This window comes from Ixodes scapularis, unplaced genomic scaffold (assembly GCF_016920785.2).
Source record: "Ixodes scapularis isolate PalLabHiFi unplaced genomic scaffold, ASM1692078v2 PGA_scaffold6__148_contigs__length_123643588, whole genome shotgun sequence".
NCBI lineage: Eukaryota > Metazoa > Arthropoda > Arachnida > Ixodida > Ixodidae > Ixodes > Ixodes scapularis.
The window spans coordinates 61,720,445-61,792,533 of NW_024609881.1; the positions used below are offsets into that span (position 1 = coordinate 61,720,445).

General features: G+C 46.3%; 1 protein-coding gene across 1 annotated transcript; it reads right to left on the reverse strand.

Moving 5' to 3' along the window:
- Window positions 1–17,571: 17,571 nt before the first annotated feature.
- Window positions 17,572–41,256, reverse strand: LOC115309464. The gene is made up of 3 exons (XM_040212260.3): window positions 41,011–41,256; window positions 19,947–20,505; window positions 17,572–17,818 (listed from the first exon to the last, which is right to left on the reverse strand). The coding sequence occupies exons 1-3, from the start codon at window positions 41,204–41,206 to the stop codon at window positions 17,572–17,574; spliced, it is 1,002 nt and encodes a 333-aa protein (XP_040068194.3). The 5' UTR covers window positions 41,207–41,256.
- Between the last annotated feature and the right edge of the window lie 30,833 nt (window positions 41,257–72,089).

Consider the following 72,089-nt stretch of genomic DNA (forward strand, 5'->3'; position numbering starts at 1 on the left):
ATGATCTCAAATCAAAACACTTTCAAGAAGCTTATTCCACTCACACGTGGTTCTAGGAAAAAAGGATGCTTTGAACAAAGTGGTTCCACACAATGGTTCGACAAGTGTTAATTGGTGTTTGCCTCTCATGGGCCTTGTTTCGTTAAATGAAGTGTAATCACAGAGACGCAGTCGCAAATTACCCTGTATCATATTATAAAGAAACTTCAGCCGTCCTGTTTTTCTTTGGGTTGCCAAATCACTCAATCCCGATCTTGGGTACAAATCTGAAACTGATGACATAAAACTATAATGGTTGTACACAAACTGCAATTTTTTTTTGCACAGTCTGTAACATATCGATTGACGGCTTTGTATGAGGGTCCCATACAATACATGCATATTCTAGCATTGGTCTTATGATGGTTTTATAAGCAGTCAGTTTAGTTTCAGGTGAACACAGGTTAATATTTCGTCTTCAAAACCAGAGCTTCCGCATTGCTTTACGAGCTATAAACTCAATATGTGCACTCCATGACAAATCAGAGGTAATTAAAGCTCCGAGGTATTGATATTGCTTAGCAGTATCGAGTTGTACTCATTTGATAGAATATGTAAAAAAACAAAGGGTTGTTCTTCCGCGTCAAGGCCATTTGAACGCACTTTTTACAGTTTAGAACCATATTCCATTTTATGCACAATGCATGAACCAAAGATAGACATTAATTTAATTCTTCTTGATCAGACGGGTTGTTTACCTTAGCAAATAAAACACAATCGTCAGCAAAAAATCGGCTTTGTACATTGGGGTGGTGTATCTTTGAATCGTTAATAAAAATCAAAAACAAAAGTGGCCCAAGGACCGAGCCCGAGTCACCCGAGAAAACGGGTGACTCGGGGGGGAAAAAACAGTCAACACTAACACACTGCGTTTAGTGTTTCATTCCCCTTGGATGCCATTTCCTATGTGTAGTGGTCTTGCATTAGTATTTTTTGTCTCCCTTCTGCAAAAACACCCAAGTGTAATTAAGACCGTGTTCTTTCTTATACATGCAGGTCTTAGTGGCAAGCACCAGCCAATCAAGGCCAGAAGTTTGCTCTTTGCCGCTCATCGCAAGTGTTTTCAAGGTGAGTGATTGATGCCTATCTGAGTTGTGTGTTTTATTCCTCACAGACACTCTATTTCCGGTCTTTATAGTGGTCTTGTGTCAGGCTTTTGTGTCTCTGTCTGGCCAAAGCATCTGTATTAGACTAAGACTGGGTTCTTTAGGATATGTGCAGGTATCCTTCGCAGCAAATGGCTGCCAATCAGAAACACGAGTTTGTTCTCGGCCAGCAAGAGCAAGTATTTTCAAGGCGAGCTATTGCCTGCCTATATCAGTGATGTGATGGCTGCGCCAATTGCGCCAAACTGCACCAAGGGGCTAACCCTGCTACATTTCGTCAAAATATGGGTAATCTGCGCCGAGCCTGCGCCAAAGGGCCAATTTTGGTCGCCTTTCAAAACCGAAACTAAACTAAGTACTGTAACTGAGCATGCATGAGCTAGGCGGCACAAACGGCCGCCCGACACAAAATATCCTGCATCAATCGTCCATGGTTTTTTTTTAATGGTATTTTCCCGCCATGCCGTCTCTTCTTTCATGCTCTCGTCGTCTCGTAAGCAATAATCTCGCCTCGCGATTTTTTTTTTAACGATAGATGTTGGCGTGTGTGTGTGCTGCAACGCTAGCGTGCTGGGTACCAGCCATGACGTGGCGCTGTGAAACGAAACTACGTTTTGGCGCGGCGGGAGTTGCTTTTTGAGCTGAAGCTCTCGCTCCTGAAATCAACGGCCACACGACATTGCAGATATGGAGCTTCCTAAACTGAAACATAAGGACCGCCGCATGTTCATCAACATTCATGTTCTTGTTTAAAACATACGCTGCTACAAAAATCCCTCTCTGACTCAAAGACTGCTGTGTCGAAGTATTGATTACCTAGGTTTCTCTTGGTGGGCTTTCTTTCGATAGGGACCCCGGTACGTGCAAAATGTGTTCTGAAGAAAAGTTGAAGTGAGCTAAATCAAAGAAGGGAATGTCCGCACGCTGAACCCGCAGAGAACGCTTGTTTGTCTCGAGTTCAGTCGTTGCACAAAGCGACCCTTGCTCGCGATGTCTTGCATCAATGCGCTCAGGTTCTTTTTTTCTGTGTTTAGCTCGTACCTCGCCTGCCGGCCTTGCAAGCACGCGGCGTTGGACTCTTTTTTGTCGCATGCTGGGCAGTTACATTTTGCATAGATTTTTGGCAACCAGTTGGGACGGAGCGGAGAGGCATGCTTTCGGTTTCGATTAAACAGCCGTTTCGCTCGCGCGACAAAGCACATGCACCTGCAAGCCTGCCGGAGTTGCCCTCACGTGCATGCGAACCAACGATGCGAACATAATTGCACGACAGAGGCACCAGCCGGGACGCTTGCAATTTAGTGTTTTACATTTAATTACTTTTGACGAAAATCTGGCACGTCGGCAATCAGTAAAACGGTGGCAAGCGGTTTTTCGGAATTGCTTGGCAATGCCTACAGCACTGTACACTTGTGGGATGTCGCAATGTCTCTTTGGAGACATTAAAATTGGACATTCAATACTACCCTAAGCTAAAGCAAAGCTTGCTCCAGCTTTGCAGAATGTTTCAAAAACAAAAAAGAAATGTGTCATGTCATTGGCATTTCAGTTACATCTTGAAAGACTCCCAAGTGGCTGAACTTGACCATAATTGGTTTATTTCGGCGAGCAAGATTCCCTTCGCGTGTCCAGCATTTAAAACAAATATTTTTATTTTTATTAGAATATCTGCTTTAAAAGCTACTTTTGCTGCTCCAAAACACTGTTTTGGCTGCTCCGAAAGGTGCTCCAAAACGGCTTAGGCCAATCACATCACTGCTATATGAGTTTCAGCATTTGTCAAGGAGCGCAAAAATCAAAGCCCGGGGGTTGGCCATTGCAAAAATGTTGACTCGGAAGCGCATAGGGAGGAAGCTTTACAAAAGTATCCACCTGCCTCTACAAGTGAAACCGAAACTAAGAATGTGGTTTCCATTTGAAAAAAAAATTGTCAGCCCGAATTAACTCAAGGCGGCACGGAGCAAACAAGCCACGGTACGAGTAGGCTTGGTTCAGGCTTTTGTAGGGGTGGTCGATGACTCGGTGTTTTCTAAAAAGTTATATTTTTCTAAAAGTGTGGTGGTCAAATATTCGGGGATGGGCATTGAGTCAGGATCTTAAGGTAAAAATTTCATCCACATGCCGGGATTCATGTGCCTTGTCCCCCTAGCGAGGGGGACAAGGCCTTCAAAATTTTAGGTTCGCAAAATTGGTGCGTCAGTATTGACGTCTCATTTTACATCAGGCCTCTCATTTTAAAACTCACTATAAATGACATGTCTAAAATTCGTTTGGGTGTACTTCCTTCCAGCAAGTATATGGTTCTGTCTCAAAAGGTCTAATCTGATGTTGACTGCACCTCAGGTCTCCACCGACAATTCATCAGGACGAGACCCAACCGGGACATTAGGGATGAGTGGCTTAAGCAAGGAAGGCTACATATACGACAGCTTCTTGCGGACAAGAACCGAAAATAGATAGACGGTGGATGTTTCATTTGCTATGCCTTTTGGTATGCACATTCTGTTTGTTATGATTGAAAATTCCTGCAGAGTTCAATTTCAACTATTGCAAAAAACCGAGCATGCGCTCAGATCGCAGAAGCGCCTACCCTCTGATTCGAAACGATCCGCAAATAAGCAAAGGGCATACCAGACACCCATACACCTGTTTTGAGCCATGCTAAAAATATTAAAAGAGCACATAAGCGCCAGGTGCTTTGGCGTCTTTGCCACAATGGCGCCGGTTGCAGAGCTGACAGACCTGTGACTGGCACAAGCCATGGCATGGCCTTTGGGAACCAGGGAATCGAGATTTAAAAAGTAGCACAGAAATCGGAGGCGGGTGGTGAAGGTGGGCAGAGTTAACAGAAAACAAGGATGAAGGAAGTTCGTCGCAGGAGGCATCTATCTCCCGTGCATATAATTTTGAGTGTACTGTAGCTGGCTACTCAAAAAAATTGTTACTTAAACGTAACTAATCGCAAATCTCTTGCAGTTTCCATGGCCCACAAGCCAGCCGGCGCCAGTTCGTTCTCGTTCAAAGGTGAGGATTCTAGATTTTCTAGATTGCTCTGAAGCAGCAATACTGAAGCCAGACAAGCGGTACGGCATATTTAATTGACGGAGCCCAGAACGACTGGGGACGCTTTCACTGAAGCTTGTTTTGCTGCAATACACGCTTCTATTGCAGCAAAACAAGCTTCAGTGAAAGCGTCCCCAGTCGTTCTGAGCTCCGTCAATTAAATATGCCGTATCGCTTGTCTGTCTGGCTTCAGTGTTGCTGTAGGCGACAAAACATGTGCCAAGTTTTGTCACAAGAGGCATATTATGTCACGCACATGTAATTTTGATTTTATCCGGCTTAGTGTGCTGTAGGTGGCTGGTCAAAGAAATTGGTACTTGGACGCAACTAATCGCAAATCTTTCTGGCAGTTTTCAGGGCCTAAGAGCCAGCAGGTCCCAGTTTGCTTTTCCTCAGAGGTGAGAATCCCAGATTCCCGAAGCAGGAATACTGAAGCCAGACGACCGGTACAGCAATTTTAATTGACGAAGCTCAGAACGACTGGGGGCTCCTTCATTGAAGCTTATTTTTCTGTAATACACGCGAGCGCAATTGACATATGCCTAGTTACGTCGCAAGAGGTTATCTATGTCCCGCGCATGTAATTTTTTTAATCTTTCCGATTTGGTGTACTTGAACGTGACAGCGCAGGAAAAATCGAACTCGCACCAGACACTCAGGAAGACAAGCACACGCGCTGAACTTACAACTCTTGTGTATTCGACTGCTTCATTTTTCTCTTCAGCGTCTGGGTTGACTTTTCAGAACGTGATAAGTAGAAGAAGTAGCACGAAATACAAAGTAAAATTCTAAAGAGAAGGCAAAAGAACAGTAAAAGAGAAGACAAATAAAGAAACGGAAAAAATATCTATACGAAACACATTTACAAATCGTCCCTCTCCCTCATCGCTATCATGTAGATAGAAATTGCAGCTCTTTGGTCGACAGCGCTATAGAAGGACTACTTACACACTTGTCCTTCAGCTGTGCTATCCTTTCCGCTTCCATTATTTCTCTAGTCAATGCGTCTCTACTCCTACCTATTACAGAACAATTTTCAAAATGTGCTATACAGCCACAATCGCGACAATGGATTCCCAAGTGTCCAGCTACGACTCGGTGGGTGTTATAAAAATGCTCTCTTAAACGATCATTCAGACACGTTCCAGTCTGGCCTACATACTCTCTAACACATGAGAGTGGGACAAAATATACAACTCTTCAGTACAATTTACAAAGCTCTTTTGGTGCTTTTTCGAACTACCAACTTCCCGGTGTGCCGATTCGTTTACCTTCGGCACAGGCTTAGAAGCTTATTTGGTGCTGAAAAAGCAACATTAATGTTAATGGAGTTACCTATCTTTTTTAGACCGTGCGAAACTTTATGTATATATGGAACAACGGCCGTCCTTTTCTTTTCTGTATTGCGTTTAGGTCGTTCACCCCATCTTATTCTCTTTAATAAATCCTCTGCACGGCTGTAAGTAATGCACTAGGATATCCTGTTGACTTTAACCTGGCGTTTTGAGCATCAAAGCTAACCTTAATTGAATGAATACATGACTTATTGCTTTTCAGACCGCGTCAGGATTTTTGCAAGGTGGTTTCCTTGAACTGCTCACCGTATATTTTAAATCTATGTTTGTATGTTGGGAGGGTAACACCTTTCTCCAAAAAGCAGGGGTATGCATTGGTTCATGCATAGTACCAGTTTTGAGTAACCTTTACCTCGCGCATCGGGGCCGGATCCTTTCACGTAGCTTAGATGCTTCTTCTGTTGTGAAGGTGTTTCGCTTTGTAGATGATTTTTTGATTGTGCTAGATTGTGCAGCTAAGGACTTTCAAATATTAGTCTCTAATGTTCTTTCCTGTTGTAAATCCAGTATAGATCCACCAGAAATCACTCATGAGCTCTCCACAGAAGGTTCCTTACGGTTCTTGGACCTTAGATTAATTTTTTCAGAGCATCATGTATGTTGGTCATACAAACCGAGAGGGAAGAAACCTCTTAATTTTCAGTCAGCACACTCCAAGCTTGTTAAGCGAGGCATTGTTAAATTATGTCTCACCAGTGTGCTTAATGAGTCTTGTATTCATTCACTTAAGGTTAGCTTTGATGCTCAAATCGCCAGGTTAAAGTCAACAGGATATCCTAGTGCATTACTTACAGCCGTTGCAGAGGATTTATTAAAGAAAACAAGATGGGGTGAACGACCTAAACGCAATACAGAAAAGAAAAGGATGGCCATTGTTTCATATTTACATAAAGTTTAGCACGGTCTAAAAAAGATAGGTAACTGCATTAACATTAATGTTGCTTTTTCAGCACCAAGTAAGCTTCTAAGCCTGTGCAGGAAGGTAAATGACGGCACACCCGGAAGCTGGTTGTTTGAAAAAGCACCAAAAGAGCTTTGTAAATTGTACTGAAGGAGTCGTATATTCTGTCCCACTCTCATGTGGCAGAGAGTATGTACTCTAGACTGGAAGGTGTTTGAATGATCGTTTAAGAGAGCATTTTTATAACACCCACCGAGTCGTAGCTGGAGACTTGGGAATCCATTGTCGCGATTGTGGCTGTATAGCACATTTTGAAAATTGTTCTGTAATAGGTAGGAGCAGAGACGCATTGACTAGAGAAATAATGGAAGCAGAAAGGATAGCACAGCTGAAGGACAAGTCTGTAAGTAGTCCTTCTATAGCGCTGTCGACCAAAGAGCTCCAATTTCTATCTAAATGATAGCGATGAGGGAGAGGGACAATTTGGAAAAGTGTTTCGTTTAGATATTTTTTCCGTTTCTTCATTTGTCTTCTCTTTTACTGTTCTTTTGTCTTCTCTTTAGAATTTTCCTTTGTATTTCGTGCTACTTCTTCTACTTATCACGTTCTGAAAAGTCAACCCAGACGTTGAAGAGACAAATGAAGCAGTCGAATACACAAGAGTTGTAAGTTCAGCGCGTGTGCTTGCCTTCCTGAGTGTCTGGTGTGAGATTAATTTTGCTGCGCTGTCACCGCCAAGTATGGTTCACCAACTCGCCCAAGCTTCCATCCTATCGACTTAGTGTACTTTACGGGGCTACTCAATGTAATTGCTACTTGAACGCAACTAATTGCAAATCTCTCTCCCAGTTTGTCCCAGTTTCCACGGCCTACAAGCAAGCAAGCACCAGTTCGTTTTTCCTCAAAGGTGAGCATTCCAGATACTTTAATTAGGTGCACGGTGTAAGATAATACTCTTCAGGTGAGGACAGCGCGCTCTTGGCCACGGCCCGATGAAGTTCGCCCTTCACACTCTCTCACTTTGGTTTCAAGCAACGCCAGCAGGTGACTCGTCGACCCGTGGGCACGTTCAAGACGGCTCGTGCCACCTTATGTACCACACGCGCAGAACTCCAGCGAGGTTGTCACACGTGCAGAAAGACCATGGTGTACCGTGGTGTCATGACAACGAGATAATGATTTTTTGCTGTCACACAGTTCCGCCGTTTGGCCGCCGGTGACACTGTCAGTTGCGGGCACGGTGGCAGCCGAATGATGCAGTCTTTCGGATGCCCGTCGAACGAACACTATTTAATTCCTCGCGCCGCGCGTTCAGCCCCGGCGTGTCCTCACCTAAAGAGTGTATCTTTCACCGTGGTTAGGTGCAAAGCAGGAACTGTAAAGCCAGACGAGCCGATAGGTTTATTTAATTGACGGAGCCCAGAATGATCCGTGGCAGTGGAATGGAAGCTTATTTTTCCACAATCAAACGCAGACATAATTTTGAATCTATCCGGCTTAGTGAAGGATTGCTACTTGTTGCGAACTAATCACAAATTTTTATTTTGCAGTTTCTATATGGCTACAGCTAGCAGGTGCTGCTTTCATTAAAAGGTGAGGATTTCACATTCTGTTTTCAAACAGCAAGTTTTTGAATCAGGGTCCTAAACAATTAACTTTCTTTTGCAGTAAATGCCAGATCCTCCAGTTCACGAATATGTTAAGTATATTTGGTATGGATAAGCCCAGTGTTTTGCTTCTTTATTCCTAATTTGACAACAACGACACTTTTTTTTTATCACTCAGAAATACACACAAGAAGAGACTGCGTTGCAAAGAAATGTCGTGCTGAACGTGATATTCCAACTCGCATGTAGTTTTATTGGTAGCCGATATAATATATTGGATTCCAATATCCATAATACGCTGAGTATATTGGAATCGTAAACCCTTTGTTGAAAATAGATCAAACTGGTCGAGTACCAGCGAAGCAGTGTTGAGCAGCACAATGGCAAGCTTGCACACGAGATCGGGGCCTGCGCTCGTGGACGGCGAGCGTGGAGCTCGTTCACTTTTTTTTATTACCATTTCTTTTTTCGCATCGAACGCACGTCGGAATTAAAGCTCTTCAGTTTTGTGAAGCTGCCGCTGTTCCTGGGTCTTCATATCAACAATTTGGTGCCGAAACCCGGGAGTCAAGGTCCGGGACATCACACGAGAAGACTCAGCAGCGCAGTGGATCCCCATGGAAAGGCTGAAGACTAAAAGAACGACCCGACGCGCGCAAAACACAAGACTCATCAACGAGGCAAGTGCTCTCTTACAAAATCAAGATTCAACGATTAGCTAGATTACCACCGTGGCCGAAAGATTGCGCGCCAAGAACGATGAGCTCAGGAGGTTGAACGAAGAGTTTGAGGGACACATACCAGATGGTTCGTTCGAAACCGAATTTCAGGCAGTCGTCCAATACGAAGATGAAGCGACTGCCACCATCAGTGCCCTCCAATGCAGAAAAGATCTCCTAGATCAGATATCGTCTCGAGGGGCCCCTAGGGAACCTAGTCGTCACCCAAACGACACCAAGGCAGCAGACAAGCTGGAACTAGGTTACCGAAGCTCACCATTACGCCATTCAAGGGTGAAATATCAAAGTGGTCAGCGTTCTGGGAACAGTTCGATGAAACAATTCACAAGAACGCCAGTCTGTCCACCAGCGAAAAGTTCGGCTACCTTCGAATGTATTTGGGCGGAGAAGCGGAAGCAGCTGTGGCTGGATTACCAAGGACAGAGACTTGCTACGCGGATGCAATTGAGATCCTCAATCGCCGTTTTGGAGATAAGAAACGATTGGAGCAGGAATATTTCTCTAGTCTGAGGCTGATTTCACCTGTCAAGTCAGCCAACGATACCTCAGGTCTACGAACGATGTTCGACCAGGTGCAAATCAATATACGAGGCCTCCAGACATTGGGTGTGAATAAGTCAAGTTTTTCATCGATGCTCTGCGATATTTTGATGCGAGCTCTTCCACGTGACATCGTCGTGAACTACCACAGAACCGCTCATTTGGCTGCGGCAACTGCCATGCCTGGCCCAAGCAGCCAGCCTGACCGCTCAGAACTGGATCGACTACTCGATTTTCTAGCTATCGAAGTCGAAAGTCGGGAGAAAAGCGAGTTTAAGATCACAGAAACGAAGAACACAAAGACCACAAGATATGAGTACAACATAGCTCGACGTGAATCGTCTAGACCGACCTCATCGGTGCTCTACAACAGACCCTCACCACATAAAACGAGATGCTGTTTCTGCAACGGAACAAGCCACAGTTCTGCAGACTGTTCTTCCTCTCTTCCCCTGGACCAGAAGAAACAGCGTTTGACAAAAGAGATGAGATGCTTCAGATGCACTCTCAGTGGCCATCGAGCAAGAGACTGCAGACGAAAGATCAGCTGTGCCACATGCGGTGGAAGACACGCTAAGTCCATGTGTGACCCGACGCGGATCAAAGCTAAAGAAGGTAAATCGGACACACAAAACAGCATGACGGTTTGTACTACATCAATTCACCGAGAATTCCGAGAGTCCGGAGCGGTACTTCTACAAACCTTCCGGGCATGGGCTGTCAGCGGTACCTCATGTAGGTATGTTAGAGGTGTTATCCACGAAGGCAGCCAACAGACGTTTGTCACCGAGGATCTGTCAAGACACCTTCAGCTTAAGTGCGTTGGCTACACCAAGATGGCGCTCAACACATTTGCTTGTGCTTCAACTCAACAGTGCAAGAAGCGTCGTGTAGTGGAGCTTGAACTTAGAAGCCGATTCAACATGGACGGATGCAAGATCGAAGCGATCGAAATTCCAGTGATATGTCAAGACTTAGCTACCTTAACGACAGATTCAGTCTTCGTAGCTGACATGGAGAAAAATGGAAAGTTTATTGCCGATCGCCTCATGTTTCCAGCGGTTGTCGCACAACCAGGCATCAGTATTTTGATTGGCTCTGACCAAATGTGGGGCTTTATGACTGGTGAAGTCACTCGGAGTAAGACCTGCAGCACCCTTGTTGCATTAAACACCAAGCTTGGTTGGAGCTTCCAAGGACGGACATCCATCCTGAAGTCGCAAAAAACCCACTCAAACTTGGTCGTCTGTGTCCTGCAGATCACCGGTGCAGAACAGGTTGAAGGGTTCTCCGATCATTCTGGGAGTTAGAAAGCCTGGGAATCACAGATTCAGAAGACCAGACGTCCGAAACAAGCCAAGTGATGCGCCATTTCGAGCAGAACATTCGCCGGTCTGGCACACAGTACGAAGTGGCACTACCGTGGAAGGACAATATAGGTGTCCTTAAGGACAACAAGCAAGTAGCGATGACGAGACTGAGGAAACTAGTAGGTCGACTCTACAGAACTGACTCTCTAGTACTTCATTACGACGAAGCAATCAGAGAGTATCTGATAGCGGGTCACGCTGAAGTGGTACTGAACGAGGCAACTGGTGAAGAAAGCAGACTATTTTACATGCCACATCGCGAAGTCATCAGAGAAAATGCGCTGACGACACGACTTCGAGTTGTTTTCGATGCATCCTCGCACGCAGCTGGGTGCAAGTCTCTAAACGAATTTTTAGAGAAAGGAGACAACCTGTATCAAGACCTTCTTGGAATATTGCTGCGATTTCGGGTGAGCCGCTTCGCCATAACCTCCGACATCCAGAAGGCATTTCTGCAAATATCTGTAGCAGAAAAGGACAGAGATGCATTCCGTTTTCTCTGGTTTCAAGATCTACCATCTTCGACCTTTAAAGATGAAGAGGTACAGACATGGAGGATGAAGAGGGTTCCTTTTGGTGCAACCTGTAGTCCATTTCTTCTGACGGCTACGATCCTCCAACACCTGAAAAATCTGCCGACTGAAAAGGAGGAAGTGGCTGACGTACTTCGTAACTCCTTCTACGTGGACGACTTGGTTACTGGCACAGCTACCGAGGAGGAAGCCATCAAGTTGTACCATAATGCCAAATCTATTATGCAGAACGCAGGAATGACTCTCCGAAAGTGGACGACGAATTCACAAGCGCTGAGAGATGTGCTACTTCAAGAGGCAAATCCAGAAAGCACTACGCCTATCCTTAAACAAAGCACAATGAAGGTTCTGGGAATTGTCTGGGATCCAGAGAAGGATGTCTTGAAGTTTGCGTTGCCAATTTTACAAAAATTCCTAGAGCTGCATGATGGCACTAAGCGATTTGTTCTACAAGCAGCGTCTAGGATTTTCGATCCCCTGGGAGTCTTGTCGCCCTTCACAATCCGTGTGAAGACACTGTTTCAGAAACTATGGGCGAGAGGAATCACTTGGGACAGTGCTCTACCCGAGGATCTGAACAACGAATGGCACGAATGGTGTGGTGACCTGCCAAAGATGGATGCACTCGTCATCCCCAGATTCGTATTCCAAGCAGGACAGGGCAAGGAAACCCAGATTCACATTTTCTGCGACGCAAGCCCAACTGCCTATGGAGCTACAGTGTACGTAACAACGAAGTCCTCGCCACCTGAACAACCTACACTTTTATTGGCAAAAGCACGGGTTGCTCCAATCAAGAAACAAACTCTTCCTCGCCTGGAACTTATGGGAGCCGTCATCGCATCGAGACTTCACAAATATCTTGAGAAGACCATCCCATGCATTCCGTATGACTATACGTTGTGGACGGATTCTCGCATCACACTTGCATGGATCAAGAGCGACCCCAGCAAGTGGAAGACTTTCGTGTCCAACCGAGTTGCAGAAATACAAAGGGACACCGATCCTTCTTATTGGAGGTACTGTCCGGGAAGTGACAATCCAGCGGATTTGCTTACCCGTGGCATCACAGGTTCTCGACTGGTGTCGAGTGATTTATGGTGGTCAGGACCAAAATGGTTGACTGAAAACGAAAATGAATGGCCTGATTTGAGGTCGAGTAACGAAGCAGAGACTGACTTGTTGAAAGAAGAGAGAAAAGCAGTTCATGTGATATTGCAAACAACACCACCTGAACCGCTGTTGGATTTGACAAAGTACAGCGAACTCCATCGGGCTTTAAGAGTGACGGCGTGGTGCCTTCGATTTCTGAGGAACTGCCGAAATGGCAAACCGTCAAATGGACCACTGAGTGCCGAGGAAACCACTGCGGCCGAACTATACTGGATCAACAACGTTCAGAACAGTACTTACTCAGACGAGATAAAATGTCTCTCGAAGAAAGAAAATGTTCACAAACAATCGTCTCTAGCAGAGATGAGTCCATTTTTGGATAAAGACAATATCATCCGGGTTGGAGGCCGGCTTCAGATGCTGCCAGCATCGGACAATGTGAAACACCCAATCATATTGCCGAGTGAGCACTACTTCACAACCCTGGTCGTACAGAACGCCCACTCCAAGGTACTTCACGGAGGAGCACGAGACACGTTGGCGCAACTCCGAGAACGATTTTGGATTATAGGAGGGAGAAGATTGGTGAAGAAAGTGATCTTTAGCTGCTGTTTATGCAAGAGGTTCCGCCTCACGGCTGACACTGCCCCAACGGCTCCACTTCCCCTTGACCGACTGAAGCAAGGCGCGCCCTTTGATGTTGTAGGCGTAGATTTTGCAGGTCCTTTGTATGTCAAGACAGCAAGCGGCAGTGTGAAGTCCTACGTTGCACTTTTCACTTGTGCAGTGTCTCGCGCCGTTCATCTCGAACTTGTTTCTGCAATGTCTACAGAAGCGTTTCTAATGGCCTTTCGACGTTTCACGGCACGGAGAGGGTTGCCAACAACGATCTATTCTGACAACGCACCAACATTCAAGAAGGCATCAAAGGACCTATATGCGTTGTTTAGAGCGATGCAAGAAGAAGATTTTACGTCTCATCTTGCCAAGAACCGAGTAACATGGAAGTTCATTGTTCCCAGTGCCCCATGGTGGGGAGGCTGGTGGGAGAGGCTCGTGCGAACGGTAAAGACCACCCTACGGAAAGTGCTAGGGAGGGCATGCCTAACCTCTGAAGAATTATCCACTGTTTTGACCGAGGTTGAACGAATAGTCAACTCCCGACCTCTAACAATGGACAGCACAGACGCCACGGAGCCCAGGCCGATAACCCCAGGAGATATATTGCTTGGGAAAAGATTGGCGTGCTTGCCCGACCCAACAACGGAGACGGAGCACCAATCCAAAAGAACAGACCTACTCAAGAGGATCAAGTACCGACGGTGCTGAACGGACAACTTTTGGAAACGCTGGCAGCACGAATACTTGTTGCAGCTTCGATCAGCGCACCATATGCAACCAGCTTCTGTGTCAACCCTAAGTGTAGACGACGTTGTTCTTGTGCACGATAGTAATGCACCGAGACAATTGTGGCAAATGGGAAGAGTGCTGAAGACCCACAGAGGAAGAGACGGTAACATACGGTCCTGTCAGGTAAAACTGCAAAATGGATCGATTACCGACCGACCACTTCAACGCCTTCATCCCCTGGAGGTCAGCGCGTGACTCATTTCGCGGTCGGGATTGTGTTGAAAATAGATCAAACTGGTCGAGTACCAGCGAAGCAGTGTTGAGCAGCACAATGGCAAGCTTGCACACGAGATCGGGGCCTGCGCTCGTGGACGGCGAGCGTGGAGCTCGTTCACTTTTTTTTATTACCATTTCTTTTTTCGCATCGAACGCACGTCGGAATTAAAGCTCTTCAATTTTGTGAAGCTGCCGCTGTTCCTGGGTCTTCATATCAACACCTTATTGGATCCCCATACGACACATGGGGATCCAATAAGGGTTTATACGGTATTGGATTCCAATATTTTCAGCGTATTATGGATATTGGAATCTCATAACAAATCCTTATTTTAATACAATACAATAAATGTAATGTTTTCCAATACGCTGTCTATATTGTATTGCAATACAATAAAAAGATTGTTTACCAATATCCATAATACGCTGTTTATATTGGGGTTTTCCAATAGGGTTACGCCTCTTGCAATGCCAATCCCTCGTCCAACGAGAAGTTGGACGCTTGCTTGCAGCAGTGCTACACCGCAGGTGGCTTTTTCGGTCAAGAGAGGCAGAAAGACACGCGACAGCGGCGGCAGGTTTACGTGGCTGGCAAGGACTGGCACTGCAGCTAACGTCGCTTTGGGATTTTCCGCCGATGGGACAGGCTTCTGAAGCGTCAGCTCGTTCTCCACAAGGTCGATGATGGCGCCGTATTCACAAAAGAAGTTCATTTCGAGATTGACGTCCCTCGAACAGTCTTGCAGAACGACGAACTTCACAGGGCATGTTTCACCGTGAATTTCGACGCGAGCGGTGCCCCTCCCGACTGGCGTGATGAGGTGCCAACCCGCAGTTCGTATCTGTGAACCATCCCATGGCGTCGTCACTTTCCAAAGACGTTGGGAGAGCCTCGCACTCAGGACGGAGTAGTCTGCTCCGGTGTCGACGAGTGCCGATGAGTCGAGGCCGTCGATAACGACGTTTAGGTTGTTGGACACTGATGCATTAGCGTCGTTGTTAGCCGATTCACACGACGGACCGAATCGCAATTTTCGTCCATGGACCGTGTACCACGTGACCGGCACGTCACCGATTCCTGCGATCCGCGCCTCCTCCGCGGAGGCGCGGAGTGATAAAGTCAAGCGCCTTTTTCACTCGCGGACTTTTGACGGAGGATCTCGAATGCTTTGGCGTGAAAAACGCAGTTAGTTTGGCAACAGTGAAACTTTCCTGGTTTGCGCGGGAAAGATGGCTGGCGAACCGTGCTCCGATTTTGCTGTCCCTGGCCCTTCGTACGGCTCAAAATTAAGCGATGAAGCAAGCATGTTTTTCATTTCGCTTGTGGAGCATTTCCCAGCGCTTTGGGACATGACGATGAGCGAGTACGCCAACAACGCTTTGAAAGGCGCGTTGTGGCGACAAATCGCCGACGAGATGGAGGACCGCTACCCTGAATGCGGCCCGTACGTCCCCGGTACGTATTATGACTATAATGTACTCCATTTCTATTCCGTCCGAGCATGCAGAAAACGTTTGGGCAGCACTCACGCCACCCAGTACACCTATTTCTTTAAACTGTATGCCGCGTTTCCCATTACTGTGCCTGCAGTGTGGCGGGTCGCCCGTAGGGAGACTCGATCTCTTGCTTCGAGATGGCTCGGTTGCTTAAAATGGGGGCTCCCCAGAGAAATTCTGGACGGAAGCACACCTTTCATTGTTCTCTCTGCTAGACTGCGAACAGAAAGCTATTCTTACCAAGCCGACCGATGAAAACTTATTGCGGAGATCGCGCAGTGTGACGCGTTTGTTGTATCCAGATTTGAAGCTTTTTTTTTTTTCTCTCTTTTTTTTTGCGGTGGGGGATCGATATTGCTGCATACATTGGTGTTCAATGGTATTGAACCCTGCAAAGCTTGTTTACCTGAAAGTGCAGGAAAAAAATTGCTTACACAGTGATTGTGCCCTGCATTACCTGCAGCCTTTGAAGAGTAAAATATGTTTTGTGTTGCAGATACGCTGAAGACATTCTTCAATAACAAGAGGAGGACCTACCGTGCAGAGAAAAAAAAACTGGAGTCATCGAAAAGCGGCCAAGCTTCCAGCGATTCATACAAGGGCAAATGGAAGTTCTTCCATTGTCTGAACTTCCTAGATGCTGCCAAGCCGAAAGGGACAAGGACCTTCAGCGAGGCTTTTGAGGTGGCAGAGCCAGAGGCGGTAAATTTTGTAGCTGCCTTATATATGCCATTCCAGAAGTCATTGCGATACACTGCTATCTGTTGTGTAGATTCTTGTTTTGAGCGACTATTCCCTTTTGCAGGTTAAGAAAAGCTGAACAAGCTCCTCCCACTCTTTTCACTTTAGCAAGAGAAAGCTGGAGAGGAGGCAAGGAGCGACCCACCTTCTGTCCCGTGTTCACTCGCTGAAGTGGAAAGAGGAGCACGATCTCTTCCTGCTTTTCTTAATTTCCACAATAGACTTGTTACGGTTACGTCACCACAGTGACAACTGAAACATTAACTCAAGACGTGCAGTATCAATCTGAGTAATTTTTTTGCGTGCAAGTTTTGACAGCGGGAAGTTGGACTGCGCCAAGCGCTGTCCTTTATCTCCACTGTAAATGAGAAATTCAGCCATTGCAGTACAAATGCCAGCTTTATATCATTTTTTCTAAATTTAGAAGCGTTTATGAATTTTTTAGCCATTCTGTGCACAGACTCTGTGCACACATAAGCGCTTTACATACTGTCAGTGTGAATTACAGTGGCACATGTTTATTCATGAGACGAGTACATAAAGCGAGGGATGCAAGCAGGAACACCGAATACTTTGCTCAAGTATATTGGGCACATGGAGTGCATTTCAACTGTCATGAGGTACCGTACCCTCATATGAAGACAATATAAAACACCTGCTCTAACATAAAAATACAGTCAGTTCTTGAACATCTTGCAAATTAAATGATTTTGATATTACTGGAGTTTGTTTCCTTCTTTGCAGGACAGGGCAGGTCAACCTTCTTGAAGCCCACGAAGGCTGGCATGACTCGCTCTGTGCATAGATAAAATTAATTTGCATGCAACTTTTAATTACAGCAAAACGCTGAGCAAAGTGCGGACCAGGATGCCGACCCGGACGCCAACATCGAGTATGCGCCACAGCCGTCCCCTGCCTCTGTGAGTACGGCCAGCAGTAGTAGCGTGTCAAGGAAAGCTCGAAGCTCGCAGCCCTCAGCTAACGATTGGGCTGCGAGAACAGCTGCCCTTGAAAAAATAGCAGTTGCTGTTCAACAGCCTTCCGACGCAGATGACGCCTCTGCACATTTTGCGAAGGCTGCTGCAGCACTCATGCGACCAATGAACCCATTAAAGTTGGTTCGCGGCCAGGCTGAAATACTCAGTGTCATAGAAAAACGTCTGACCGAATAAAAGTTGAAGTTAACTGTTTACTTGCTTCTTTTTGTCTGCACTCCTTTCTTCGGTCTGCGTGTGCAGTGTTTGTCTAACTCAACGTAGGCGGCCTCTCGCTGCCATGACACAGCACCCCTGCCATTGAAAAAACTACACATGTCCTCTCTGACTGCAGCGCCAAATGTGCTAGCACGTCCACGCGATGCTGGGAAGATGAAAAAACGTTGGGCGACCTCGGCGTTCCTTCTCTGTATCTGCCCTTGATGCTTGTTGGGGCAGCACGTTGTTGCTGAGAAAGTTGTGCAGGACACATGCAGCATTGACGATGGCAGTGGCCCTTTCGGGAATTGCATTTATCACTGTCAGCAAACACCTGAAACGGTTGGCCAGGATTCCGAATGTGTTTTCTACAACACGTCTAGCTCTGGACAACCTGGAAAGGAACAGGCAAGTATCGAGCGAGTCATCAAGACTAAGAAGCAGATCAGTAGGCAGCAGACTTTTCTATTCTAGCTGAAACCAAGAGACTACCAGCGACGGAAATGTAAAATTATGACTTAAGAACGCCACTTTTCGGACATTGCCGGCACGTAGCAACAACTATTTTGTCGAAACCTCTCCTCCCTATAATCCAGGGTGTCGAACCGGAACCGAACCGAACCGAAAACCGGAACCGAACCGGTATTTTTTCCGGAACTGAACCCGAACCCGAACCGTTATATTGTTATCGCGATGAACCCGAACCGGAACTGAACCGGAAAAAAAATAACGGTTACCGGCTCATGTCAAAACGGTTCGCCACGGGCTGTTGACAATGAATGTGCTGTCAATGCCATTTGTTGTTTAAGTGCCGTCAACTGACACACACCTCGCTTACATATTTTTCTTCTCCACTCAGTCTTAGGAATATAAACGCTGCATCCATGAATCTTGACAAACGCTGCATCCATGAATCTTGACATAGGAACCAGTATTGCGCTGGTCGCGGCTTGCACGAAAGAAGAAGAATTGAAAGGCTGTGCAAAAAAAAAAAAAAAATCGCGTCACGGGATTTTATTTTTCTACAATCTCGTAAATCCTAAATGCTGCTGTGTGCTCATTTCATAACACGTTTCTAGAACGCGCGAGTTCTTGAAGCTTGCTTCCATCGGAATGAGAAAAGAAAAGGCTGTGGAGTTTGATAATAATTCATGCGGTTTCGTATAGGCACTTAGAAGCTAACATATTTGTGAGACAGCGAACTCTTCTATTTTAATATTTATCCTATTACGTCCTTCTGGCGTTGCGTTCGGTGAAGTGCTTTTCATATTCCGTATCTTGTTTAATGAAAACTTCTTTAACGGTCTAATTTGAGTTACCGAAGGCTAGTTCAAATAAAGAAAGCTGTATTTTCTCCCCACTGTTCCTTCAATTGCTTACACGCCGAGGTGGCGGGATAGTTAGCGAGTTCTACTTGTACGTGGGTTTGTAAGGAGGTCGCGGATTTTGCAGCTACTGCGTCGGACACAATTAGATGAAGTCCGAATGCGTAAACGTCGGTGAGGTAACCTTTGAGTGCACATAAAGAAGCCATTCCTGGTAGAAATCCCTGAGCCTTACACTACGATGTATCCCGTTTCGTATGTGCTGATTTCAGATGTTTTATTTGTAATTTATTTTGATGTTGCAATTTGTCATTTATAATTTCCGATCCGGTTCGCGAACCGGTTCAGCGTCCCGAACCGGTTCGCGGATCGAAATAATTGAACCGGAACTGAACCGGAACAAAATAAATTTACCTGAACCTGAACCGTAACCGAACCCGTATTTTTTTTGGTTCGACACACTGCTATAATCAATAACAGGGTAAAAACCCACAAGATGTTCTGTCTCCAGCTTGCACTCGTTGCCTTCCCCCAGGTTTGGGCTGTGTGCGATGAAGTATACTATCAAAGGCACACAGCTCGTGCTCGAGGCACAGCATCTACCGAGTTTTTAGCCTGTCACAGGCTATGGACATTCATGGGAAGTGCCATTTTGGCTAGAATAAAGCATCCTGCCAGTCCGCAATCAGTCGAGTCGTTTGATTTGGAGGACGGTGGCTTGAGAGGTAAGTCGGTACAGATAGATGATCGTAATATATTGTCCCAATATCTTCCAGCTCGGCTTACTATAGAAAAATCAGGCAAGTGATGACAAGCAGTTCACAGACGAGTTGTTCTTGTTCTGTAAAACCTGCAGGTTTCTTGAAGTTGAATGCAAGCCAAAAAATCTTGATTTCCAGTCCTTATAATGCTGCCAGTGCTCTTTTTTTGGAAGCTGTTTGCAACAGACTAGCCAGTACTGTTGCAAACATCTCTTGAGATTCCTGATTTGTAGCAGAAATACTGCAAAGCCATTCTCAAAATTGTGCACCGTATCCAGGAAGAGATGGGTAGACTGGCCGGTTAGAATCTTTCATGTATAAAAACACATGAAGTGTTCTTATGCGCAAAGTGTCTGTGAAACAGCTTTGATTGGGTAAATAACTTTTAACTTGGATTCGTATATTCACCTCTATCTGACATACCCCAAAAACTTACCTGTAATTAAATATCCGCTGTTCTTCCGTGAGGTTTGTGCCACCAAACGGCTTCATGAGATTTTTTCCAACAGGAAATGCATCATCGCCCACAAAAACGGGGGGCAGAAACTTGTCTGGTGAGCTTGCTACCTTCACCAGCTCTGGCAGATGGATCCTCTTGCTTGCCAGAGCTCGTTGTAACGGTGTAGTCTGCGAGATGCCGGCGTCTCCTTGTGATCCCGGGGCACCGACGTCGGTGTAGATGAATTTGCAGTTTGCATATACCACAGCGAAGAGTACGATACTGTGGGTTTTCTTATAATTAAGGTAGACAGATCCAGAGTTTGGTGGCTTCCAGATGCAGACGTGCTTGCCGTCGAGTGCACCGGCACAGTTTGGAAATTGCCATTTCTGGGCGAAACCACTGATCACATCCAGCCACTCCTCTTTGGTCTTTGGAGTTCTTATGAAGTCCTCCTTCAGCTCTTCGTAGAGTGCTGTGCACGTTTCATGGATGAGGTCATTGACACTTGAGTGTCCGAGCCTGAATTGACGGCTTAATGAATGATGACTCTCTCCTGTCAAATGCACGAAGAAAAATCAAGTTGCAATTATTCGGCTTATCTCAAAATGGCATGATCTAGAAAGTTCTCCAGATGCATCAGGCAGAGCCGAGGAAGGGCAGTACATTAGGGCACCATGACAGAACAGCACACGACATAACAGCACGCGACAAAACAGCACGGTCAAAACAGCACGCGTCAAAACAGCACAGCGTCAAAACAGCACGGCGACAAAACAGCACGCGTCAAAATAGCACGCGACAAAACAGCAGAGCGTCAAAACGGCACAGCGACAGAAGAGCACGGGCCAAAACAGCACGACGTCAAAACAGCACAGCGACAAAATAGCACAGCGTCAAAACATGACATTGACAATATAGCTAGAGTTCGACGTTTTCGGTCTGTATTATTTCAAATTCCGCGCAGATTTTTTAAAGTTTTTATTCAAAATTTTTCGGTTTATTGCGGTGAATATTTGTAGACTCATACACTTCTCAGTTATATTAGGTTTATTGACGAAAACCAGTATACTAACGAAAATCCAATAATAAAAGCGTTTGTGTAAAATGTATATTGAGTACCATGTACCGGTCCTTCTTATTTGTTTCCGTCTTTGGCAGCCGATGCGATCTGTTCTGTAAGACGCACTGGGGCCTTATCGTGATCTGACATTGTCGTCGTGTGCTCGTATTTGTAGACAGGACGAGCATGAGCTTCAGTACCACTTCGTTCGGAGAGGCAAATATCAAAATGGAGAAATTAGCAAGCGTTGTACTCGGTGCGCTTTCCCCCATTATCACGACTGCGACAGGTGATAAATTCGCGCCGACTGCAGTAATGAATATGAAACACTCATAAAACACGCCCTCCTCTAGTAGATGGAAGCTAGGGGTGTTAAAAAATGCGCGCCATTTACGGACGCTCTTGATTTCTGTTGTTTGATTTCACGATTAAACTCTCTTCTTTTAACAAAAAATTCGGTACAAATCCCTATCAGGTGAAAAACCCAGATTTCGTACTGAAGACCCCTCCGCCACCGGAGCTTTTCTTCAAAGTTGAACCGATCTCGCAGACAAGCTGAAAACTTCGAAAGGAATTGGTCATAAGGTCAGTAATGAGTAGGGTTCCGTGTTTTCGGAGTTTAGTTTTCGTCAAATTCGGAGGGTATTTTTCTGAGTTTATTCTTTGCCAAAAATTCTGAGTTTATCGGTGTTTATTTTTGTTTGATTACGAATTCTCCGAAATTCGGAGCTCAATTTCGCAGTGTTTCTTATTAAAAATAAACAAATAATATCCAAATGTGAACGTATGCTGGACAAAAAAGAAAAACAAAACGCGATTGTATCAATTAATATTTTCTTCAGTTGGATTTGGCGTTGGTGCCATTACTACTGGCAATACTAATTTGTCCTAATATAAAAGTGGCACAGAAGTGTTATTTCAATAAATGTCTATACCCTGTTGGAAAATTTCGATGATGGAAAGATGACGGAAAAGGCTCATACAAACGTAACCGTAATATGGGACATCCTATACAAGCGAATCGGCGGATCCAGTATAGTGGATTACAGCGGATCGATACAGGTAGGCGGAACCATACAAGCGTGTCGTATTATGGGACATCCTATACCAGCGTAGTGGAATATGGCGGAAACATGTGGAACCATACATGCATAACGTAATATGGGACAACCTATACCAGCCAAAAGGCGATACCAGCACGGTGGAGCCATATGGCTCCAACATGCTGGTATCACCTTTTCACTGTTGTACACCCTGTTGGAAAATATCGATGATGGAAAGATGATGGAAAAGGCTCATACAAGCGTAACCGTAATATGGGACATCCTATACAAGCGAAAAGGCAGCTCCAGTATAGTGGATTATGGCGGAACGATACAGGTAGGCGGAACCATACAGGCGTGTCGTATTATGGGACATCCTATACCGGCGTAGTGGATTATGGCGGAACCATGTAGGCGGACGGAACCATACATGGATAACGTAATATGGGACATCCTATACCAGCGAAAAGGCGATACCGGCATGTTGGAGCCATATGGCTCCAACATGGTGGTTTCGCCTTTTCACTGTTGTACACGGCAATTTAGTTTTAAGCTTTACATATATGTTTAGAAAGGTCGTGAAAGCTAAATTAATGCGATTTGTGCAGGCGAGTTGTATGGCCAGGCGTACGTAGTATAGGGACCTAGTCGTAACGATCAGTCAGATAATTAAATACAATTTGTTAATTAACTTTTTAATTAGTGAAAATTAAACTATGGTTTCTATTGGAAACTTGCTGAGTCACTGAAAACCACAAAATCAACTCTTTTTAGAAGGATATAATGCAGGGGTAGCATTTTACGCGTTCTGTAAAAATGCTTTATTTGGACGAGTTTCTAGGTTTCAGTTTCTTATCAGAGCTCATCTTTGCGCCCACAGTCCTGTTCCCCAGGGGCTTAGACGCGCAACACACGTGCGCCTTGCTTCCCTCCATCCTACGAGGGAGGCGAGGGGGCGGCTTCGCACTGCGGCCACCGGGCAGCAGGACCGTAGGTGCAAAGATGCGCTCTGGTAAGAAACCGAAGTCTGGAAACGCGTCCAAATTGACCATTTTTTTAGAACACCATAAAATGCTGCTCTTGTCTTATATCTTCACAAAGAAAATTGATTTAGTGTGTTTTGATGATGCTTAGAAGTTTCTAATTGGAACCATGGGTCTATTTTCACTGATTGAAAATTTCAGGAACATACTATACTTAGAGAGAGGCTGAAGCGGTTTTGTATTTGAGAAAACACTTTTAAATCTTCTTCATTTGACCTCCAGAATCTCAAATATCAAAATTATTTGCTAATTTAATTAATCGAGGCTGCATAGAGTCATTTTTAAAGCGCTTTGAAAGCACTTCCCTAGAGAGCGACGTCACAAGAGCAGCTTTCAAAATCTTTGTTCACGCATCTTCAGCGCCTATGAAAGCTATGCACGCACATGCTATTTTTTAAAGGGGCAGAAAAATGTCACGACTGGTGCCAATGCGGGAGAATACACCTAGAAAACTTGCGACTGGACACGCGGCCCTTAAGCGACACACACTTGGCGGCTGAAAGGTCTTCTTACGATGTCACTATTGGTAGGATGTTTTTTTTTGTGTTTTCTCACGTTTAGTTATATCTTTGTGGAAAACGAACGGGATATTCAGATTCGCGGGATAAAACCACGCGAGAATGAACCTCCATCTAGTTTTCTGAAAGAAGTCTGGCACATCTCTGTAATAAGCCGACTGATCATTACAAATTAGCCTTTTATACTATGCCGCCCTGGCCAAATAACTCAAGTGTACAGACAGCGTAAATGTAGCTTTTACGGCTTTTTTAAAAAAAAATCTGTAAAATATACAAAAAAACACTCTGTAGAATGTCCCCCAATACAATATGATTGTATGGTTCCTTTCCCGCTTGCATTGTTCAAGAAAGACTTGTGGATATCCAGCGTTTCATTGGAATGCTGGATGTCAATGAGTCTCTACATCAGTGAGTGGTTTCAAACAATTATGATGTTTGCACACCAGTAAGCTCTTATCCGAGGCTCACCAGGAGCACTAAGAGCAGAGGCAAAATGTCGTGACCTGGTAAATTTGGTTGCAGGTATTTATTTTTAGAAGAACTGCATGCAGCAAAGCTTAACTTTGCTCAAAAGAAGATAATTAAAAATTCAATACTGAACAATGGTGTCCCTTGAGCTGTCAGACCAAACTCCCACTCTTGTCACTCAGGAGTTCCTAACTTGTGCGTAGAGGATCAGCACAACCCAGATTTGTGCTGCAAGCGCACCTGCAATATAAAAGTTGAAAAAAACATGAGATGAAATATGAGACGTTTACAATTCTCTGTAATGAGAAAATATAGTACAGCTCTCGAAGAGAAAGATGGGAGGGTATGCCCCTCCTTCCCCTCCCCTCCTCCTCTTCTGCTCCCTCCCATTTAGGGGGAAATTTCCTCACTAAATTTAGCGGGTTAAGTTTCCCAATATATTTAGCGCGGAAATTGATGTCACATGACCTCAACACAAATGCAGTTTTTCCGCTAAAAGTAGCGGGGAAAATGACGTCGCATGACCGTGTCACGTCATCCACAAAAAAATTCAGTTTCTCAGCTAGACTTAGCGGAAATATTAACGTCACATGACCACAACATTAATTCAATTTCCTGCCAAGTTTAGTTGGGCGGTTACGCCGACAGCGACGCCGCGAAACGCGGAAACGGGTGCTAAGAGCTGCGCTAAAAACTAAATGCATCAGGTGAAATAAAGTGAACATTAGATATACTGTAAGAAAAAGAAGAGAATCTAAGATACCGTTCTCAGATCCTTCCTTTTGTCCGTTCTCAAATGTTTTGATATCAAGAAATGTTTATCTCTTTATTCATACCCAGAGAACCCCTCCCAGTTTCAGCATGAATGCAATAAATCAATGCAGACTAGACCTAGTAAACTATAATGCACATGAAAATGAATGTTTGCCACATAGTCATGTATCAGTCAGTGGCTCAGATCTCAAAATACATTTGTATTGAGGAACATTCTTGAATAAAACTTCTGGGCTTCGAATTCAACAGTTTGTACTTCCATAAGGAACACTGTATGGCACTGATTTTTCTTTTTTTTTTGTGACACATCAGAAACAGCACAACACTGTCATCCTTGCATACCTAACAAGAATTTGTATCTTTTTTTTTAGCATGGCATGTGCTATTCTAATGCCCATACAGCCTCCTTTAACAAAATTTCCTTTGTATAGCTTTTTATTGGTTCTTATTTAGATCGCACGACAGATTCGATACCTTGAATTCTCACTCGGCATCAACAGTTTTATATATTAATGTAATAGCGAAAGACAAGATGTATGTACTTGAGTACGGTTCAACAAGCACAGATGTTGAGAAAAGTACTGAGGAAAACTCAAATGTCAAAATAAAAATAAGCTGGAATGTGGATACAATTATGGACATGGTCATGAATACAGTTAGCAGATTCAATATAAAGAATATGTGTTAGACGCACGCTCAAAGAAACCTGTTGCATCATTATTCATTCAAATTACTTTGCAGAACCCAGCGCTGCAGTCTCAGGTGGGAGTTCGCTGGATGAGTCTACTGAAAATGAGTGTAGACGGAAAAAGCAGTTTGATCTGCGATAATGAGCATTACATAAGTGACATGTCATTATTACTGTTACAGTGCCGAATGTTCCAAACTGTCAGTCGCATCATTCTGTGAATTCCCTCCGTACATTACAGGGTTTGGCTCTTTCGAATGCTTTGCGAGAAAAATGATGAACTGGAAATATCTAGAGTAGTTCTAGAAAAACTATTTCCAGAATCTTATCTCAGCATCGCAAAGAATATAAAAAGTTTCTAAAGACAAGGTTAGTGCAGGAGTTGAATAAACTAAATACTTTGTTTTTCGAAACCATCTTGCCGTAGTAAACGTATGAAGTTCCCCTAGGTAGAGCTAGTCATTACGGATGATTGTGCCCATTGCATACCATAAAAATTTAATTTGCGACCTACAATATTTACAAACTCAATTAACTCTGAATAAGTGGACCACTTGGCATTAAAGATTGGCCTCACCATGACTGTCTGCCAACATCTACATAATAATTTTCATGAACCTATGTATTTCAAGAAAATATTTGGTGTGAGCTGCTTAAAACACAATAGCACTTTTTAACAAGTGCTGATTGTTGGGCAAGTTGGTACGGTACGTTAGAAAACATAATTGCGCTTTGAAGACAGGGACATAGGAAGGACAGACACCACCGAGTGCTAACTTTCAACTGATTTAATTCAAGAACCTCAGCGTAAAAACACACTGCGTCACCGCACCACATCTCAACCAATCCGTGGCCCTGCCACGGACCGCAAGTACGCCAACTCCTTATCCGCCAAGTCAATTGACGCCACACTGACACAACACGTGCCAGAACTATTTATAGCATCAGCCTCCATAATTTCTCTAACAGTCACATCTTTGTGCCTAGCAAGAACAGTAGACAAAGCAAATAATGGTTTGCACTCGCAGTGATGATCTGTCGTGTCACTGTCATGACTGCGGGTGCAAACATTTATTTGCTTCGTCTACTGTTCTTGAGAGGCACAAAGATAGGACTGTTAGCGAGATTATGGAGGCTGACACTATAAATAGTTCCGGCACAAGTTGTGTCAGTATGGCGTCAATTGACTTGGCGGATAAGGAGTTGGCGTACTTGCGGTCCGTGGCAGAACGGATTGGTTGAGATGTGGTGCGGTGACAAAGTCCGTTTCTACGCTGAGTTTTTTTAATTAAATCAGTTGAATGTTAGCGCTCTGTTGTGTCTGTCCTTCCTATGTCCCCGTCTTCCAAGCGCAATCATGTTTTCTACCACACTTTTTAACACTAATAGAAAGCCTGTAGTGGGCCACAACTTAAGCAGTTTTCACTTCATTATGAAGAGCAATTACACATATGTGAACCATGAATATAGGCCTGCACTGAATTTTTTTCTTAAGCTGAATGTGCTATGCTCTGTTTCCTATATAAATCTTTGCAGAGCTGACAATGTGCAAGTTCCTGTTTTTTTATATTTCACATGTCCCGACTGCTGGGTGTGGTAGGGACATAAGATTGATGACACCAACAAAACACAATGATTATTTTAAGAATTTGTTTGGGTAAAGCACGAACAAGGCGATCTGCGGGAAGTTATTTCTGTGACACCGACGAACCTACATCCGCGGGCTTTAAGTTCACATGTTAATCATGTCTGCAGACTCCTTTTTGTAATTGGAACTCCATCCAACCCAAGATTTGAATATCTTTTTTTTGCATTTTAGGCTTGGTAGTGCTTTTGCTGTTCTAGTAATAGGTAAGAAAAATGCTTATTTCAAGTGGCATACCTAACACCTGGTGGCACGAGGACTCCCCTGTCGTGACGCTGATCGAAAGTCATAGGCAGGGAGATACTGCGATGCTCTTGTTGCTGGGATTATCTCCCCCATGGTCCTGGCCAGACCACAGAAAAAGATTGAGTCCAAGCTTGTGGCCACTAGGATCTCCAGATCTTGAGGCACCCAAGTAGCTGAAAATAAAAACAAATCACAATCAAGTACTTGGCAGAGCTACATTAGAATGGCTAGCATATTCTTTCGTGATCAGCACATAGATCCTCTTATTTTAGTCATAGTCACCCCCCAGGACAAGGCCACGTAGGCGTTAAAATGATGGGTACCGAATTAAGGCGAATGATCAAATGCATTCATTTAACCCTCTTTCGCCCCAACCTGAGAGACTTCTGTCAAATATTCACATTCAACTGTAAAGACTACAAATAAAACTACTACTGCAATGCAGAGCCGTATAGTCTGTTCTCAAATGTTATGATTTTAAGAAATGTTTATATCTTTATTCATACCCAGAGAACCCCTCCCAGTTTCAGCATGAATGCAATAAATCAATGCAGACTAGACCTTGTAAACTATAATGCACATGAAAATGAATGTTCGCCACATAGTCATGTATGAGTCAGTGGCTCAGATCTCTAAATACATTTGGAACATTCTTGAATAAAACTTCTGGGCTTTGAATTCGACAGTTTGTACTTCCATAAGGAACACTGTATGGCACTGATTTTTTTGTGACACATCAGAAACAGCACAGCAGTGTCATCCTTGCATACCTAACAAGAATTTGTATTTTTTTTAGCATGGCATGTGCTATTCTAATGCTTATACAGCCTCCTTTAACAAAATTTCCTTTGTAGAGCTTTTTATTGGTTCTTATTTAACTCGCACGACAGATTCGGAACCTTGAATTCTCACTCGGCATCAACAGTTTTATATATTGATGTAATAGTGAAAGACAACATGTATGGTCTTGAGTACGGCCCAACAAGCAGAGATGTTGAGAAAAGTACTGAAGAAAACTCAAATGTCAAAATAAAAATAAGCTGGAATGTGGATACAATTAAGGACATGGTCATGAATACAGTAGCAGATTCAATATGAAGAATACGTGTTAGACACACACTCAAAGAAACCTGTTGCATCTATATTCATGCAAATTACTTCGCAGAACCCAGCGCTGCAGTCTCGGGTGCGAGTTCGCTGAATGAGTCCACTGAAAATGAGTGCAGACGGAAAAAGCAGTTTGATCTGCGACAATGAGCATTACATAGGCAAGTGACATGTCATTGTTACTGTTACAGTGCCGAATGTTTCAAACTGCCAGTCGCATCATTCTGGAATTCCATCCGTATATTACAGGGTTTGGCTCTCTCGAATGCTTTGCGAGAAAAATTATGAACTGGAAATGTCTAGCGTAGTTCTATAAAACTACTTCCAGAATCCTAACTCAGCATCGTAAAGAATATAAAAAGTTTCTAGAGATAAGGTTAGTGCAGGAGTTGAATAAACTAAATACTTAGTTTTGTGAAACCATCTTGCCGTAGTAAACGTATAAAGTTCCCCTAGGTAGAGCTAGTCATTACAGCTGATTGTGCCCATTGCATACCATAAAAATTTAATTTGCGACCTACAATATTTACAGACTCAACCAACTCTGAATAAGTGGAACACTTGGCACTAAAGATTGGTCTCACCATGACTGTCTGCAAACATCCACATAATAATAAACCTATGCATTTCAAGAAAATATTTGGAGCGAGCTGTTTAAACTGCCATAACACTTTTTAAACTAATAGAAAGCCTGTAGTGGGCCACAACTTAAGCAGTTTTTGCTTCATTATGAAGGGCAATAACAAATATGTGAAGCTTAAAACTAGGCCTGCACTGAATTGCTTTCTTAAGTTGAACGTGCTATGCTCGGTTCAATATATTATCTTTGCAGAGCTGACAATGTGCAAGTTCCCATTTTTTTTATATTTCACATCTCCCGACTGCTGGGTGGGGTAGGTACATAAGATTAATGACACCAACGTAACACAATGATTATTTTAAGAATTTGTTTGGGTATGGCACTAGCGAAGCCATTTGCGGGAAGTTATTTCTGTGACTTCGTCGAACCTACATCCGTGGGCTTTAAGTTTACATGTGAATCATGTCTGCAGACGCCTTTTTGTAATTGGAACTTCATCCAACCCGAGATTTGAATGTTTTTTGCATTTTAGGCTTAGTAGTGCTTTTGCTGTTTCACTTCAAGAATAGGTAAGAATGCTTATTTCGAGTAGCATACCTAACACTTGGTGGCATGAGGACTCCCTTGTCGTGATGCTAATCGAAAGTCACAGGCAGGGAGATACTGTGATGCTCTTGTTGCTGGGATTACCTCCCCCATGGTCCTCGCCGGACCACAGAAGAAGATTGAGTCCAAGCTTGTGGCCACTAGGATCTCCAGATATTGAGGCAACCAAGTAGCTGGAAATAAAAACAAATCACAATCAAGTACTTGGCAGAGCTACATTACAATGGCTAGCATATTCTTTCATGATCAGCACGTAGATCCTTTTGTTTTTATACTTTGTACTTGTACCTATTAAAAAAACTGCTCCTTCACAGCCACAGTCATAGACACGCCCCAGGACAAGGCCACACAGGCCTTGAAATGATGGGTACCGAATTAAGGCGAATGATCAAATGCATTCATTTAACCCTCTTTCACCCCAACCTGGGAGATTTCTGTCAAATATTCACATTTAACTCTAAAGACTATAAAAAAAACCTACTACTGCAATGCAGAGCCGTATAGTGGGAGAGTTTAGCCAGTGGGTGTGGTGACAAAGGTGCCGGAGAGGAGGAAAGGGAGGAGAGCGCCGAAGGAAAGAGAGAGAAGGCAGAAAAAAGGAGACGACCGCTATTTTGACGCAACCCTGTTGCCGCGGAGCACTGCTGAGGCTATGTGTCGTCTGCTACTGGCTTAATTCATTTTTGCCTTTATAAAAGTTTGCGTTTAAACGTGGAGAAACTTCTTTCTTTAGGTATTTAAGCCACCGAGGAATAACACTATATTATTTTATTGCCAGAGCCTGCCAAATAAAAGCAAAGGGCAGGTGTCTGGATAGAAAGAGTTTAGTTGGCGCACCAAGAGGCTAACCAATAAAAATAGGTACCACTCTGCGCAAAATGCCTAAAAAGCGTGCATCTCTACTTGACACTAACAGCGGCACACACTATCTATTTTACTGACTAAAGGGTACTAGATCATTATTTTCAGCTAACTAGTCAAAATAGACAACAGCTAAAAAAAAAGCAATGGCAAAACCAACAATCGAATTCGCCTGCTCTCCAGTAGCACGACATCTATAGAAGGCAGACCTGCAGAATGAACAAGCAGTCTAAAGAAGAGTATGTCCCATGTATAATTTGTTTCCATGCTGCAAAGCAAGTGCTGGAAAGAGGTTTCACGACATTAACAAAATTTCTTGCAATCAGTTGAGAACAAGTTAGAGCAGTGAACTTGTCCTTGCCCTTGGCATAACGTTGTTGCCCATGGAAACTCAAATAAATTTGTGAATGAAAACAAAAAAAGACTAACCTTCATAAAAAAAAATCTAACTTTCGCAAAGAAAAGTTATCTTGAACAAAATATGCGGGACACAGTTGTACAGCATCCATTTTTGTGCTGAACCAATTTTGAGGCAAATCTGCGACAATGAAAAGAAAACGCCCGAGTACAATTAAGGGAAAGACAGAAAGGATGCATACCTACAACAAAAAAATTTAGAACGGCCACGGGCAGGAACCTCTGGTGAGGCTCTCGGAGTGACTCCCTGCAATGGGCCTGCGCAGACCAGAGAACAAGATCGGTCAGAGCTTGCAGCCATAAGGTGCTTCATACCATGAAGTTTCAGAAGTAGCTGCACTTGGAAGCAAAGTGCATTTCATTTCTCTGCAGAATGGAGAGTTTAATAGCTAGTATGCATTCATAAGGTGATACAGTCACGAATGCAGATTTTTCAATGCAGCACTATATCACCAAATTGTTAACCGTGCCGGGCAACACTAAAAACCGGGAGCATTATTCCAAACTATCTCAGTTTAAAGTTAACCACGGCAGAAGCTGCAAGCCATGTGACCTTCTAGTTGGATGCCATGGTACGTCGAGCTTATAATCATGTCTCACACTGATTTTGCTGCAATGGCTTGTAGTGTCAAAAGTGGTCCAGCTTAAAAGAGATGCAAAGTATAGACGTTTGTGAGTGGGGCCCTGACCTAGTCTTCAGCTACATTGCGAGGTAGGACGTTCCAACCGGGATGTTTGCTGCCTGTAACCACACGACCAGCTTGTGCACAGCGATTGCTCGAGCCGAGTACATGTCCTCGACAGTGCCATTATTTGACAAGCAGTTTTATGAATGTTAAACATGGCTGACTTGCAGAGAGACTGCATCTCAACGACGAATGACTTGGGATACCTAACTGAATACTGATATATTAACTGAATGCAAAACAAACTACCTGGCAGACATTAAAAATTATCAACAGGGTGGGTCGACTCCGTATTAAGTTGGAGTCGATGCGTCAGGCACGTAGCCAGGAGTTTGTTTCAGGGGGGCCCCCTCATAACAAAACGCTGTAAGAGGGGGAGGGGGGAGAGGAGGACTTTAGTATTTTACAAAGAGAGAAGACTTGACTTGGACGCTGGGTACCAATACTGACTACAGCCTCCTGCGTGCTCGGGGGCCCAGTCCCGAGACAGCGCAGAAGGTGGAACGCTGGGTGGAACGAGTGCCGAGTATTAATTGCCCGCGCTATAACCAAACTACAAAGAAAGACGTGATGGCCGACGCGCCGGCGAACGGCTTACGGTTCGGAGGACCCGGCTGTCCCCATCATCGCTGGACTCCGGGCCGGCGTGGCCATCAGAGACAGGATGTTCCAGAAGAGCCAGACGAAAGAAAGACACGTTCGATCCCGGGCGTGGGCTGGTAACGACTGCCCACGAAAACTCGTGAGCCCCAGTTTTATTGAAAGGAAAACACAGGTGGCGCCGGTAATAAGAAATAAAAGGAAACATGGCGCCATCCTTTAAACAAACAAAATAACACAAGAAGATGGCGACTGGCGCCATCTATCGCTAATCAAGATTACTACAAGGACCCATGCAAAATGGAAGATATCGGAGGGGGGGGGGCCTCATAAGCTTCCCCCTGGCTACGTGCCTGCGATGCGTAATAGGACAATACAAACAAAGATATGCCTTACAATTCCTTTTGCACCCCCAAAATGATATGTTTTTGAAGGTAAGATACACAATGTTCTTGATTCAGAAAGTGCTCCAGCTGTACCTCGGCTATTCTACCTCAGCATATGCAGTAAGGGCACTCGCCAAGCCTATTCTCCTCAGCTCTGTGCAGGTTAAGCTAAGTTAGAGTATAGAGGTACACGCTCACTGACAGCATGAGAAAGGCAGGGAGAAGTCTCCGTTGTTCCACCACCAGCCCGTCTGCTACCTTCGATGACGTTTCAGCGCCTCATGAGCCTGGAGCAAGCACATCTGTCCAAAGCGGGGTGAAAAGCACAACCACGTGCTGGAGGACGCCCAGCCATTCTCTTTTTGTCATAGGCTATTCTACATATTTTAGTATGACATATTTTTAAGTGAGAAAAAGTATTGCAAATATGCAGTCCAACTTTGACCATAATACAGAAGTCTGATAAAGATAACAGTTGCCATTCACCATTTTCCAAATAAGTGCTCCCACCTATCGGAACATCTACACATGTGGTGCGTGAGTGGGTTCAGGACTGAGACGCTAGAAAACGAAGCGCTCACAAGGCTTGTCTGGCCCTTCCAACCATGCGAGTACATTCATCGCAAATCCCAGATTTTTAGACAAAATGACTTAGAATAAGCAAATCTTGTCTACGCCCGATGTAGAACATTGAATTGTGATTCCCCCATATTGTGCCAACCATCCTTCAACCTGCGCTACCACCTGCAAATGAACTATGTTGTGCTGCGGCACGCGTCCATGCTGCCTGCTTGAGAAGAAAACCACTGCTCGTGTTGAAGACGACATCCCACAATGTACAGGCAACAATGTTTAACGAACTAAAACAAAATTGATATCATTCAATAGACACAGATAGGCTTACAAAGTGTCGACACCATGATTGTTGTTGTTGGTTTTACTCCTGCATACAAACATAAGTGACTTCCTCTTTCCTCCGATGTACGTTAAAACCCCCTTATCTTCGTGGCCCCTATTTCTTCTCGAATCGGTCACAGAGGACATAATCGCAGCCACTGAATTCTGCAAAATTAAAGGCCGCGAAAATTAAAGGTTCGCCAACATTAAAGAGTTTACTGTTCTTCCGTGTGTCACATAATGTTAACATTTCAAGGAGGCTGAAGGTATTGGTTTAAGGAAAAATTGACCTATGAAAAAAAATGCCCTTCTCCAGGTTAGGCACACGAGGTTCTTTTGCACTACCTATAAGGCGGCAAGTTTGTTTCGGCAGAGCTTTTGGTTAAACGGAGTCACAAAAGTAGCTATACTTGGAGTCAACCATTTTGTGCTGCATTATAAAGCTAGAGTAAATTCCACTGTGCTTCTGCACAGCACTGTTTGTTGCGAGAGCATATGTGGTTTAGTGTTGCATCCCATTTGCATGATCTAGAGAAACTAGCGCTGACAGAGTTAGAGCACTCAAAAAAAAAACAAAAAAAAAACAGCCGACTGTGGAAACATTGAGAGATGCACACATGCGAACTGTGCATTTCTTAAAAATGGACTAGAGCAAAGGCAAAGACAATATATATACTTACGGCGACCATACTTGCCTTTCCCAAGCATGACCACTTTTCCCTCGGTAGCACCATCCAGTAAGCACCAGCAACACGCCCATGAGACGCCGCCGACTCCTGGATTGAATGACGACCCGCCTGAGGTCTTGGAAGGAGATCCGGAACACTGCTTTAGGCCAGATGTTGTATCTGGAGGGGGCAGGGACTAAAAGTAAAAATTAACAAATTTATCTGAAGCGCTACATTCCTATAGCATAAACTCTAGGATAGCAGTATTTTTTTTTTGAGGTCAGTGATGCATTTTAATTAAACACAAATGGTTGGTTTATAACTTTATATGATGAACCAGCAGCCCCTATTTTCCTTAAGTGTAACGGAGTGTCTAACGTTACGTCCGACGGAACCCGAAATAAAAATTAAAGTTACGCCCAACGTAACTGTCAAGCATTCGAGTTGCGTCCGACGTAACCCAAAATAAAAATTAAAGTTATCGTATTTACTCGAAAATAGGTCGAACCCTATTTATTGGATCCACCAACAAAAAAAAACAAAAAAAAGGAATTGAAATTTAGGTCGATCTTTTTTTTTATTTTTAAGAACAGGGGAAATTTTGGGCAAAAGAAAGAAAAAAACCTTTATTTGCATCACTCTCAGCTAAATCACGGGGCGATGCCAAAAACTTCATCACCGTCAGAACTTCTGGACATGTCATCGTTGTCCCAAGCTTCGTCAGCTGGGTAGACATCCTCGCAAATTCGCAGCAATACTTCACTGACACCTTTGTAAAATGACGACAAGAAACGAAAAAAGCTGCGAAGCGACGGAAGACAAACTACAAAGACGCAAGCAAAGCCGCCGTGTCGCCATGAGCAACACGCGAGCCGAGCCGCCTCAAGCAACTAACAAAAATAACATCTTTTTTTTTTTTGTGCGCGTTTGCGAGGATGGAGGGTAAAGTGCATGGCGCGTCGCGTTCCTCTCCTTACCCGTTGCCCAGCAAGGGGAACGCTAGAGGCGCGATGTCGAAATCCGACGCCCGACCGGCCACCGCGGGCGGCGAGCCATTTCGGCAACCAAAAGCTTTTCGAAACAAGAAGCGGCGCGGCTCTACGGCAACGCCGGCTCGGTGACTCGATAGCTTCATGCCTCCGGTAGGGTCGTAAAATTTGGTCGCGAATGTAGGTGTCGAAATTCTTTAATCACGATTTCCGAAAAAAAAAAAAAAAAGAAAAGGTCGACTTATATTCGAATACACACGGTAGTCAGCCGCGCGCCGAGACACACATTATGAAAGCGATTGGTGCGAGCGACCGAGGCGATGAGCGACGTTTTCTAGAAGCCCAAGAACCGAGCGGCGCAAGCAGCGAGAGTGAGAAATCTTCGGCGCTCGGCGCCGGCTTTCGCAGCTTCTCGCCGTCGCTCGTCTCGTTGATCGCTATATTGCTTACATGCCGTTCAGAAAGGCGCTCTACGTGCTTACCATTGCATTGGGACCAGCCTCGCATCCAACCGTAACCAGTCTTTTTTTTTTTAGCCGCCCAGGTAGAAGTTAACGTCGTACATACACCGTTTTCAAGCATGGCTCCTCGTTCATTGCTCGATTTACATTTTCGGCAAATGACCGCAATGAAGCACAATTATTCTAGTTCAAAATTGTCACGAACACTTGGCACGCATGCTTATACTGTAGCGCACCTAACGTAATTTAAAAGTAGAACGAAAACGGGACGAGATTCGCTTACCGTTTCACGGATCCTAGGCCTAACGGCCGTACTTGGAAGTCGCCTGCGGTCCGGCGATCGGACGAGTCGAGCCGGCCTGACGCAGGCTGACCACGCCTGGTTGAACTATGAGAGGTGCCGTCCAGTTGAGAGCCAGAGACGCAGTAGAAACGGACCGCAAAACATCTGTCCCGTAACCGTAAACGAGCCAACGAACCCCCACACCGCTCTATCTTCGCCATCTCCGCGACGACCGGAAGTGGAAGCCGCGAAGTTATTAGAAAACCCGCGGCAGCGGAAGCCACTGGGCGGAAGCTTTAAGTTTCGGTTTCGCTTTTCTCCAACGCAGGCTACGGTCGCTACGGTTTCGGGCTGGTGGGTTTGTCGGGTTTGTGGCTGGTTGCGACGACGCGAGGGGCCACGAAAAGACGCCAAGTTGGCCGAGTACGAGTCACGGCCCACGATACGAGCAACGGGCCGTTTGCCGCTGTCGACCGGCGATGAGGTATCCGCGGCTTGGTGTCACGATCGGTTTGTTGCCGTGCACGTTGACTCAAAGCTCGAAGTTATGCAGTTCCGTTCCGGCACCAGCCGCACCACGTTTTCCGGTGCATCGCACGTGGAGGCCTTTGGACGCATTGAGTGAACGTAAAGGTCGTGCCCGCTGTCTTCGGTGCTGTGGAAGAAGTTGGGAGACGGAAGGCGTTTAGGACTCCAGGCCGGGCCGCCGGTTCACTCTGAACGAGAGGCGACGTGTGTGTGCACGCTTTGAGGAAGCCTCCGCGTTTCGCCGCGCTAGACCTCGCCGATCGCGACCAGACCAACCGGACCCCGAGTCCGAGAGGCTCTTGCGGAGCCAGGAACTGCACCGAGGTAGGAGCTGCTCGTTCTGCGCTACCATGCAGTGCTCTACAGTGCTCGGAGCTCTCGGTGTCATTCGTGCTTGCACCGAAGCCTTTGTGACCCCTTCGGACGCGCAAGTCGTACTTCGCAAAGGTTTGGACGGGGCCGCCCTCACCGAGCAGCTCCGCTATATTCCGCTTACTTATGATCGCAATAAAAGCTTGCGTTCTCGGGAAAAAAATTGCGGGACCGCTCTCCGCGCCGCCGACGAGGTTGGCCGCCGCCATGTTCTCAGCTGTTCACTCGCTCCCGCAGCGAGCGCCTTCCGATAATCCTCCCCGTTCCAAAATGCGATGCGCTTTGCGCATTATGCCGTTTACATGACCGCATATTGATTGCGGCAACTGGATTCAATACGACTAAGTCGCATTCGTGTAAACGTGGCTTATGTTCTTTTTCGACATGTATGGTGTATGTAACAATAGCGGTGGTGAACGATGGACGATTTTGTTGGAAGATGCCGGTCGTCTTTCTGCATGTATGGTTTAGTTATACCGGTGGTCCTGTGGTATAAGCGTTTTGTTGGAAAGACGGCAGTCGCCTACGTCATCGGACGCAAAATCATACCAGCCACACCGAATCATATCGGCAAACAAAGTGGCTGCCAGTATAGACAGACCCGGAGCCATAGCGGTGCCGGTATCTCCAGTTATGCAGAACGCCAGACCAAACTAGCTGCATGCGTAACACAAAGAAATTATGGTGGTGTCATACCAGAACTTTACAAGCAGCAGGTTTGTTTCTTGTACGTTTTTTCCAATAGGGTTACACACACCACAGCGCACTACAGAAAACAACACTCACACCTTACACACGAAAAATAAAGCAAAATTCAAACAAACCGCGCTGACTGACAACTCTTACCGCTCATTCACACTGGAAGCGGATCCGCGTTCGCAAAGCGGTTGCGAACGCGGTTGTATAAAGATCCAGTGCAATTGCACGCGCGCTTGATGTCATCGAGTGCGCGTGCAATTGCACTGGATCTTTATACAACCGCGTTCGCAACCGCTTTGCGAACGCGGATCCGCTTCCAGTGTGAATGAGCGGTTAGGCATCTCGGAGATCGGTGCGCATGATTTGGGAAATTCGGTGGTGCTAGAGGTTGAAGAAGACAAAGTTATATAAAAAGAGTTGTCAGTCAGCGCGGTTTGTTTGAATTTTGCTTTATTTTTCGTGTGTAAGGTGTGAGTGTTGTTTGATATATAGTGCGCTGTGGTGTGTGTAATCATGTGTGGTGGCATTTTCCCAGGAACATTTGCTGCACGCGCTCATTAAACCATTAATTGTAAAATATGTGTGTGTGTGTGTGTGTGGGGGGGGGGGGGGGATTGGCACATCGAAATTCAGAGTATATCAGATAAATCCGAATATACGAAACTTTTACCGGCGGGTAACACGAAACCCTAGTTATGAGTCACATTCCCCCCCCCCCACAGACACACAAACACACCACTCCAAACGCCCTAGAAAACACTGAACTTTTTCAGCCAAGGCCGAATTCAGAAAACATTAATTCGGCGTACTTTTGCCGGTTATATTCGGTTTAACCCGAAAACGCTGAACCCTAAACATAGCGTTTGAAGTTAAAAAATGCACGTCTCAAATAAGGCACTGTAAAGGAATTGAGGTTCTAGGCCAATTCGTCGAAAGCCAACTCGCCGACGGCTAATTCTTTTAATCTGTTCTTTTGGAATCAAGTTCGCAGTGGGGAGTATACTGGATGCGCACATGAGGGTTCCCTGGGCAGTACCGAAGCCGCCGCTGGTGCTTATTCTGGCTAGTTTGTAGCGTGAGCCACACTGGCCGAGGTTGAGCAGTTTCGCGTGACTCGCATAATGAGCTGTGCTCCGTGCTGCGCATGCGCGAGGAGCAGTGACGTCACACGGCACACAGCTGGCGCGCCGGAGCCGCCGCCGCGCCCGCCTCGGCGGTCTGCGCATTCCAGAGGAGAGCGTCATAGCCGCGGCAGACGCACTGGCGCCTCCGCGTGCCCAGCTGTGCGCCTCCGTTGCGCAGTAGCCAAGTCTGACGCTGCAACGGAGCCGCTTGATAGCGCCTCTCATTTTGTGCGCATAAGCTCACACTACACATATCCTGGCATAGCCGAGCTAAGCCACCGCAATTTTTTCGAGCAGTTTTGCTTATTTTTACGCGTACGTTTGCTGGTGATATCGTCTACAATAAATAATCCAATCGCACGGCAATGTGCTGTCGTTAGTTGTTAAAAGAAAAAAACAGAAAGAGTGTGCGGCAACGGTGTGTTCAGCCCATGCTGCAGTGTAAGGCCACAGCATTGAGGCTGCGGCATGTTACTGCTTCACCGGTTTCCACTCGATCAAGGCCTTCGTCGGCAATAATTTGTGAATTTAACTCAAAGCGTACGACTTCTCGCCTGCAAGCTACAGCCGCGTGTTTCTAGGAGATTTTATTCACGGCGAATGAACCCCGCAGAATCGGTGCCCATGATACACCTTGAATACGCTCCACATTAAAGTCACCTTATCTTACCGTTTCTATGAATGCGTTTGTAATCGGCGCATCCCCTGCTTGTTTTTTTTTTGTTTTTTTTTTTTTTGGGGGGGGGGGGGGGAGGGGAGAGAGGGGGGGAGGAAACGTTCTACGCTTGGGTGGTGATGACGAAACGAGGAGTACTACGGAACCTGACCGGACCGCCACAAACCAGAAAGTTCATAACTTGAACTTATGAATATCTTTTTCCCAATAACTTTTCCTCTTTCCCTGATACTTCATAAAAGACCAGACAACGCAGCCAACATCGACGCGAAGGTATCCCCTCTAACTACCCAATCTCTTCAGAGATTAGCGTAGTTAAGTAGTAGTAACTACTGCTTTATTTGTTTTTAGCAATCACACAGCAGCAGCAATCGGGACACTGACTTGAGTGCGATCCCGTCGTCGCCAGCGTACTTTTTTTTATTGTTTCTCCACTAGCTGTTATATAATGCCATGCAATGTCCAATCCTTTTTCTTTACGTTCTGTTTTATTTTCATAAAACGCTACCTATTACAGCCTTTTTACATGCGTGCTGTTTTGTCGTTGTGCTGTTTTGACGCCGTGCTGTTTTGGTACGTGCTCTTCTGTCGCTGTGACGTTTTGACGCCGTGCTGTTTTGTCGCGTGCTATTTTGACGCGTGCTGTTTTGTCGCCGTGCTGTTTTGACGCTGCGCTGTTTTGACGCGTGCTGTTTTGACCGTGCTGTTTTGTCGCGTGCTGTTTTGTCGTGTGCTGTTCTGTCGCGTTCCCGTACACTAGATACAAATAATTGAATTACCAAAGAAAAGAAAAAAGAAATGAGGGTGACAACAAGCCGATCCTGGTTAAAAGTGGTGGATTTAACTGAAATTGGTTTTCTAAAGGATGACACAAACACAGAAGTCTCATACACGGCTGATGTTTTATTGGACAAAAAGGAGGAGTGCACAGCACGGGACTTACAGGGATACAGGAAGAGACACTTTCCACAAACTATCATTCCCCAAAAGAAATTCGTCCCCAGACCTTACAACTTCTTGCACATAACCACCCAAGGACAGGAAACATGTCTTTAAAATGGTGGAAATCGTTCTGTATTAAAAAAAGAAAAAAAAAAACATGCCGATCCGAACACCCAAGATACCTTTCGCTATTTGGATTATGAAAAAAGAAATGCAACTGGAAATCTATTGGAAACTTGATATCCAGATAGAAGCCAATAAGATATCTTGTTCCATAAGCCAGATAGCGAAAAGTTATACTGGGTTCTGGGGCAGGGATATTGCGGAATATTTGATGATCATGTTGATGTATGTATGTATATATATATATAAATAAATTTAATTCTTATTAAACACCAATTTGGGCCCTCTTTTTTACCAGGTGGATAGACAAATGAACCGTGCTACACACTCGGCCACCGCTACCTCGAACGCATCCCGAGCCCCTGACAACATTCGACGAACACTGCCCCGTCCAGCTATCTGCACAGCTAGCTCTTACATTCTTCCAGGCGAGAGGTCCGGGGTGGCTTAGGCGGGAACCGCCGACAAGAGAGACAAACATCTGGGGGTGATAACGGATCCGAGGTCGTAGCCTCCAGAAATTTATTACGCGCTGTACAACAAACAAGGCTGGAGTGAAGTTACTTACCCGTTGCAAGATAACGAAGAGTGACTTGTAGCCGTGTCTCTGGTGGAATTGCTCGCCGCATCACAGTGTCCTGTCGCGCTATTCTGGGTCCCACGCGAGACAGCAGCTGCAGGAATTGCTCGCGGCTGACGCGCAGCAGCCTGCGGTACTCCTCGGGATCGCTGTCGAGGAGCTCCTCGTAAAGTTGGTTTTGCATACCGAGTTCCTTTCAGCACATCCAGTCTTTCATCCAAAGCGATCTCCGACACCCACAAGACTCATCTTCATCGCAAGATAACGCTGCGGCCATCGCGGCCAAACGACGCTTTCGATCCACCTCCATCTTGACGATTACTCTGGACAACAGTGCGCTGTTGGCGTTTCGCGGGCCTGTGGGGTCGAGAGTTCTCCTAGTTGTCGTCTGCTCGTCTCATCCGTCGTGTGGATGCTCTCGGGAGCTCGAGGCTCCGCGGATTTGTCATCACGTGACCAATCCGTCCGCGGATCAGTCCGTCGTGTGAATCGACCATGTGGTGCGTAGCGTCGGGAGAGTGGGAGCGCTCCGTCGTTCTTGGAGGCTCTTTACGTCGGTCGTTTTCGGCAACTCCACTCCAGGGGTTGCCGCGCCTAGTTTCCCCAGCGAGCAGAGCCGTATACTGTAAAACCCTTTATTTTCGCGGCCCCTATTTTTCGCGAATCGGTCACAGATGACATAATCGCGACCACAAAATTTCGCGAATTCCAGACGCCTGCATTGAAGATCTTAAAGACCGAAATTTTCGCGCGCCCTTAAATTTCGCGAATTCTTCAATTCGTGAAATTCGCGAAAATTGAGGGCGCGTGAACATTAAGGGTTTTACAGTATTCGGAAAGTTTGGCCAGTGGGTGTGGCGACGAAGGCGCCGAAGAAGAGAAAAGTAAATGAAAGGGAGGAGAGCGCCGAAGGAGCGACAGCGAAAGAAGGGAGCAGAGAGGAGACGACCGCCATTTTTTAGCGAGGCTGTCGGAGACTGGTGGAGAAGAGCACTGCTGAGGCTACGCGTCGTCTGCTACGGGCCGACTTCTTTTTCGCCTGAATAAAAGTTTGTGGCCGTACGCTGAAAAATCTTCATTTATTAGCTTTTTAACCCACTGAGGATTAACAGAATGTCATTTTCTTGCCAGAGCTAGTGATATAAAAGGTAATAATCGAGATTTAGATGCCGATCCCACGCATTCCGCCGGGAGAATGATCGAAGATGGCGGCTCTCCCACTCAGGTGGGAGCAGCCGGGAGTTCACGCGCATGCGTTCATGCCTCTCGCTCTACGCCGCGTGCTGATTGGCTCACTCGGGAGGAGAGCGTTACGGCGGCGTGATCATAGACTGACCAAACTCTCCCCATATACGGCTCTGCCAGCGAGGAGCGAGGGGAGACGGGTCTATATCACAAGAGCGAATGACATTTTAGCGAACAGCGACATTTGAGCGAATGGACGTTTTAGCGAATAACGGGGGCGCGCGTTAACCCATCCGTCGCGCTGCGCTTTACGCCGCTTCGTGGCGACAGTCTGCGGCAGCTCATTACAAAAATATGAACCCACTTGGCCCACCCGAAAACGCCGCTTCGCGGCGTCCGACTATTCGCTTAAGTGTCGTTCGGTGAAACGTGGGCGTTCGCTAAAACGTAATTCGATCAAGTGAGCGCCTCCCAGGGGAGACAGGCCTTCACGTCGGGGTCGGTGCATCGGCGAAGCTGGACGTCGCAGCGACGGCGGCCGGAACTATCGGCGGTACGCAGGCCGACGCCTACTAGAACTCCAAGGCCTGCGCGCTCGCTTTTTTCCATGCTCTGACGGCTCCGCACCTTGCCCGACGATTTCGCGACGTGAGCAGTTAGACGTTAGTTTCCCGCCTGCCCAGCAGATGCCGCTAGTGGCGCCGTCGCTGACTTCACTCGCCCGGCCGGTTACGAGCGTTTCGCCGCAGTAAGGTTGCAACGCCTATTGGCTGAGAGAAAAAGCAAAAACAAGCAAAACAACACAAACAGGAAGTGACGAAAATTTTTTTTGTTTGTTTTTGCATATTCCAATTTTACTTTTTGTTTTTACTTTTCGTTCCTCCAAGTGTTTGTTGGGCGCTTTTCGGAGCGGTCGCGTTGGTTCCATATCAGTGGTTCCAGCGGTCTTTCTTGTATTATACATTGTCGTGTTATGTGCCGCGGTATTGCCGAGTGGAGTTGGTCGTGATATTCAATGCTTGGGAACGAGCGTCGGCAGTGAAGTCCACAGCGCATTCAGCGCATTCATGCAAGCCAGTAACAGGCCCCGTCTCGCCACATGGAGGCCCGTGGGACGCTTGTTCGGAAAGTAAAAGGTGAGTGGAATTTACCTACTGGTGGCGTTCGATCGTCGATTCGACACCGCTGTGGTGGAATTTGATGGCGCTTGGCTACCTCACGTAGCGTCGGGGACAAAGAAGAAGGTAAAAGAGATAATCAACGGGAGTGGCATGTGGCTCCCAAGTGCCGCCTGCGCCGCATTTGCGTGTTGGGAATGTCAGCTTTTGACGAGCTCGTGCAGTCACAAAAGCGTTCTGTCGAAAGACGGGATTTACAAACAGATCAGGCTTCGCGAATGGCCCTCACGGCGCGTTGAATTTGTGGCGGGTAAATATGTTGCTGTTCGTCCTGGTAGGCCTGCGATGGTGTTTTCTGCACAAATACTGTATTCTGCCTCGTGGTACATTCACACCTGCCGCAGAACTGCTAAGCGATTCTGCTACAGGTTAATGGCGAAGAGTTGTGCTCTTCCATAGTGTGCATGTTAAAGTGACAACAAATAAGTGCCTCTTTGTTCTACTTCTCCTTTGGTATTCAACTGGTTTTATTTTCTACTACATTTTGTTCAGAAAGCCGCTGCGAGACAGGCATTATTGATGTATACTATCCAAAACAATGCTTGAGCATGAGACGAGGTAACGGAAATACTTTATGTGCCTGCTTTTTATGTTTTTGCAATTCACCGGCTAGACCACTCTTCTCATGGTTATTGTTTTGTTGGGTGCAAAATTTTCCACCCCAGGTGTCCGATGCTTGCGGCTGATGACTTCTACCTACGTGCATCAAACAGCGGGCCTGCACCTTCGCCGAGACAGCAGTAAAACAGTTCTGGGTAACTGCAGCGACTGGGTCACCGATGCCGTTCCACTTCCTGCACTGCACTTTGCGTGGGTCAAAGGGCCAGCGCATGCCTTTTATGCGTTGTCGCCAGCCATAGTGAGTATGGCTTGGAGTCACGTCATGCGAGTGTAATGCTTGTCACCTGAGTGACGTCAGTGGGTGGGTGTAGAGTTCCTGTATAGGCTCCCTACGGGAGCCAGAGTTGCACATTTGTTTTCCCCGTGCCGCCACGCCGCTATTCGCCGAGATCCATCACGTGAGGAGCAAAGCATCCGGTGGCGTGCAAGAAAGCCACCTTTACGGTCGCTCCGCCGACGTTTCTCTTGCCCCGGCGTATGTTTCCCTGCTTTCCGCCTCCTTTTCCTCCTCTCCTGTTTTCCATGCGCGGCGGCGCGCGCGGCGCCGCTATTAGCCAAATTTAGTCACGTCAGGAGCAAAGCATCCAGCTCGTGCGGGAAAGCCGGCGCTATGGCCACGCGCCGAGGCTGAATGCGCAACTCTGCTACCGTAGGTAGCTATACAGGAACTCTAGGTGGGGGGGGGGGGGGGGGGGGGGGGGTGGCGCCGCCGCCGTTGGTGGGGCTATGACCGGTGGTTTGCAATCACAGACCACCAAGCACCATTGCATGTTCCTGGGTGAACTAGCCGCTCTTGAGGAAGACCAGGGTGCTTTTGGAAGAGCTATGGTGTCCGCTTTTTCACTAGCTCCAGCTGTCGCCACAGGCATTTTGTCGAAAGGAGCAACATCTATGAATGAGTAGACGGCGCTGAATGGTGGCAAGGGGCCTCGCCTCTGACCAAGGGGGTCAAGATAGTCCCGTTTCAACAGAGGACCTCTTGGGGTATTGTACAACACAGGAAATAAAGGGCCCGAAAGTTTTCTACCCCGACGAGGTGTGGGTTATGGCAGAACCAATTTTCTCAAAGGTGCGAGTAGACACAAATGCGGCTTTGTTCCGTGGACACCTTCATGTGTGGTGGCACGAGGCAGTCATTGCTTAACCTTGCTTAAAGATCAACGACTGGACTGGTCATGGGTGGCGTGCCTGAGAGTGGGACAGTAGACGGCTGTTATATACCAACTTTAGACTTCATTCACCCCTTAACTGACAGGGCACTGGAGGCTACATGCTCGGTGAACCAGCCGATTGTCAGTCTTGCATCACTTATCATGCCCCTTTCTCATACAGATGTGCAGGTCAAACACGAGGCAATAAAAGCTTGGCCCACCAACCACATGGCTCCTACCGCCCTGTCAACGTAGGGGCGGCAGAGTTGGTGGCGTCTGCTGAGTGCTCCTGGCATAGCAGCTCGGCAGTGGCGAGTTACTAAAGCACAAAATGCAATACCGCACTTTACTCTGAATGCTGCGAGCCATCAGAGCCAATCCAGTGCCGAAGGTGTGTCACGTGGCCTCTCCGTTGGGTGCAACGGCACGTGGAGCAGTGTCATCTGGCAGCGACAAAGAGTTGGATTGGCTGCGGTGGCTCGTATCGTCGGCTGCGGTAAAACACAAGGTGAAACAAACAAGGTGAGCAGAGTAAACAGATAAAAGTGATTTTTAGAGTGCCTTTAGAGCGCATCACCGGTGCCCCAGGGCGGGCGAGAAGAAATCTCTTCGCCCATCGATATATTGACGGGGGACCGGGGGGAGGGGCCTCTGGGGACTGGGCGGTGCCGAGAACAGGCAAGTATGTGCGACCGGATCTTGGGTAATCGTGGGAGACGAGGCCTGGGGGCCCTCCTAGTGTTTAGCTTTGGCTTTACGTGCAAATATCGGTGTAATGTCGCATGTCTTTGCAGTTTAGATTGAGTGTTTTTGAGCGTTGTGTTTTAGGAACAAATAAAAGGGAGCGGAATACCTGCTCCCGTGAAAGAACCAGGCTGGACTCTGGTTGTTTGACGGACCACATGGGATCTGGCGTATCGGCGGCAGTATGCAATTTCCTACGATGTGTCCTTTAAGTTTCATATATTTTGGTCTTGCATTTTAACCACTATTGTATAACTTGCTCACACCATTGTTTAACATGTTTGTTTCCTATGGTTGCATTTACAATTGCACTGTGTAAAGCCCCTGGCTCCGAGGGTAAAATAAAGGAATAGAAACAAACCTATTCTGTAAGCTGCCAAGTTCAATTACGATCTCCTCTTCCTGGATATGTACTGTATGCCGAGGGCAAGTTCGTCTGCTTCTTGCGCAGGGGGTAGCGGTGACGTCAGAACGCCGAGCCCTGATTGGTTGATCGCGACCCCCTATCTGAGCGTCGTCTGCTCGCAACGTCGTCTGCGTCTGTCTTACCTTTCCTGCGACTTTCGGAAGTGCAGAGGCCAGATTCACATAACGATCATACGCCAAAAATGTGCGCAAGACAAAACTTAGGAACAAATTCGTGTTCACGAAACGAAATTTTCGCAAGTTTTGCGCAGGTTACGACGAAATCCTACGGCAGCTCCGAAGCTGTCTTAAGCACTTCTTACGATCAAATCAGCATGGCCGACACCATCGCGGTCGCGAAGACCCACAGGCGTTTCTTTTTCTATGTGCGCTTCTGACGCCTCCCGACTTCAAGCAGCAAGAAAAAAGTAAAAAGTACTTGAAACAGACCACGACTAACAAGAACGCTGGATCCACAAACATCCGGGAAAAGCTCCAATGGCCACGATTCCACCGAACGCGACCAAACGAGCTGGGCAGTTAGGCCTAGGAGGGACTCGGCGACCATCTGCCCACGACCGGCTGGCGTGCTGAATGGAATATGCCCGCGCGACTTTTGTGAACCCTTCCCGTATTATACTTTGATCGCTGACCTCAATTTTAGATTAAGAGGTCAATTTCTTCCTCTTACCTCCTTGTTTCCCGAGGCAACGGTGACTCGCCGGTAAAAAAGCGGCGAATCTCCGACAGATGCAGGAAAGGTAAAGCAGCCATCGCTTGGACTAGCAGACGTAAAGCAGACGACGTTAACTGCGCCAACCCACCGACGCCGTTAAAGAGTGAGGGGACTCGCCGCACACGAAAGGAGGGAAAAAAGGGAGGGAGCTTGCGGACACTGACACGCTTACCCTCTCGGTTCTTAGCAAACAAACCTCGGCGCCTCGGGACACCTCGCCAGTGAGTCCTTTGACTTCCCTCCTTGATGCGCGTCCGCTAGTTGTTAGACAAAAACAACGTACCGCTCGAGTTATTTCGCCTGCCCTCTCTTATAGGCGAAGTCGAGTTCGCTCCGAAAGTCGCAGAAAAGGTAAGACAGACGCAGACGATGTTGCGAGCAGACGACATTGCAAAGGAGCAGACGACGCTCAGATAGGGGGTCGCGATCAGCCAATCGGGGCTCGGCGTTCTGATGTCACCGCTACTTCCTTTCTCATGCGCAGAAGACAATAGTTAGCCCACCTGTGAGGCGTATAGACTGAGCACCGGCCCTGGACAAGCGTAAGTCTATTGCCACGGACTCAATGCCAGCAGAGCTGCCGAGCCTCGCTTGTGTTTGGTCCCATGGTGGTGCACATCAGAGCACTGAGTGGGTTTACTTTTCAAGGCCAGTCCCGGGCCTCCTGGCAACCCGTTCTGCTCGTCCTGACAACAAAGTGCGCTTAGTCAGCATACAAAGACCACTGTTACACTTGTTTGAACAAGATTGCAGCTTTAGCGGGCTGCTCGACTGCCCTGTTGTGGCAGCATTTTTTGAAAACGAGTTTCTTATATAGGCTGCACTCAATTAGAAGGCTGGGAGGCATATTGAATCACATATGTCCAATCTGTCTGCCAGAATGTGTGAAAGTAGAACAGATAGCACATCGCTCTTGGTAGAGCAGCTCAACCTTGACCAAGGTTTACGGTAGGCCTGCGCAGTGCTTTAGATAGAACACATCTAATTTCACTCTCCTTTATCACAGTGTGGAGCTAGAAACTAGTGTGCCCTACCAGCTGGTGGTGGTGTGGTGACCATAGCTGGATGCCGGTACTTTGCTTGGCAGGACTTAACTGAGAAAAAGTTTTCGCCTTTTGCCAAGTTTCACTGAGGCACAGTATAGTTTGCTGCCTGATGCGATCCTAGAGCATGTATCCACCACTTAGAGCTACATGAAACTGGTTCGATCAAAATGAGAATCATATATTGTCCTTTCAGAAATACAAAGTAGTAAACTTTATAACTTGCCATAGAATTCTTTTCTTCTTTTAAGCTTTCTTTTTGTGCAGACAACACTAACAGCTGGCATTGAATTAAAGTATGCCTAAAGTCGGCAAGCCTTTGAATAACTCTATCGCATTGCCGCATAGCAAAAAGAAAAAAAAACATAGCATATTGTCTGCTTTTTTTCCCTGCTCTCTCTTCGGATCACTGGTATGCCGATAGAGCAAATAGTCGTAACCTGTTATAAAATAAGGTGCGTAAGTTGTGCACATAATGATGGCATGCAGTTAGGTAGTAAAAATAAGTGTGAGACACTTCACAAAGCAGAACAATTGCAATAAAATGCAGCAAAAACAAAAGACAATATGCCTTTGCCTAGGAGCGGAGGGGAGAGAGGAGCGACAATTGCAAGCCACTTTATGGCGGCTGTGTCATGTGATTCCAAGATGGCAGCACCTATGCAACGGAGGGCGAAAAGATCTAGAATTTCAGAACTAAATAAAAAGGATGGCATGAAACCATTGGCAGGGGTCTGCTCTGCTAGCTGGGATGCGACTGGGGTTCACCGTCACTGATGCAATCACTGTACCAAAGTGCTTGCCCTATTGTGCTGCACTCTACTTCAAAATTTACAACCACCAATGTGCTGAAAAATATATTTCCTCAATGCTCAAACTATATGCTAAGGCTTCGTTATATGCCACTGTCTTATAGCACATAGTTTTCAACTTTTGATTATTTCTTGATTTATTGTAGGTATGAAAACTTTTGGGTAGCTGCAGCAGCTGACCACAAGGTCACCCCCTCGCCAAAGCGAGGGATGACCTGCAGCCTGTTTGGAAGCCTGGCTTGTAGCCCAATCTACTGTTGCATTAGTAACAGACTGCATTTGGAAGACAGTGAGGCTGTAGCTAGCTTCAGTTGCTGCATTGGAATGTGCATCTATTGACATTAGGTGACCATAGCAGACAGAACTTATTGTGCAGGGGGAGACTGGTGTGGTGAGATCAGGTGAGTATGTGGGCTCTTTTGCAGTGCTTTTCAATTCGGTCGCAGAACATAGGATTCTTAATAAAGACTGAAAGTAGATGGCAGATATTTTCTGGCACCTAATATTTTGACAAGCCTCGCATGAAAGGCTTTTCTTTTTCTTACCTGGAACATGGGGCTGAAGTATCAAAATGCCCGTGATGTCGCAAACGAAAAAGGATATCACCAGAACATCTCGGTACTAATAGTCGCTGACAATATGAGAAATGCAGGGCATCTCTTAATGCCCATCCTCCAGCGAGCACTTGTCGCCTTTTCTCATGCTTTCGCTCTGCGTGGATTGTTGAGGCTTGCAAGATGCCAAAGCATTGCCAAATGTAGGAAGCTCCTCCCTGCCATTCTCGTCTTACATTTGGTCCTCGAGGCACACTCCAAGTTGGTACAAGAACATGTGATGGTCTACTGAACACCCGGACACGATTCGGGCGATATGTTAGATATCGTCGTTAACGGAATGCGAATGGCTGGGAATGTCTTACAAATGTCCAGCCTCTATGCATTGCTGAAGGTATGAAGCTCATGCTGGAGGCAGGGAACTGAGGTTTCTCTCAGCGTCCTCACCTCGTGAGCGACTTTTAAAAGTGGCAATGCTACACCATGCAATAAAGGTTTTTACGAAACCAGTTTGTGGTTGATCTTATCAAAAGCATGTTATAAATCAAAATAAATTATATGAACTTGCTTCCGTCAAAAACAAATGGTGCTGTGTATTCAAATTTACATAAAATAGTTTTTCCTGAGCAACCTTCGAAAAAACATTGCATTGAATAGTGCCGCTTTTTAACTGGAGTAAAAAGACCCATGTCTGTGTATAACTATCTAGACACTTTCAAACAAGCATACAGTAAGGAAATGAGGCAATGACTGTCTACCCTATACATGTCACCAGCGTCCTATACTTGTACTACGAGACCTCTTCCAGCACAATGGAAGATCATGATTTCTCGGAGATGAAATGCATGCTTGAATAAAGGGACAAACAAATGGGTGCCGCCCTTAACAATAAAACAAGATATAAAAATCTGCACTCGCAGAACAGCCTGGTTTTAATTCCTTTATTGCTTATAACATTTCGGTGTCAACTGGACTAATTGCTACAATGTTGTTAGTCAATATTAGTGAAAAAAAAAGATGTGCTTGCATTGACCAAAGTGCAAACATTGTAAAAACATTTTTTAGAAAACACAGATCTCCAACAATATTCGGTCCCGCTGGGCAATGGTAGCAATACATGTACAAACATTCTCACATCTAGGTCAGTTGACAAGCTTCTGAAAACGCCAGACGCCTTTTTGCAGTGCGTCCGCTCAGTGGCGCCTGCCACACTATCAGCCCACCCTATGGACAGATCCGGTGGAATGTTCGATGCACATTACCTGCAGTGGAAAGTGGTTCTTATAGCTCTTAGGCACCTGTTTCCGCATTTAGCGGTGTCGCCGTCTATGTAACTACCTCGCTAAATTTAGCGGGAAATTGAATTGGTGTTGAAGTCAGTCACGTGACGCCAATTTTCCCGCTAAGTCTAGCGGAGAAACTGAATTTGTTCATGGGTGTTAGTCATCTGACGTCATTTTCCCCCGCTAAATATGTGTTGGGTCACCTGACGTCAATATCCCCGTCAAATTTAACGGGGAAACTTAACCCACTAAATTGGGCAGGAAATTTAGCTAACATTTTCTGCTAAATTGGAGGGAAGGGAGAGGTAAACCCTCCCCTCCTCGTCAAGTGCTGCGTTCTACTTTCGCATGACAGAGAATTGTAAACGTCTCATTTTTTTAACGCTGCTCTTCCGTGGAGCTTGTGAACCGATAGATCCGAGAACATTGGTGTGTACCGCCTGAGCGGAGGCATCTGTTTTCCCAAGCACCGGTTTTGAAACCCTCCTTTTCTTGAATCCTTTCAAGAAGACACCCAGTTAAAGGGCAACTCCGGTCCACAATTTCGAGTTTGGGATTATGACTGTTTTTAATGCCGTCAGCGTCCCTGAATTGCAAGGTGTAATTTTTTTCTCGTTATTGTGTGTAGTTTAAAAGATATCGACGCCCCATAGTTTTGTTTGGGGTGCGGCCAACAAAACCGAAACTAGCCGCTCGAGGCCCGGACAACACTGGAAATCAGCCGCTATGTGAATGTGACGTTGGGATCGTTCTCGTTCAACGAGTACGCAGGCCGAGCGGCACCTACCTCAGTTGCGCTAGCCGTCTAAAGATAGGAAGTAAGCTGATTTTGTTTTAATTCTGTGTATGTGGTAGTTATCTAGCATATGTAGCAAGAGTTAGTGCGTATACCCAGAAGCTAGCGCCTGGAAAACCCGTGAGCTCGTTCGGTGCCGTACTCGGCGGCTATCGCCGTGTGTGCGGTCTTCCGTACTCGTCGCTAGGCCTAAATTGTCATCGGGGCTCCGTGGATGGAGCGGCGTTAATCTATGCCGCGCTGCCAGTGACGGGCAGTACTGGGGGCCCTCTCGCTTTCGTGCGGCGGGTCAGTCCGAGACACAAAGCTTTGAGGCTCTCCGGCGTGGGCCGCGGCGCCCGAACACGTGTGCTGGGCTGTATGCGTCTGTTTTTTCATTCTTTTTTTTTTTTTTCCTCGGGCGCATAAAAGCCAAAGTCCAAAGTCCACTTGCCGAACAGCATTCACCCACACCTTCTCCAATTTCCGGTCCGTTGGAAACGTGTGAAAAAGCACCTCCGTGTTGCGCAGCGGGTTGTTTGAGCATCCCACAGCGCTACAAGTTGCACTCGGCATCTTTCGAGGAACAGCTGGGCAGTCTTGGGCGCACCGATGCTTGCTAAAACGAGTCTTGGAGTCCTCGCAATCAAATAAACAAAAGGGTATACCGAAGCTACATGGGCTACAGATAAAAGCAACGGCTAAACACGAAAACCACGAGCCGAAGTAGCGGTGATAGCGGCTCAGAGAAGTGCACTCCGCGCAATGCCTGGACCGGAGAAAAAAAAAAAGAATGATACTGACGTCACGGCCCAATGTTGCTTTAGCGATCGGCAACCCGCTGGCCGCCCGCTAAGGAGCAGCGGCTCGCGGCGGGTCGCATTTTTATTATCGGCATTAGTTGAGAATGCGTCGTCCCACGGACGTAATATTTTGGCTGGGGTCGTATTTTGTGTCACTACAGCGATACCAGTAATTTATTTCATTTTGAGTTTTTGACCGGAGTTGCCCTTTAAGAGAAAATGTCGACAAACAACCTTTTAGCATCATAATGTAATTAAATACAAAGGTGCAAGCGAGCTGGACAAGAATGAAGAATGACGAAAATAATCCCTGGAGAAGGGGAACAAGGGGGACAAAGGACAAACCTTTTAGCAAATTTGTTTTTAGAAATACGCAATTCACTGAACTTGGCTGCATGCTCTAGCATTTGCTTGTTCCGCCTTTGCCAATGACAAAGCCGAGCCGGTCAGTCAGCAAGTCGGTCGCTTGGGCGGCCAGCATGTTCAGAGTATTATGGACAAGTTTTCGTGCTTGTCACAACACTGCTGTTTTCACAATAATAATTTTATGTTCCGCCTGGTTTACGGCCTAACAAAGAAGAGCGGCTGCTCAAAGCATAGGTCAACAAGCTTCACTGAATCGTGCGGTAACCTTTAGCTAAGTCTTTCAGACGACGATCGAATGGAATCACTAAACGGCGCTCCTCCACAACTGCTTGTTTTAGGTGCAGTACATTCTATTAGCTTAAAATAAAGGCACACAGCTAAAGCACCTCAGTGATGCCTAGCAGGTAGCGAAACAAATCTCTCTGTAACAAAGCAAGCGTGGTTACCGAGACATCACGTTATTCAGAGTGCAGATGCAGAGTATAACCACTGTACAGCTTTGTCTGCGTATTTGCATTATCTTCCAAGGTATTGTCCAGGTACAGGCGGCACTGCCGAGCAGACAAGCAAATAAATAAATATTTTACAAAGGGTACTATTCAGTTTTGTACCACCAACATTACCGTCTTGCTTCGGCTCTTCACTAGATAGTTGACAGCTGCCCGATGCTTTCCAGATATGCGGAAGCAAAACATTTCATCAACATAAGTGCTATCCGCCACCGCTTAGCCAAGTATTCTTTGCGAACATAACTGGGCTGCCTAACGATAATATAGAACGCCGCAAGTTAAATAATTTCAAAACAAAAGCTGTTCTTGCAATTGCGCTACATAAAAAGAACAGTGCAGGTAGAGCTGCATGGTACCTACGTTTGTGGATATTTGCTAGCAAAATAGCAGGTATTGGAAACTGGAAAATTAACCAGAAAGTGTGATGGGTTTGGGAGGGAAAGAAACGTGGACAAAAGGCAAGCAGTTCAGAGGAGACGACCCACCGAGCTAACGCTCTACAAAGAACAATCTTAACCTGAAATACTGTACTTTCTGTACAAACACAAGATACCCACGATATTACACGCTAAATAGCCACCAAAATTAACGTACCAATTAGGCAGTGCTGTTCGCAAGTCGCGTAAATCGCCGAAGTCGCGGAACGTTCATGAAGCAAAACGGCCATCTTGGAAAAATCAAAGTAGTGATGGTGATAGCGATGGGTCTTTATGTAAAAACTCCGAGGACAAATGTAATCAGTGTTTTCTTTTTTTTCGTTTTAATTAATGTAAGGAACACATATTCACCTTAGCAGAAACTTAATTATGGCAACAAAATGGCCTTACGTTTGAACATTTAGTTGTGCCGAAATACACTTAGTAATGTTTCAAATCTGCAGAACGCAGAATTGAAAGCCCTTGCCGATTGCCTTTCCGTGAGCGTGTGAATGGTCAAAAGCCGATGCAATGATAGGCTGAAATCAACGTTACTAAAACACTCAGTTGGGAAACTCCCATAGAGACAGCCCTAAAAATATGGCCCCAATCTGTCTCCGAGCACCGAGCTAATGACGAACACAACGCCACCATTTCTCCCGCCGCGGCCACTCGAGTAACTGCACGGGACATCTATTTTTGGCTTTGACAGGGGGTGAACCCCCGTCTCCACGGCGGACGCGCCGCGTTGAACAATGGAAGTTAAAATGCACCTAGGTCGGGACGCGCTACCTGAAAGGCCCGCTGAGGCATGGCTTTATAAAAACAATATTAATTGTTCCGTAAAACCTTGCGAACTAAAGATGATAAAAACATCACGCGCCCATCATTTGGTACTAAACCCCAATAAATTTCATACAAAAAGAGTCTTTTCCGTTTGTTTTTATGCAAAAAACAGGCTTTCAAAAAGCTCGAGGTGACCATAGTACAGACAAATGATAAAGAGTGGCGCTGTTGTCGCATTTGGCTCGGTCTCGGTGGACGCCAGCGGCCCAGGTTTCGACGGCGAGTTTCCCAACTGAGTGTTTTAGTAACGTTGGCTGAAATACTCCGGAGATAGCATGCTTAAAGTGGTCAGAAATATTAAACGGGGTATCTCTATTGTCTTTCCATCGAACTTTTCCATCGAATCCATCGATAGCATGCTTAAAGTGGTCAGAAATATTAAACGGGGTATCTCTATTGTCTTTCCATCGAACTTTTCCATCCATCGAACTTTCCATCGAACATCGAATAATTACCTTCTCGCATGTTTCACAGAAATCCGTGGCATGGATTCACCACACTATTTTTGTCAAGTGTGGCAAGAGGTATGCACCACCGTCAGAAAAAAATATGAGAATTTATTTAATTACGACAGGAAGCCACGAAAGGGGAAGATGGCAAGACCCGATCCACCAAAAAGGAGTGGGCCTAAGAGTGCAGTCTTGGTCCATGATTCACGACGGTAACCTATGATGAATGCAGAGAACAAAGGAGTTCATCAGGTCAACAGGAACCAATATCTGACCCGAACATGCAAGGAAAACGCTCAGTTGGAAAACTCACTCTTAGAACCAGGACCGCTGGCGTCCACCGAGACCAAACTAAATACAATAACAGCGCCACCCTTCTGCGACGAATTAAAACATGCAAGTTGTTTTATTTAGCTACTGCAAAATGGCCCTGCGAGATGGCACCACGTAGAGTTCCTGTATAGGCTCTTTACAGGAGCCATAGTTGCATGACTGTTTTCCACGTACCGCCGCACCGCTACTCACCGAGATGAGACCATGTGAGGAGCGGACTCAAATGCCGTGCACGAAAGTACACATTGCGCGCACCCTGGCATACGTTCCCCTGCTTTTGAGCGCACCGTGCTGCCATTCGCCGGCTCCTTATACCGTGCAGGAAAGACGGCGCTACGGGGATGAACACGCAATTCTGGCTCCCGTAGGGAGCCTATACAGAAGAGTCAGTGCCACTGACTCTTCTGCGACTCGACGGAACCACTAAGTGTAGCCGTGTAGTTTCCTTAGTGGCTGATGTGGGAGAAATGGCGGCGTTGCAATAAACTTTTTCCAAACCGGCGCGCCCCATCGCGGCGAAATACCACGCAGTGCCCTCTGGGAACTTGTTGGCCACTTAGTTTCGGTTTCTACTGAGCAGCTTCATCTCATGCTATCACGCCGCGACCGAATACGCTGCTCATGTTTTCGATTATCTGACTTTTTTTACGAATGTACAATACACTCATTCTCGAGCGATACAAAACGAAGACCGGGGCACTTTCCTTGGTTCCAGAAACACCGGATATTATGCGTGCGTATGCAAACGTAGTAAGACGTGGCTTAGTCACCTCACCCCACGAGTGCATCTTTGAGCTCAGTGTCAGTAATCCCGTCCAGTACCAGTGAACTACAACTGGAATTTGGTCACCTTGAGCCCTACACATATTTTGTTTGCCAAACGTACGCCTCTTGTTACTTCATTGGGCGAAAAGCAAGCCGCATCCTCACAGGAGTATCAAAGTTAAGCCCAGCATTGGCGCATTAACTTTTAAGGAAACAATAAATTCAACCTCACTACTGCACAAAAGTTACTGTGATGTCTTCCTCATGTCATCACATATCTCACACTCAAATTTCATGCTGATAGAAGATTAAGTTTTCGCGAACGCTAAGATCGGCTAGCTACGACGGAGGCCCTAACAAGCGTCCCCAACTCCTCCTCAGCCTTTTGGACGAGCTTTTACTGACGCGCAAGATCTGTGCCTGAATGGTGTGTCTGAAATTATCCCGGCATACTCAGTCAGAAAGAAAGCAAACACATAAATATTATGGCCATTAGCAACCGTCAAATGCGCTTTGAATAATTTCGTTCGTTCAACACACCGCAGAATTCATGCCTGTCCAGTGCACTTCCAGCGAACGGTGCGACATTGTTCACACAAGTGCTCGACTTCTGCTTTCTTTTTTTGTATGAGCGAATGTACCTATATTATTGCAGGATAACTTTATGCGCATACGTGATGTTGAATATTAGTGGAAGGCAAGCGGGTGGGGACTTCACTTTGTGCAGTGCTGCGGGGCAGTACAGATAAGAGATGAGAAGTGTGTTCGAATGGAGCTTTTCAATGGCACGTCAGAGTTTTACTTCGCATACTCAGGCGTATTAAGAAAAACAGTAATTGCAAAAAGTTATATTTCGTCTATAAACGCACAAAAAAAAAAAAAAAAAAAAAAAAAAAAAACTTCCTGATCAGCAACACTAATGTAAAGGCGCGAGCTCAATGTATGCATACTTATTGGTTGCTACAGCTTGTTGATTCATACACAAGCAAGATCCCTGAGCTTCGCAGCGTCGACATTCCCAGCACTGGCTCGTCCACACCTCGAACCGCTAACAAAAAGGCTCAAGTACAAAAATACAACAAGCATGCGTTAAGACAAGCTATACTTCTCGGGCTTGCGCTAAAGATTCGAGGTCTGGCCATTTAGGTTAGTTTAGAGACCACAAATGACGCTCTCGATACCAGAAAATATGAGATAACGGCCGTTTATGGTCCACGCTCTGTGTATCTCTTGTCGACGTGTCAATCGAAACCGAAACCATGCCACTCTCCTCCCCGGCTAAATAGTTCCCAGAGTGCAACGCGCGCCGTGTTGCATGCAGGAATTTATGGAAGTAGTCTATTGCGTTTAGTTCGGTTCTCGAGTATGGATGGAAGCCACTAATCATTTCTTCCAAACAAAAGCTGGCATATGTAGATTTTTCACTGAAAAAAGTTAACCTTGGGGGCTTTAGTCCCCCATCCTTAAAATCTGCCCATGATGCATGTGCCAAGAAAATGAGGGAGAAGAGTGGAAGAGAGCATGCAAGGACGTCAGGACACCCGAGCTCTGGTTAGAGGGATTGGTGGGTACACCTAAAGCTAGGTGCCTTAGTCTCCACTGCACTTGTCGAGGACGTTTTAATGCGAGAGCCAAACACTGGACGCCCGCGTTCTGCAGTCGAACGTGTTCAACGAGTGCAGCAGAAACAAAGGCTGCCTTTATCTCCACTGCACTCGTCAAACGCATTCGAATGTGAATGCGAAATGCTGGACACCTACGTTCTGCATGTGCAATACAGACAAAGGCGGTTATAGCTTTAGGTCTACCCACTAATCGCTCCAATCGGAGCTCTGCGTTTTGACATTCCTGCACCCTCATCCCCTCCTCTCTCTCAATTTCTCGGCACATAGAGTTCTGGAAGTTTAACAACAGTGGCTAGTGAAAAATCCAACAGACATGACATCCACAAAAAAAAAAAGCAACTTTCTTTGGGATTTTTTTGAAGGTGTTCTAAAATGCACTGACAACTCCAAGTCGAGTTACTCCGTTCGGAGCTGAGGGAGTTGATACTGAACGCACCATCACCACTACTGCAAGGGAGGTCACGTGGAAATATTGTGTCCCTGAACTGCTCCTGCCACTTCAAACACCTTCGAGTTGTCGGAGCTGCTCATTGGTTTCAAGTCGTACCCAAGACCAGCAATGTGTGTTGCTGTGGAGGGGGGAATAACTCATCAGCTGCCCAAAAACTATATGAGTAACTTATCCCATGAGTAGCGGGCCTTATAGCAAGCTCGTTTCAACTGCACTGGCATTATGCGAGTCATCTCATAGAGTGCACCGCACTCGCGGAGTGCCGCACAAAGAACCGGTCTCAAACTAACTTACCGAGTGCAGCCTGATGCTGTCACCATCTGCATTGTAGTAAGAGTGCAGACCTCAAACTGAAATTAGCGCTACGCTGTTCGACATGACGGGCAGGAATGCGATTGAGAGTTGCTGCAACGTGTAGTTTATATCTGTGATGACTTCAAACAGCACGGCTGTAAGAGATATTTACAGACGACATTAGTTCCTGTAACCTGCTCAGTACAAAACAGCTGTAACTTTTTGTTAAACGATACACTGGAAAAAACTGCGCAAAAGCTTGATCAGAGCAAACGCAAGAAATTTGAAGGCTAGGTACGCCTCGCCGAACACAAGGATGCCCACACGACTCTTTCTCTGAAGCGTGCTCCTTCTGTATGAACAGCCCAAGTTAATTTTAGGGTTAGAATATTTTTTGCCAGTTTCACGCTGTTTTGGATGGGTGCGAGGCGGGCTCACTCTCGTCGTAAAGCGGTACTCGGTCTTGTTGACTGATATGGCCGTTTCGTTTGACACTGCGATGTGCAACACTCTCGAAGCTAGCTAGCTGTAGGGCACGTTTCATTCTTGATTATTGCCGCTTGTCCAGAAAGCTCTGTGACACTTTGTCGCTGCCAGATGACACTGTGCTCAACGTGCCGTTGCGCCCAACGGACAGGCCACGTGACACACCTTCGGCACTGGATTGGCTCTGATGGCTCGCAGCATTCAGAGTAAAGTGCGGTATTGCATTTTGCGCTCTAGTAACTCACCACTGCCGAGCTGCTACGCCAGAAGCACTCAGCAGACCCCACCAACTCACCTCTACGTTGACAGGGCGGTAGGAGCCATGTGGTTGGTGGGCCAAGCTTTTATTGCCTCATGTCCGACCTGCACATCTGTGTGAGAAAGGGGCATGATAAGTGATGCAAGACTGACAATCGGCTGGTTCATCGAGCATGTAGCCTCCAGTGCCCTGTCAGTTAAGGGGTGAATGAAGTCTAAAGTTGGTATATAACAGCCGTCTACTGTCCCACTCTCAGGCACGCCACCCATGACCAGTCCAGTCGTGGATCTTTAAAGGGGTTATGACACGAAAATTAAACGGATAGACTATTCGTGAAATGGAATGCTCATAGGCTACTTAGTATATACACCAAGTTACGCAATTTTTAGAGCTCTGATAATTGCAATATTCAATTTACGAATTTTTATAATTTTCATTTGGCGACCAGGCAACACTGCTCAACTTAGTCACACCATGGTGTCCATAAACCACGTGACCACGAACACTCTCTAATTCTAGGCACCCCCATGATCGCCCAAGCTCTTCTCGTCGCGGTATGACGCTCAAATAGCTCGGTAAACTGAAAGCTATTCTCGCTCTCGCCCCCCGGCCGGTTGACCTTCCACCCTGCATGCGCCTGCGAGACATTCCCGGACGACGGTGACCACGGCGAACTCGTCGTCGCTGGAGCTCGTCGCCAGTGGGTCGCAGTCAAGATGAACAGCTTCCAACATCTCTTGATAGCAATCACTCTTATCGCTGCTTCAATCAATATTGAACACTTCGACAAGGCGATCGATGCCGTAGACGTAATCGTCACAGACCGGATGCTGGAAACGTGGAAGGTAAACGAGGAAGCTGAGGCTCGATACGCCAAGAGAGCCAAGTCTGTGAGAGCGTGCAAGTAGACACCACGCTGGAGGCTGGCTATGTCATCAGCCTCCAGGTACGCCCGGATCTGAGGGGCCCGCATATAAATCGATTTATCCACGAAATTATCGCGCCTTTTTCAAAACAAATTTAGCAGGATTATAGGAACATACAATGGGTCCTAGCAGTATAGTTATGTAATATTTTATTTTTGGTGTTTCATAACCCCTTTAAGCAAGGTTAAGCAATGACTGCCTTGTGCCACCAAACATGAAGGTGTCCACGGTACAAAGCCGCATTGGTCCTGCCATAACCCACACCTTGTCGAGGTAGAAAACTTTCGGGCCCTTTATTTCCTGTGTTGTACAATACCCCAAGAGGTACCTCTGTTAAAACGGGACTATTTCGACCCCCTCGGTCAGAAGCGAGGCCCCTCGCGGCCATTCAGCGCCGTCTACTCATTCATAGATGTTGCTCCTTTCGACAAAATGTCTGTGGCGACAGCTGGAGCTAGTGAAAAAGCAGACACCATAGCTCTTCCCAAAGCACCCTGTTCTTCCTCAAGAGCGGCTAGTTCATCCAGGAACAGTGCAATGGTGCTTGGTGGTCTATGATCGCAGACCACCGGTCATAGCCGCACCAACGGCGGCGGCGGCGCCGCCCCCCCCCCCAACTGACGTCACTCAGGTGACAAGCATTTCACTCGCATGACGTGACTCCAAGCCATACTCACTATGGCTGGCGACAACGCATAAAAGGCATGCGCTGGCCCTTTGACCCACGCAAAGTGCAGTGCAAGAAGTGGAACGGCATCGGTGACCCAGTCGCTGCAGTTACCCAGAACTGTTTTACTGCTGTCTCGGCGAAGGTGCAGGCCCGCTGTTTGATGCACGTAGGTAGAAGTCATCAGCCGCAAGCATCGGACACCTGGGGTGGAAAATTTTGCACCCAACAAAACAATAACCATGAGAAGAGTGGTCTAGCCGGTGAATTGCAAAAACATAAAAAGCAGGCACATAAAGAAGTATTTCCGTTACCTCGTCTCATGCTCAAGCATTGTTTTGGATAGTATACATCAATAATGCCTGTCTCGCAGCGGCTTTCTGAACAAAATGTAGTAGAAAATAAAACCAGTTGAATACCAAAGGAGAAGTAGAACAAAGAGGCACTTATTTGTTGTCACTTTAACATGCACACTATGGAAGAGCACAACTCTTCGCCATTAACCTGTAGCAGAATCGCTTAGCAGTTCTGCGGCAGGTGTGAATGTACCACGAGGCAGAATACAGTATTTGTGCAGAAAACACCATCGCAGGCCTACCAGGACGAACAGCAACATATTTACCCGCCACAAATTCAACGCGCCGTGAGGGCCATTCGCGAAGCCTGATCTGTTTGTAAATCCCGTCTTTCGACAGAACGCTTTTGTGACTGCACGAGCTCGTCAAAAGCTGACATTCCCAACATGCAAATGCGGCGCAGGCGGCACTTGGGAGCCACATGCCACTCCCGTTGATTATCTCTATTACCTTCTTCTTTGTCCCCGACGCTACGTGAGGTAGCCAAGCGCCATCAAATTCCACCACAGCGGTGTCGAATCGACGATCGAACGCCACCAGTAGGTAAATTCCACTCACCTTTTACTTTCCGAACAAGCGTCCCACGGGCCTCCATGTGGCGAGACGGGGCCTGTTACTGGCTTGCATGAATGCGCTGAATGCGCTGTGGACTTCACTGCCGACGCTCGTTCCCAAGCATTGAATATCACGACCAACTCCACTCGGCAATACCGCGGCACATAACACGACAATGTATAATACAAGAAAGACCGCTGGAACCACTGATATGGAACCAACGCGACCGCTCCGAAAAGCGCCCAACAAACACTTGGAGGAACGAAAAGTAAAAACAAAAAGTAAAATTGGAAGAAGCAAAAACAAACAAAAAAAAAAAGTTCGTCACTTCCTGTTTGTGTTGTTTTGCTTGTTTTTGCTTTTTTCTCTCAGCCAATAGGCGTTGCAACCTTACTGCGGCGAAACGCTCGTGGCCGGTTGGGCAGCGGCGTCAACGGTCACAACTGTCAACTTAAAGCATTATTTTGTTCGGTGCGCGTTCGATCGCTGTTTATGTGAAACCATGTGCACTGTGGTTCCGATGTGAGCGAGCAGTTGTGACCTTGTCGGTTCTGTGCACTGGCTGGTTTACGAAACAAAATGGGCCGTTGCTGTGTTCCCAACTGTCGCGGGAATTACGACACCAGGCAGAAGGTTCGTGTCTTTTCGTTTCCGAAAGACGACGACCGAAGAATGATGTGGGAACGTGCGGTACGTCGTGACGACATTGAGATCGCCACCTTGCGTGATCCCAAGGTAAGATTTTGTGTTCAAGAGAATTCAAGCTTCTAGTAGCAACGAGGGAAGAAAAAAAGGGGGGGGGGGGCGATTTAGTCGTGGGTTTGTTTTAAAGAGATACTTCAACGAAATTTGAAATATTTCTGTCGTGTTCAAAAATAGGTTGAATATGACCCACAATATCCGTAAATGACAATCGCACGTTTGTATTTTGAGCCTGGTGGCTGTATTTTTCGTTATAAACGGCCCACTCTGGCAAGCGCTCGGAGAAGGCCCAGCGGAGACTACGTGACATCCAACGCAATCGTGACGTAGGTCGTCTCAGGACGAGCAGAGCTACGGCAAGGCTGACGACGAGAGGATGGCCTAGTCGTTCCAGCCACCGAAGCGAGTGCTTTTGTACGAATTTTGAGTGACGGGTTAATCTTCTGTAATCTTGTAGGGGGACAATAGCGACTTCTGCGACACACAAAAGGGATTCTCGGGAAGAGGGGAGTTCCTCCTGCCCCTCTTCTCTCGTCGTGGCCGAAGACGAGACAACCTCCGTCACTAGCTGTCAAGGTTCCTAGACGGGCATTACAAGCGAAGCGTTAGCGACATCCACGAGGTGCTCTTTGCTAATCGTTTAATTCGTTTTAAAATTCCTTTTCGTGACTTTTTAAACAAGATATTGGTATGTTTGATGCAGTGTTCTCTTTATTCAATGATTACCCCGCAGTGCCCGAGGGCGTTACAGCAGGGGGGGTTACAAGGATGAAAAGAACACGTCTTCATTGAAACAGCACACTTGCTCTTCAGACAGCCGATTCCACTGTGCAATTGTTCGTACAAAAAAGGAGTTTGCAAACATGCATGTCCTAGCGCGGTACTCTCTAATTTTAAGACTATGATCATTACGACTAGAAACATAATAGGGTTCTTTTAAGTAAGTCTCGCTATTTATTCCCGTTTTATTTTTAACTATTGAGTATAAAAATTTTAGTCGCAGTTTTTCCCGACGTACGGAAAGTGGTTCCCAGTTTAACATTTTTTTCATTTCTGTACAACTTTCTTTCCTCCCGTATCGTCCAAGAACAAACCTAGCCGCCCTGTTGTGCCCGTTACCGAAAAAAAGTAACGAAATAGCGTCCCAGGTAGCACGCCAGAGGAATGCCCAACTTGGGCAAAGGTCTGGCAAACATAAGGGCCCAACTTTGGCGGAGTTCGGTTTTTGCACCATGGCATTCATCAGTGCCAAAGTACGGTGCCTAACTATAGCCTAAGTTGGGCGATCCTATGGCATGCCAAAGTTTGGCTCTTCTCCGGTACGCCAGAGGAGTGCCAAAGTTGGTGCCATACTTGAGCCATAACTGCCATAGTAAATCCTAATCTGGGAATTCGGGGCATGCCAAGGTTTGGCATTTCTCTGGTCTGCCAGAGGAGCGCCAAAGTTGGTGCCATACTTCAGCCATAACTGCCAGAGCAACGCCTAATTTCGGTATTTGGGACGTGCCAAGGTTTGGCGTTTCTCTGGTCCGCCAGAGGAGCGCCAAAGTTGGTGCCCTACTTCAGCCATAGCTGCCAGAGCAACGCCTAATTTCGGTATTTGGGACGTGCCAAAGTTTGGCTTTTCTCGGGTCCGCCACAGGATTGCCGAAGTAGTGCAATACTAGAGCTATAACTGCCACAGCAATGCCCAATTTAGGTATTTTGGACATGCCAAAGTTTGGCGTTGCTCTGGTCCGCCAGAGGAGCGCTAAAGTTGGTGCCAGATTTGAGCCATAACTGCCATAATAAAACCTAAACTGGGAATTCGGGGCATGCCAAGGTTTGGCGCTTCTCTGGTCCGCCAGAGGAGCGCCAAAGTTGGTGCCATACTTCAGCCATAACTGCCAGAGCAACGCCTAATTTCGGTATTTGGGACGTGCCAAGGTTTGGCGTTTCTCTGGTCCGCCAGAGGAGCGCCAAAGTTGGTGCCATACTTCAGCCATAGCTGCCAGAGCAACACCTCATTTCGGTATTTGGGACGTGCTAAGGTTTGGCGTTTCTCTGGTCCGCCAGAGGAGCGCCAAAGTTGATGCAATAATTCAGCCATAACTGCCAGAGCAACGCCTAATTTGGGTATTTCGGACACGCCAAAATTTGGCGTTTCTCTGATACGCCACAGGAGTGCCGAAGTGTGCCATACTTGAGCCATAACTACCAAAGCAACGCCTAATTTCGGTATTTCAGCCTCGCCGAGTTTGGCTTTTCTCTGGTCCGCCACAGTTGTGCCAAAGTAAGTGCCAGACTTGAGCCATAACTGCCGCAGTAAATGTTAATTTGTCGATTCGGGGCATGCCGAAGTTTGGCTCTTTTCTGGCTACCCACTGAAGTGCCAAATAAGTGCCAAAAGTGGCAAAGAAAGCCGAGAGGCCAGCCCAAGTTTCGAATATCTCTGGTGTGTCACAGAAGTGCTCTTTTACGCGTCCCAGGAGCGAAATAAAATAAATAAGCGTTGGAAGCACGATAGTAAGATGTCATCACCTCCGTTCCCAAGCAGCACGGCAATACTTTGCAGTATCGTGCCAGTGCCGGCCGAAAGTCGGTTACAATATCGCTCAACTGTCCAGTTTTGCACCACCGTTTGATGCCCGGCAGGTATTGCCGTACAGCTGTTTCGCCCCGCCCTAGCGTTCGCGTAATATTGTGCGAAAACTCTACGATGCGTCTGCTTCGTATTGGCCGAACGTCGTGCAAGTATGTGTACGTTACATGTCATTTGTTGCATATCCAATCACTTATACGGACAAACAAATTTTTTCGATCGCTCCCAGAAGTTTATTAAACAACTATCATTACACACAGTGTATTCTCAACATATTTACAAAGGTCACACTTCTCTGTAAAACGAAAAGCAAAATATAAAATACAATTAACACTGTCCTCATGCCAAGCAAAACTCATCACACGTAAAACCGCGGAGAATGAAAGGAAAGCAGGGCGACTATCAGAATCATGCTTGCAGTGCACTTACTAATAAAAGAGCGATATCATGTAATCCTTGATAGATGCATAATCCAACTCAGGCACCCCACAAACACATTCGAGGAAGAAGGTTGCGCACATTCAACTGACGTCTCGTCGTCGGCGAAGAGCAGTTTTTGTCGAAGCGTGTCCAACAAACACATCACAAGTATTCCACGAACTCCGGTGCAAAAAATGACTGTTACCGAAAAATTGGCATGGACCTATTCCGACCGTTTACGACGAAAAAACACGGCCGCGTCTGCAACGCACGAAAGCAACAGAACACTGAAGAGCCCAGTTCGAAAACCGGACCTACGTGGCCTGCTTATTTCTATAATTAGGCAAACGGCGAAAACGACAGCCCCAGAGATCCCATCAGCGTGACAGAAAAAGTCACGTGACAAATTTTCGTCCAAACTTTTTTGTCCTACGCGTCCTATGTAGAGAGGTCACGCTGAGTCACGCGTTTCGCTTCATCCTTTTGATTTGCTTAAAGCGGCTGTCGCGCTCGCTGACAGCCACACGAAGACGCAAAAGTAGGTGGGGAGGATTTGCAAAAGGCGAGGTCGAAGGGGCATCAACAACGCATAAAAGGAAAGGCCGCTTCTACCGGTGACCTTGTCGCCTTGCTTATAGTCTGTCAGCGTGCGGCTTCCATTAAAGGGGTCATGAAACGCTTTTCCAACTTTTTCCTGTTTCGCTTTCCTCCTGAACTCATAAATCGCGCATTCCACCAAACAATTGAAGAAGACGAAAAGGGGGAGTCCCCTCTTGCTCGCACTCCCGTTTGTGTAATCCCGGACACATCCATTCTCCCCCTAGAAGATTAGCCCGTCGCTCAAAATTCAGACAAAAGTCGCTTTCCCCACCCCGTTCATTCCGAAGCTGACAGTGCTGTTGAAGCTACGTGCTCGTTGGGCCAGCCACACTTGCCACGTGAGCGTGGCAAAGGTGGCTGCAGAGAATGAAGTCAGGTGATGAAAGGGAGGCGGCTGATTGGTCCGGCAAGCGTGTAGCATCCACCACAATGTCAGCTTAGGGGTGAAGGGAATAAGTGAGGTCCGGTTGCGTGTGACGTCAGTTTGGACCCGATAACGCGCTTTTGGGACCGCGGTTGTATCACAGTGAAAAGGCAGAGAGGTTGCGAAGGGGAGGAGGTACGAAATAGTCCGCTCTGTTTTCAAATTTTCGCACTGAAAGTCAGGCTTTTGACTTTCTACCTTTTTCTTTTGGTCCACTGAACGATGTGCTATTAGTAAAATCCCAATCTAAAATGATTTATCCCAACCCAAAAATCGTTTCATGGGCCCTTTAAGGGCCTAAGAAAGATAATCTCCTTTCTTGAGAGCGAAATGGACGGGGTGGTTATGTTTTCCGGGCTTGTCGCCATCCGATAGGCCTCAATTATTTCTGTCCCCATTTGCTCGCAGTGGCCTCCCATGGCTGTCGTGCCGGTGAAATTAGGAGCGCAAAAATACTCCACAAGCCGGGCGAAGACGTGATAAATGTAATAACAAAAACGGCTTGACATCACAAAAATAACAATTTAATTAAACGTTTCGCCTCCCATGCGGGAGGCATCTTCAGTAGAGCGCAGAGCGAGTGAGAGTCGCACAAAAAAGTTCGTTTATTTAGGCATAAAGTTTGTGTACACGTCCGGCAGGGGGCCACGGTTCTTGTTTACCAGCGATGAATCACTTCCGCGTTTGTCGTTCTGGATGAACCAAGATTCCAGCAGCTTCCTCGGTTCCCACCTTTTATCCCCCTCCAAGGTGGATGCCTTGTCAATGTCAAATTGGTGTCCTGACGTCCATGCGTGGTCGACGAGTTCGGACATGAAGCGGGTGGCGGTCCCGTGCGTGTTCTTTTAGTCTTGTTTTTCTTTTTCGTCTCGTCGCTCCAATGTAGGAAGCGTCACATTCCTTGCACTGTACCTGGTAAATCACGACCCTTTCTGCCTCTGGCAGGGTCGGATCTTTTGGCTTGGAGATAACATTGGCGATTGTTCTGTAGGGTTTGTATACAGTTCGTACCCCCAACGGCCCAAGGCCGCGTCCCAATGCCTCCGAAACCCTTAACGTAACGTGTTCGTTCGGCTCGATCCAGGCGCCGATGGGACATTTGTTTGTTGGTCAACAAGAACGCATTGGTCTTAATGAGTTGACGTCAGACAGCTCCATCATGATTTTAAAGGCCGACAAAGGAAAAACAACCGTTGTGCTTGATAGGGATGACTACATGAAGAAGATGTATGAAGTTATAAACGACAGTCACTATTTCGTGAGGCTATCAAGAGATCCCGCTGCTAAGCCCGAAAGAGAGTTAGTTGACCACCTTCGAGAGCTGAAAAAGAAAGGACGTATCAGTGACGACCTATACCGTCGTCTCTTCTCCTTTGACGCCGCGACACCCAAGATGTATGAACTCCCCAAAATTCACAAACCGGGGTGCCCCCTACGCCCGATTGTATCTTTTATTAGTTCATCCACTTACAGCCTTTCCAAATATCTGGTTATGATTCTGAGCACTCTTACAAGAAAAAATGAGTTTAGCCTCCGGAATTCCCATGACTTTGTTGAACTTATACGCGCTCAGACCCTGCTACCGCACGAGGCTATGGTATCCTTTGATGTGATTTCATTATTTACGAATGTCCCCAACGCCCTGGCGGTTGATGTCGCCCGTGACCGGTTGTTGGCAGACCAGTCGTTGTCCACTCGCACAACCCTCCTTGTTGAAGACGTTATACTCCTTTTGCGTTTTTGTCTCAACCAGTGTAATCTTAGTTTTAATGGGGACATATATCATCAGGTCAGCGGATGCCCTATCGGGAGTTCAGTTTCCGTCACCGTCTCGAATCTCGTCATGGAATATGTTGAGGAAAGGTAATGTCTGGCATTCATTTCCCCGTGAAGTTCTACCGTCGTTATGTCGATGACACTTTTGTAATGGTTAACAGAGAGAACGTAACTGATTTTCACCGCAATTTGAATAGTGTCCACCCCTCAATTCAGTTCACCTGCGAACATGAAACCGATAGTACCTTGCCGTGTTTAGATGTACGTGTCCATAGAACTAGTGAACCTTTTTTTAAGATGGAGACATCCGTATATCGTAAACCACGTGACAGACAAAACTTTCTTGACTACCACTCTCATTACCCTACTCAACACAAAAGCTCAGTTGTAAGATCGTTACTTCATCGTTCAGAAACTGTCCTAAGTCAACACTTAGCATTCAAGAACTTAGCCATGTGCGGGAGGCTTTGAAAAAACGTAACTACCCCGACTGGTTTGTATATCGCGTTAAGAAACAAATGTCCCATTGGCGCCCGGATCGAGCCGAACGGACACGTGACGTCGTGTACATCCCGGAGGCATTGGGACGCGCCCTTAGGCCGTTGGGGGTACGAAAGAGCAATTGTCAATGTTATCTCCATGCCAAAAGACCCGACCCCGCCAGAGGCAGAAAGGGGCGTGATCTACCAGGTGCACTGCAAGGAATGTGACGCTTCCTATATTGGAGAGACGGGACGAAAAAGAATAACAAGACTAAACGAACACGCACGGGATGTCGCCAATTCCACGAACGCCACCCGCTTCAAGTCCGAACTCGTCGACCACGCATGGACGTGAGGACACCAATTTGACTTTGTCAAGGCATCGACCTTGGCGAGAGATATAAGGTGGGGACCGAGGAAGCTGCTGGAATCTTGGTTCATCCAGAATGACAAATGCGGAAGTGATTCATCGCTGGTAAACAAGAACCGTGGCCCCCTGCCGGACGTGTACACAAACTTTATGCCTAAATAGCCGAACTTTTTTGTGCGACTCTCACTCGCTCTGTGCTCTACTCAAGATGCCTCCCGCATTGGAGGCGCAACGTTTTATTAAATTGTTATTTTTGTTATGTCAAGCCGTTTTTGTTATTACATAAATTAGGAGCGCAACCGGGACATTTTCTCCCGTGAATGACTATCGGGTGCTTTGACTCCGAAGCAGCTCTTTCGGCGTCCATTTGATGTTCTCGGAGTCGGTCGTTGAGGCATCGCCCCGTTTGCCCGATGTACCTGGTCCCGCAGGACAGGGGGATCGCGTACAGTTCCTTCGGTTCCTCTCCTTCCGCCAAGATTTCTCTTTCCGGTACTCCCACGGAGCGGGCGGGTTTTGAGGTTGAAGCCGAAAATAAAGTTCGCTCTTTCCACTTTTTTTTGCGTTTCCTCCTCTCCTGCCCTCCTTTCCTCACTTCACCGCCCTCCCCCGAGGGGCCAACACGGAGAATGGATTAGGAGACGCCTCCGTTAATCCGGCATAACCCGCCGTAGAGGGGGCGTGCTGCTTGACTAAAAATTATCTCGCTGCACAAAAAAAAAAAAAAAAAAAAAAAAAAAAATAAATAAATAAATAAAAAACAAAAAAGAAAAACGTCGCGGGCAGCGATTTAATGCGCTTTGCCGGATGCGTAATGCTTCGTCCGCCTTCAACAAGCTGGTATGCATTGGACTAACATTTTTCGAAGCGCGGCAGGTTTAGTGTAGGTGCTATCATAATGGTCCTGCAAGACTTCCCTGTCCGCCACAAGCTAGCCAATAATTCGGGGACATAACGACGGCAGCGTATTCAAACAGTGTAAAATAAAATGTATATAATATTTATAAGAACACCATCGTCTTCACTGCTTGGCTTTAAAATTTTTAGCGCCGCAAATAATCATAATCAAAATATTTTTATAATTGAAGACCCCTCGTCGTGCATCGAACCCAAAATTACGCTTATGTGAAACATGATTCGGCGCGGGAGCAACTCGAATCACCGTAATTTTTTTTTCTTTTTTTTTTTTAACGTGGATTTTGTTTTTTAATCTTACTGAGGTAAAACTGGCAGAACACGAATCGCATACTTGGAAGGATCTGAAAACTCATATAGCTGGTTGAGTGAATGCAATACAATCGCATTCGTTGAAGCTCGATTTGTTGATTCGAACTTCAACAAATCACACCCACCCATTCTCCCTATTTCTGTTTACCCAGTCATAGTCGTTCCCTCACGATGCAATACGAGTACAAGTAACGGCAGTTTATGCAATGTTGACGATACACAGCCGTGATCGCACGGTTTTTAGAAGCGCTATAGAACGAGCACAAGCGTCGAATTTCGGTACTCTGATTGATTTCTGTCTTCCCGCCGTGACACCACACGAGAAAAGCGATTTCGTTCTGTCTCTGAAACTAGGAACAAAGAAATCAAGATATAATCCCGTAATAAAACAACGCGAATTGGATCTCTGCCGCGAATACCCAACCGTTCGCGAGGTGACTGGGCAAAAGCATATATTACCTCCGTGCCTTTACCCTCTGCGCACCGCCAGAGAGTCATACAAACTCCTTTGCGCTATTATCAACACGATTGCGTTTGCAAGCCGGTAGTTTGACTCGGCTGGGATTCGTCCCTTCTGACTTTCATAGCTCTCTATGAAACCAGAAAGGTAGATACTTTTCTCCATTGGGTTGGTTTGCCCGGGGCCTCCAGTTATTTACGGCCAAAATCACACTAGAGGCGCTTCAGCAATGTTTACTCTGGTCGACGCACGTGCTCCTTAAAGATGCCTGTCGTCAACTCTTTCCCAAAAGATACTTGAAGAGCCAATCTTAGAGGCCGACGGATAACGAGGCCTTAGACCTCAAAGAAATTATAACAGAAATTTGGCGTCGTCATTCCCAAACTGGTTGCCGGACGAAATCCAGGGTTGGTAATAGTAACATAAGATACGTACGGCAGAATTCCCTGCCATAAACAAAATGATTTGGCTAACGCCAATGTAACGCGAAATAGGTGCAAAGAGTTTTGCGATAGGAAGCGTAAACCGAAAAAAAGGAAAAAAAAAGAAAGAAAGAAAGAAAGAAAGAAAGAAAGAAAGAAAGAAAGAAAGACTGAAGAAAAGGAGAAATTAGAAAAAAAAATCTCTGGTGACTTGGCCAAAAAAAATTCTGTTCATGTGATTCTTGCCACGTGACCAAACAAACAAAAAAAAAAACGAAAAAAAAAATAACACGAGAAAAAAAACCATCCCTGCCCGGTTTCGAAGCTAGGCCCTCTTGACCGTGAAACTAGCGCGCTATACGTTGCGCCAACATAACTTTTTTTTTTATTTCTTTATTGCAGCCAACATAACTTTTTTTTTTTGTTTCTTTATTGCAAGTTGCGCCAACATAACTTTGCCAGTAATGCTCACGCATTCCCACATCATAGGCGAAAGCTTAGGTGCCTTCGCAGTTTTTCATGCATGTGTTATTTTTATTTGTGGCAAGGGTTCACGTCCAGAATGCTTTTAGAGTTTTCGACCAAAACGAGTTTTCTTCATCCGAGTCACCTTCTAGAACCAGTAGACCGCACTGGGTCGTCCGGCTAATCAAGCAGCTATTTTCAAATTCTCTGGCGTGCCTGTCCTCGGATCCGAGGTCGCCGTTTGACAAGCTTAACTTTCTTCCACCTGGTAGCCGGAACCACCACGGCCAGCTTTGTTCCGTCCCCACTCCCTCTCGAGAGGATGGCCTCGCCCCGAGGCTAATCCCATTCTCTAAACCTCCTTCCATCCAACGCTTGACCTTTCCCTCCCCGTCCCCCAGCTTTGGGAGAGAAGGTTCTTCTCTGCAGAACGTCCCGTTTGTACAGCGGCTTTAAAGTTCAGAGATTGTCCTGTCTTTATCGTCCCTTTTGTGTCTCCACATTTTAATGTTTAAAAAGTATCAACACGCTAAAATAGGACAATT

Excerpts from the sequence above, each read along its gene's own strand:
- LOC115309464 (XM_040212260.3), bottom strand. The coding sequence starts at position 41,206 with ATGCAAAACCAACTTTACGAGGAGCTCCTCGACAGCGATCCCGAGGAG. Across the intron at positions 20,506-41,010 it reads TCTTCGTTATCTTGCAACGG|GAGAGAGTCATCATTCATTA; the intron begins GTAAGTAACTTC and ends TGCATTTGACAG. Across the intron at positions 17,819-19,946 it reads CAGCGGATATTTAATTACAG|GTTGTCCAGAGCTAGACGTG; the intron begins GTAAGTTTTTGG and ends GTTCCTTTCCAG.